The sequence below is a fragment of the Mytilus edulis genome, chromosome 11 (assembly GCF_963676685.1).
Source record: "Mytilus edulis chromosome 11, xbMytEdul2.2, whole genome shotgun sequence".
NCBI lineage: Eukaryota > Metazoa > Mollusca > Bivalvia > Mytilida > Mytilidae > Mytilus > Mytilus edulis.
The window spans coordinates 61,264,748-61,325,695 of NC_092354.1; the positions used below are offsets into that span (position 1 = coordinate 61,264,748).

The 60,948-nt window shown below is 32.4% G+C and overlaps 3 protein-coding genes across 3 annotated transcripts; 2 read left to right on the forward strand and 1 right to left on the reverse strand.

The window, feature by feature from the left end:
* Positions 1-4,567: 4,567 nt before the first annotated feature.
* Positions 4,568-25,098, forward strand: LOC139495964 (uncharacterized). Its single transcript, XM_071284392.1, has 20 exons — positions 4,568-4,939; positions 6,029-6,151; positions 6,787-6,948; positions 7,591-7,657; positions 8,395-8,477; positions 9,628-9,813; positions 11,751-11,969; positions 12,236-12,361; positions 13,683-13,847; positions 14,447-14,568; positions 15,654-15,813; positions 17,293-17,369; positions 17,861-18,014; positions 18,430-18,599; positions 19,149-19,260; positions 19,605-19,803; positions 20,190-20,259; positions 20,754-20,983; positions 22,430-22,565; positions 23,579-25,098. Exons 1-20 carry the CDS (start codon positions 4,738-4,740, stop codon positions 23,786-23,788), a joined length of 2,973 nt encoding a protein of 990 aa, XP_071140493.1. The 5' UTR covers positions 4,568-4,737; the 3' UTR covers positions 23,789-25,098.
* Positions 25,099-27,139: 2,041 nt separating this feature from the next.
* On the forward strand, positions 27,140-48,742 carry LOC139495963 (uncharacterized). Its single transcript, XM_071284391.1, has 20 exons — positions 27,140-27,618; positions 28,533-28,655; positions 29,274-29,435; positions 29,869-29,935; positions 31,111-31,193; positions 31,682-31,867; positions 34,107-34,325; positions 34,599-34,724; positions 35,541-35,705; positions 36,415-36,536; positions 36,780-36,939; positions 38,466-38,542; positions 40,074-40,227; positions 40,570-40,739; positions 41,453-41,564; positions 42,521-42,719; positions 43,155-43,224; positions 43,886-44,115; positions 45,553-45,688; positions 47,288-48,742. Exons 1-20 carry the CDS (start codon positions 27,420-27,422, stop codon positions 47,498-47,500), a joined length of 2,973 nt encoding a protein of 990 aa, XP_071140492.1. The 5' UTR covers positions 27,140-27,419; the 3' UTR covers positions 47,501-48,742.
* Positions 48,743-53,724: 4,982 nt separating this feature from the next.
* LOC139495965 (tyrosinase-like protein 1) lies at positions 53,725-60,513 on the reverse strand. The gene is made up of 4 exons (XM_071284393.1): positions 60,320-60,513; positions 58,999-59,367; positions 57,660-57,772; positions 53,725-55,359 (listed from the first exon to the last, which is right to left on the reverse strand). The coding sequence occupies exons 2-4, from the start codon at positions 59,362-59,364 to the stop codon at positions 53,820-53,822; spliced, it is 2,019 nt and encodes a 672-aa protein (XP_071140494.1). The 5' UTR covers positions 59,365-59,367; positions 60,320-60,513; the 3' UTR covers positions 53,725-53,819.
* Positions 60,514-60,948: the final 435 nt, after the last annotated feature.

Consider the following 60,948-nt stretch of genomic DNA (forward strand, 5'->3'; position numbering starts at 1 on the left):
CCTTGAATTTGACAGTTGTAGGAAAATAATCCTACATTTCATTGTAGTAAAACAATTCTGAGTCATAAATTTAACATATATCTTGGGTATTTAACTATGTCATTATTTTAAAGGTCTTTCCCCTAAGTGAGGAAAGACCTTATTGTTAATGTCTTTCCTCTATGCCTTATTGTTTTTCTCATTTTTTTTCTTCAGGCATTTTTTTTGACATGCCCTCACTCCCCCCGTTTCTATTGGAGTTATCAAGACCAAATATGGACCATCGGTGGACCTCAGCATGAAGTATTACCAGATGAGGCTGTGAAGGATTTCATCATCCCGTTTAGAAGTTATCTCCCTTTTATTGGTTTTTCTCGCTCGACATGGGCCCCTTCGTTGTTTTTAAAGATATGATGACCTTATCTGGACAATAGGTAAATCTCATCATGATGTATTACCATGTGAGGCTGCGTAAGATTTCATCATCCCCTTTGAGAGTTATGTCCCCTTGAAGCAATTTCTTTTATTTGCATTTTTCTTTAAAAGTATTAGAGATAGAATCGATTTGAAAATGTCAGCATGTAATAAAACAGATGGCAATGTTTATAAACATGAACAATTAATTTGTTACTAAGCTTTATAAGGGGTTATTTTCCCTTTTTAAATTATAAATAATTTAAAAAAAATTCTATTTCGAGAACCGGAAGTCATAGAGACTTGCAACCTTCAATAATCTTTAATTCACGTGACCTTTATAATATGCACCCAAGGTCAAAGGTCATCGAGTGCAAAAATAAATTACGCTGGAATTTCAAGCCTACGTATTAGAAAACGATAAGACTTCGCTGCATACATACAGCGTATAAAATGTTCCTCTCGACGAGCTCTACATTTTATACAATAAGCCTAAAAATGTCCGACCGTCTGTTCAAATTGTCATTGATATGGCTATATATATAAATTTACTGTTTACAAATTTTGAATTTTTTGAAATACTAAGGATTTTTTTATCTCAGGCATAGATTACCTTAGCTGTATTTGGCAAAACCTCTAGGAATTTTGGTCCTCAATGCTCTTCAACGTTGTACTTTATTTGGCCTTTTTAACTTTTTTTTATTCGAGTGTCACCGATGAGTCTTTTGTAGACGAGACGCGCGTCTGGCGTATATGCTAAATTAAGTCTTGGTATCTATGATAAGTTTATTTTCAAACATTACAACGGGATGACTCTTAAAAGTATAGTATTGTGTGTATCTTTTTAAAGGTAAAAGATATTAACCTACTATAAACTGCAAAGATGATTAATAATTCATGACCTTCAATTTGAGGTCAATGTCAGGTCATGATGAAATTTCACCTTGACCTTCACAGTATACAATGACCTTAACCTTATGATATTTGAAAGGTCAAGTGGTCCTGCGTTGAATGGTGGTAGTCCCATGTCTCCACGACTTCCAGTTCTCCAGCTTGGTATTGCATCATATATTTGATGATGCCTTGTGACATTGATGAACTTTGGAATTGTCCCATTTTCTACAATGATGTGCTTCAACTGCAGATCATTTATCATTTAACAGAATTCAGATATCTATTGTCGTTTTAGAGATAATGCAGTTTGAAGTTTTTCGAGCGGAGGCATGCATTTCTGAATCAACAACAGCTTACCACTTAAAATGTTTTTGGAAATTGAAGAGGTTAACATAATTATATGTTTGACCAAATACCAAAAACATTCTAGGAAAAAAAAACCAAAAAATCAATTTGAAATTTTTCAAGTTTTGCATTGACTTTGTAAGTTTCATAACTTCTATTTATATAGTTGATATTGGATCATTATTGGCACTTTGTCAAATGGGGTCATCTGATATATCAAATTGAAGGTCTTAATAAACTCTACTTAATTGAAAATGTTTTAGGTAAGGTTGTCGCATATCAAATGAAAGAACATAAAGCGTACATTTCAAATTTCAAATTGACATCCCTAAAAAATTGGTTAGGTGGGGTCATAGGGTGCAAACAATAAATTTTCTTTTAAGATAAGGTTGTTGTATATCAAATGAAAGGTCATGATGTGTACATTTAAAAAATCAAACTTTCTGGAACATGGCGTTGTCGCATATCAAATGAAAGATCATCAAAACTATGTTACATATACCATACTTCCGATCTCGAAAATGTAGGCGGATAAGGTCATTAAATGTAAAAAGCAAAAAGTTCACAGTATACAATGACCTTAACCTTATGATATTTGAAAGGTCAAGTGGTCCTGAGTTGAATGGTGGTAGTCCCATGTCTCCACGACTTCCAGTTCTCCAGCTTGGTATTACATCATATATTTGATGATTCCTTGTGACATTGATGAGGTATTACTCCTCTACAGCACTAAAATATATTATTATAACACCATTTAACTGCGTGTATTTGTATTTTTTATCTACCGTTTGTTTTATACATCTATTGATTTATTGAATGATGAACACTTCGGCTTTCCCGTTTTGACAAAAAATAAACATGAATTAGGAAGTGATATGAAATCTGTCTTAAACATCTCATGTATATTTTGACTTGACCTTTGCCTTAAACGAAAGTATGAATTTTGATGACTACAAGGATATCAAAAGCTTTCATAAAGTCGGTTAATGTCTTTTTAGTGATGCTCAAGGTCAAAATATTTGAATATCCAAAATCTAATAATCATGTTGATGAGCTTATCAAACCAAAACAGATTTTGATAAGAATATAGCCGACTCCTGTCAAGGAATCAGTGATTTGTATGAGGACACTATATTCCTTAATTAGAAAAAGTGTCAAGCAAAATTAATTTCATCACATTTCAGCAGAATTAAATAACAATGTTTCGAAATGTAGATTAACTAAATTGTTCAAGTGATTTCACCGTTTTTGAACATATGTATCGATGCCTGATGGATGACAAACGATATAAAGGTTGATGAGTACTCATCTCGATAGTTTGTTCTCAATGTTTTGAGAAAAACACGAATAATGAATGAAAAGCATCTCTTAATAAAACAGAATGATTGATGAAAATAACTGCATATCATGTAAAATATTAATATAGGCTGTTAACAATGACGTTTAACTTTTAAACCAGAATATATTTGAAACATAATTGTGGTTAGCAACTATGCATTTTCACATAATAGCATCATTTATAACTGATAAAAACCATTAACTGCATTGTTGCATTTTTCTATTAAATAAACTGACTAATTTACCGCCATTTATTTATGCTATATATATATATAAATATTGACTTATTTAGTTTCAACACTGAGACTAATACTAATGTGAACTTATATTATAATGTAAAATCTCGAAAGAGAAAACAAAACTGAATAATGAAAAAAGGATAGATAAAACAAAAGAAGTTTCTACCTAAGGAATAGACAACCTTAGCTTTGTTTGGCAAAACTTTTAGTAATGTTGGTCCTCAATTCTCTACAACTTCGTACTTTGATTGGCCTTTTTTTATGCTCCACCTACGAAAGTAGAGGGGCATTATGTTTTTTAGTCTGTGCGTCCGTTCGTTCGTCCGTCCGTCCGTTCGTCCCGCTTCAGGTGAAAGTTTTTGGTCAAGATAGTTTTTGATAAAGTTGAAGTCCAATCAACTTTAAACTTAGTACACATGTTCCCTATGTTATGATCATTTTAAATTAGATGCCAAATTAATGTTTTGACAACAATATATGAGTATCTTCATATTCACTGCTTAAGTAAAATAGTTATATATGCATCACCCGTTATGGACAGATCTTATTTACTGAGTTCAGTCCATTAAAAGCTAGCGCTATTAGCTAAAAGATATAAGTCAAACTAAATTAAATCATGATAACATGAATAATGTCCTCAGAATCTTCAGGGAACATGTGGAAAAGAAGATATGCATGTGTGATGGTAAATTAATGGAAGGGATTAATTTGTGATATCCAGGTTTCTCTAAATGTGATCAAAGTGCTAAAACCGGATTTTTGCGTCAATCAATGTATTTGAAAAAAGGACAAATATTGAAATCAGTTCTTTCATCTAAACATTTTGAGAAATTATAAATAATTGTCGAGTTCTGTGTTTGTCGAGTTAATTTGAAATCGTTTAGTAAAATTTATTTTTGATTATTTCAACGCTTCTTTTTTTTCAATAATTATCATAAATACAACTGCTCCGGTGTTCAGCGCTTTCAATTGGTGTTTTTGTTTTAAATTTCATTCTATAAATTAATTTTAGGCATTTTGTAAAATGCCCATCACATGTTTCAATTTTTTCAGGCATTTTGTAAAATGCCTAGAATAATTAGTCATTATGTATAACGACTGAATCTTTCCGGCATTTTATAAAATACCTAAATTTAGAAAATGCCTGTAACATACAATACATATGTATAAAATAAACATGGTAAACGTTTAAAAGCATGTGTGCATTTTGCCATTGCATAAAAACCTGTTTTATCTACCTTTAATTTAATATATTAATTGATTTATTGAATCTTGAACACTGAGATTTTCCAATGTTTTAAACAGAAAATAATAATGAATTAGGAAGTGATATTAAATCTGTCTGAACCCCCTCAATGTATATAACGACTGGAATGATATCTGACGACACTTAGTACATAATTAGCTTTCATAAAGTAGGTTGAAGTAATTGCACACGAATACTTATTTAACACAGAGTAAATAGCAATACTATGTTGTGTATAATCTCAAAAAGTTAAAAAGAGATCTATACGATTTGTCCTTTACAATGAATTCTTTTAGTATTTTGATATTAACTTTTTCAATATGTTTCGAACTGTCATATGGTTTCTTTGCCAGAACAATTCGAGATGGGAACGGGATGACGAAGACACACTTAGATATAACAGCTGCTGGAACATTAAGAGCAATTGACAAGTATATCAAATCAAACAAAGGATCTGGATCTATTGACGATTTTTTTAGTGAAGGTAAGATAATATTAAGTTTGTCGTTAGTATCCAAATCAATCAAGTTTATCCATTGTTCAAGTATATACTATTCAATACATAGATTAAATATAACAGCGAGAATTAAGAACTACGTAGTATACACTATGATTTCTATTATGTACACATCTTTTTTTCTCTAATCTTCATCTAATCAGATACACTATACACTTATGACTAAACCATGTAAAAGTTAAAAAGAAGTAAACAGTATATGAAGAAACAGATGTAAAATGATAGAATAAAACAAATAATGCACCGGTAAAGATCAACAGTAATCAGAGGTACGTATGTTTGAAGCTTAACTTTTTTGACCTAACTCATCCTATGTTTTCGTTGGCCGAATATTATTTGTTATTTAGAGAATTTGGAATTGATTGCAGATCTTGATTATTTCTAATAATTTAATTCACTGTAATTTGCTGAGATGATTATACATTATATAGACACCTGTCTGTTGTCGAAGAATGTAAGATTGCCCCAGTATAAATATCTGCCATTCCGTTTTTGTCTCATTGGCATATTCAACACATATCCTCTTATTCCACTCATAATGATGTTGACGATCTTAGATCTTAAGACAAGTACTAGAATGATTGCTTGATCTATAGATTCACTAAAATTATTCAATTTCTGATCTTCATTGTGAGGGGAAAATTTTTTACCCAAATTGCAAGTATTTAACTCCACCTCTCCATAGTTCAATAAAGGTGCGATGAAACTTATTTTACTATATATTATAATACTCAACAATATTTAATCGGAATATGACAAATTCATCCTATATACAAAACCAATGGGTTCTCATAACGAGAAAATCCCGCACCAGAAGGCGGGCTTCAGCGGTCCCTTAAACATGTTAAACAAAAATGAGTACTAGTTCAGTCAAATTTGACATCACACTAGACTCCAAAATATATGAATTAACTGAAATATAAAAAAAAAAAATCATTCAAGACTAACGAAGATCAGAGCCTTCTGACTGCTGACTTCTGACAGGCACACACAGTGGCGGGGTCTAACATGTGTTTTGACATTCCATGCATTTAAAGTATACCAATATTGTTTAAGATACTAATGGCAAGGATACAATGCTGACGAAAGTAATTGCATTGAGAAAGGCAGTTGCTGATACACAGGAGAACAAGAAGGATATAGCTTATATTCACTGTCACGCCGATCAAATCGATCTCGGTAAATTGTATATGAGTTAATATTGTTATCATAGAATTCGAAAATAATGAAGATAGTAATTTTACATATATTAAATTCTTATAAATTTTGATTAGTATCTTTAATTGTTTTGGTTCTTTAATACTAAAACAGGATCTTTTCTGATTGCCAATTAAAAGGAACACACCAACCACAACATACACTTCTTTCCTATTGTGCACTAAAACTCTATTTCTTTAAAATTAGTAATAGAGTTGAATGTGGTACTACGGTTTCCTGCATAACTATAATCAATTAAAATGAATCTTAGCGGCATATAAGAAATAAAATTCGTTAAAACACAAGCTATCTTCGGAGTTTATACCAGACATACTTTAAAAAAAGATCTTAATATGTCGGTCACGATTTAAAACACAACAACATACATTTCTACATTACTTAATTCATGTAATTATAAACCATGAAATGTTATCTCCAGTCTTACATCATACGACTTAAGAAGGAAACTCGATAGTTTTACAAGTGGTTTTTCACCTTTAGTTAAAGATCATTGGAAATTTTATTATCTATATTTTTGCACAATTTCAACATCCTTATTACTTTATATCATGACAGGTGTTGAATGTCATTTCACACACACTTTGTTTTGATTTCAGCACATAACTTCGTGAAATCTTGTAAACAGAAATTGAGTGATCGAAAACATGACACCAACGAATTCATAACACAGCTGGGAGAATGCCTGTATACTATACAATCATTCTATAGTAATACTAACTGGGTTGAAATGAAGGGTGGAATTGTGTATGAAGATTTTGGTAAACATGGTAAATAAATATGAGAAAAAGAATATATAAGATATAAGTAAAAAGAGACAGGATCCCTACCCCTCACCTCACCCTTAAAAATAAGACAAATTAAACTCATGTATCTGTTTCCTGAACATTTTGAGGAAACATTTGTAATCAATTTGGCAGAATGTAATAGAGGAGAACCGAATATCAAAGTCTCGGCTTTAAACCATTGATTGCTTGTTGATCTTAAAGGGAATTTTGATGCACAACATATAATCAATATGATTGTACTATTTTTCATCGGAACAGACTAATTAACCGATCCTCATGGAAGTTAGCACCGATGACCTTTTTCTATGTCATGAGTGGTAGTGATACACCACTTGCATATGTCACTATATCAATTAAGGTTAATAATATGTGAAAATATGAAAACTGAGTGAGTCTGACGCATGTTCTTTAAACTAATCAGATGTATGTTTTTTTTATATATATTAACATGCCAGTAAAATAACGGTCGTAAATGCATCAGAAAGTTGTCAAATATATTTTATCGATCCTAGTTAAATACTTTTATTAAGAAATAGTTAATTTGTTAATTTTGTTAAATATGATACTGTATTACCCCGAGTTACAAGACACATGATCATTTTCATCATATCATAGGAATAAATACTTTAATGGATGTAGCGGCGTTGGAAGAAGACACCTGTCTAGATAATGCGGATTACAAGTATGTACAAAGTCTTTTCAGAAAGAGATAGACAAGGAAGTACGGGGTTTAAATGTTAAATTGAAGTTGATATATAGATTATCGATTACTATTACCCTAAAGAAATGAAATAATTTGAGTATAACTCATATGTTTTTTTACCTAGATTAAATGCGAATCTGCCTTATATGTAATTTTCTAGTCTCATATTTCGACAATTAATTTGAAATTAGTATGAAAGAAAATGTATTTATGATTATTTAAAAGAAAATATAATTGGAGGAATATGAAACAAATAGGGTTATTAACAGTATGTACAAATTGTGAACGTCTGTCTGTTTTTAATTCAAAGCATTATTTTCGTTTTTATGTATCTGCATAAAATCAATCATGAATACTAACAGTGTCGACCAGAACTTGTGACAAATTTTTTTTTGCTGATTCCTTTTTAATTCAAACTTAACACTCCACTTTCATTTCCCACACTAAAAATTTGAAAATTAAAGATAAAAGATTTTTTTAGTAAGGATCAAATGTGTAAATATTAGCTTCCGCCATCCTAAAATATTTTCAGTGTCTGTTGCCTAAACCGGTTGATGAATTAGATCCTTTTTTGTGCCCTTTTTTTTTGTGAAACACTTTTAAGTGTAGACGAAACGTTCCACTGGCTTATTAAATTATAAGCCAGGTGCCTTTGATAACTTTTAAGTACATCCCATATTTTGCCTTTGTTCATTGAATCATTAATATTGTTTTAGTTCTGAATGTAAGAACAACATTATAGTGACCGGTAAGCTGACCAGTGGATACCATCAGAGAAGAGGCAATACCAAACCTGCAAGTAGGTAACCTTTTGATAACTTTTTAAAAATTCAGTGAAAAACGCAAAACAAAGAATAAAATTGAGAATGGAAATGGGGAATGCAACCCGACCAAAGAGCAGAAAACAGCCGGAAGCCAACGATGAATCTTCCATACAGCGAGAAAATCCCGCACCCGGAGACGTGCTGCATCCGAGGATTTATTGTTATATGAAATCATATTATTTTATTTTGGAGGATCTAGATGCGGTTTACAGAATAGATTATAATAATACATAGAGAATAATAGGGTGCTTATTTTTAAGGAAATAAGATATTGGGCCCAAAAAAAATTGAAAATATAGAAATAGTATATAACCAATACTAGTAAACGAATCCCTATCCACCCTTAATGTATTATATACATACTTAATTGTTGTGGGATATATACATACTAGTACCTTGCCACATCCTGTCTGTGTTTTTCTTAGATGTTGTTTTGATGAGTTCAGACCTTTAAACGGAATTTTATACTTTGTTCTTGTGTTAAACCACAAGGTTTTGGGAAGTGTTTGGTGCTAACAAACTAGTTTAACCTGCCACATTTTTTGTAAGTGCATGTCCAAAGTCAGAAGCCTTTAATTAAGGGGTTATCGTTTGTTGAGAATGGTAAAGGGTTATTTTCGTGCAACATGTTTTGCCATTTATATTTCACGTGCAGCCGTACAAAAGTTCGTTATTCACCGTGTTTCGTAAAATCGGTAACAAAATCAACATGCGAAGTAATTTTTAATTGTTTGTTCATCGTGAAATGGCAATTTTATTTTGCGTTCTTCCGTGCAGAAACCACCCTTTACGCCCCTGTTTGTTGCTGTATATTTTTCGTTCATTGTTTTGTATACAAATCAGACTGTTAATTTTCTCGGTTGAATGGTTTTACAGATCTCATTTCAAAGCCTATTAAAGCTGATTATGAAATATAGGTTTCTCTCATTGTTCAGGGCCATACAATTACTTAATTTTGTGAACTTTTATATCATTTAGTATCTGATGTAGAGCTAGTTCAGTGGTAATCAATCTACATTTCTTATTTTTACATGAAAGTAAATTGCTTTAATTTTAAAATTGAAATAAAAGATACTAAATTCTAGTATGTAAACAGTTTTAAAACGGATATCTTTTTTACTTTAGAGGCAATAGGTTCACCAACTGGTAAATGTAGTCATGGAGGTCCTGACGATGACAGCAGGAAGCTTGTGGCCAGATGTGGCATCAATAAGGATTCCCATACTCCTGAATGGTCACCACATTTTCATTTACATGAACAAGCATATACGGCCGCTGTCCAGGCTACAGAGAACTTCCTGATAGCTAATGGTAAGAGCGATTGCCTCATTTAAATCACTTTAGAAAGGATTTCAAATGTCCAGTTTAAGGTAGGTCAGCAATATCTATTTCCATAAACATACTTGTCATACTTTGTCAAAATGTAGATATTTCCATGCTTGTTTCAAAAATATAATAAAAAATGGAATCGTCACCTTGCTATATTTCAAGCTAAAGTCCTCCAATTTTACATAGATCATTAATAAAAACTGAGAACTTCCTCGTAGCTGATGGTCAGTGATATAGCCTCATTTTGATCACTTCCATGCAGTAAAGGAAGACCAAACTATATATTTCTACTCATAGAGTTTCTTATACTTTTCTGAAATGTAGATATTACCATGCTTTTTTCAACAATATAATAAAAAATAAGTGTCATCCTGCTATTTTTCAAGCTACAAGTGCTGCAATTTTACATAGATCGTTCATAAAAAATTCATGTTTGTCTGAATGAAAAGAAGATTATAATAAGACATCTTGAAATAGAATACGAGAAGATAGGTTTTATAATATGCTTTAAGACAAAAATAAAGATAAACAATAGTGTCACCTAACCAGATTTATTTTTCTGCAAGTATGGAATCAAAATTTCTAATACATTCCTATATACAAAATTTCCTAAACAGAATCATCTCATGTATCACGTTTATATAGCTACATTAACAAATTTAATCAAACAATATCCATATTTTGGTATTTGTTAAAACAGTCTCAGAAATGCAATAAATCACTTATTCATCTTTAATCAAGGAAACAGTCATACTGTCCAAAATCATGCAGATTTGAGCAATAAGCTAGACCAATGATGAAGTCACTGTGCTATTGTAAATCCAATATATATGCAAACAGTAAAAATAGTAACCATCACTAGAAAAATCAATTGGTGGGGTTCGTGCTGCTTATGACGTCTTTAGTTTTCAATGTTATATCTTGTGTACTATCATTTGTCTGTTTTTCTTTTTTTAAGCAATGGCGTTTTCAGTTTATTTCGATCTGTGAGTTTCAATGTCACTCTAGTATCTTTCGCCCCTCCTTGATGTTAGTGAATAGAGATTTTCTTTGAAATGTTTGTGTAGCATTTTAAACCGTTGGGACGGTTATAGCATTTCGATTTTACAGGATATGAATATACAAACGTTAATAAGAAAGCTACCGATAGCACACCCAAAATACTAGAATAGTCCGCATAGCAAGGTCTGTGATGGGTATGCACATATAAATGTTAATTAGACAGCAGCCGATAGAACACACAAATTACTAGAAGTCCAAATAATAAGGTCTAGGATAAGTTATTCGACACTAAATAGTTTTTTTAGCAACATGTTTAAGTCATATTTTACTCAGAACTGGCCTTGCGGTATTGTGATAGGACTCAATAGTAAAACAATCCCATCAAAAGTTGTCTATCGTTATAACTTTACGGAAATTATGTTGGCAAGATATCGCTGAAGATCTCACTGACATATTACTTGACAGTTTTGTACCTTCGGATAGATTTAGTGCTTAATTTATTTTATAACACTAATGTTGGTTTTTTTAAGGCAGTTTCGTTGAAGTCAAATTTACTTTAAATTCATATTTTTCGTTCGTTTAAACACACAAGAACAAAGCAAAGAAGCACCATTGTTTTGGTTGACACCAAAAAATATGAATAAGATGTAAATCTAAAATATCAATGCTGCATTATATTTTTTGTAACTTTCCTTATTTTATTGATGCTAACAATCCAATTGAGCAAGATAGGTGCAGGTAATGAGAAGGGTTCATTAGGTTTCAGTCTAAAAAATTCATTATCCCAGCTTACCTTTCATCGATTGGTACTTACGCATATACTTCCTTTCCTACTAAAGCAGTTGTTCTGATCTCGAGCCATCTTTGGACATTCAAATGTATAATAATATGAATTATCCCTTTTCGTTTTGATCAAGGAACTGGAATGTTAAATACAATTGGATCAACATTATTTGAAGATATATTTCATGTGAAAAGACGGAAGGACATGACTCTAGCTATTGCAATAGACTATACTGGTTCTATGGCAGATGATATTGAAGCTGTCAAAACACAAATTTTAGAGCTGTTAACATCCACTGTCGGGTCTGCCAATGAACCTGCTGATTATGTTTTATCTTTGTTTCATGATCCAGGTAGGAGTGTTTTTTAGAATTATGTTTTTTAAAAACGGAAAAAGGTCTGTTTGACAACTTTCTGTCCATTTAGTTGTCCAAATGTGTAGTTAAAACGTCTTTTAATTTAATAATTTGGACTATCCTTATCGTTGTGTGATAATCAATATAATTGGTTATGAATAAACTTTTTTGGATTCCATTTTTTTTTATAAATATATATTTTTCGGTCCTGGTCAGTATCTTGTTGTAATTTTAACTTTGTGTTAACAAATTTTTCTTTTCAGTAAGCTGGAACTACGCTCATAGATACGTTGATGGGTATGTCATGATTAATAAAGTTCAAGCAATTGAGGCAGAAAGTGGAGATAATCGAGACTGTCCGGAATATGCAATAGCAGGGATGTTAGCAGGTATCATATAAACATCAATTATAAAACAACTACGGTCTAAATTACACTTTACGTAATCTGCAGTAGAAGTCTATCTTGCTAAAATGTTAGACAGAAACGAGTGGTGACTATTTCAAACCGGCAATCGAACGTCATGATATATGGTGTTTTCGTTTGAAATGTGATGCATTTGTCATGTCGTTGCCTCTTTACTGGCTATACGGTAAAGGTTTAGCTCATTGTTGAATGCCGTCGGCGAAATCATGTTGCTTACGTCATTTGCTTACTGCACTCAGTAGAATTGTTATCTCGTTAGCAATTGTATCACATCCTTTTTAATAACTTGACAAAAAGAAGAATACAAGGCGTCTCTTCCGTATACTGGAATCTGTTGTTGCTATTATGTGTAAATTGAATTAACATCTTATCCAAAGAGGCGGCTATTTGGAACTTCAAATATATCTTTCATTGAAGACAGCAGGCATCATTCCAATTGTCCATCTTTTTAATTTTTTGTTTAATTTTTGATAAATAAACCTGTATCATTTTTATTTCAAATAGATTTGTTAACTGTGAAACAAAAAGTAAATTCACAAAAATACTGAACTCTGAGGAAAATTCAAAACCGAAAGTCCCTAATCAAATGGCAAAATCAAATTTTGAAACATATTAATTGAATGGACAACAACTGTTATATTCCTAACTTGTTACACGCATTTTCAAATGTAGAAAATGGTGGATTGAACCTGCAAATATCACCATTTATGGGCTTAAAGTATGATACACATACTCTTTCACCCGAGACTTAAATCATGTTATTAGGCAGGACTATCCTTTCATAAAATTCCCTAATTATGGGACAATATTAACTCTTGTATAAAACAGTATCTTATATAGGAGTTGTCATTCATAGTGTAACAAATTGTCCTTGAATAATTCTTAATGTTCCTTAATTTTTGTTTGTTTCATTGTCTCTTCCAGCGTAATTTTCACAATTTACTAATTTTCATTTACAGAACCCCTTAACTTCTCTCCTTTTATTCGGTAAATGTTGTATACGGGTTTCTTGTTTATTTCTTTTCATATTTCGTATGTTCTGCGAATTGTAATATGTGTGATATTCCTCAGAACATCGATACAGATTATCGACGGTTTGAACCTCGTCTACGCTCGTAAAGTAAAGAATGTATCTCAAGACAATAATTGTAGTTTGCCAATGCTTTTCTGTCAATAATATCCCACATGATTATTCATGTTATTGGGTAATTCTAAATTTGTAAAATGTGTATCTGGTAGGTGACATCACACAAGTGAAAATAATAGTATTTTCTCATTTGCACAGCAATAGCACTGATGAGAGATAACTCGCCTCTGTATGTATTCACGGATGCAGATGCAAAAGATGCTGATCGCTTTCAAGAAGTCATAGATGCAGCCAGAGCAAAGAATATACAAGTGACGTCAGTTATTACGGGTCAGTGTACGCGCAGAAAACGATCATCATTAGGTTGGTATAGTTATGATACAAATTAAACAGGCAAACTGTAACTGCTTCATTCTGTTTTCGCAAAATAATTAAAGGTATTTATTTATACCGTCATGTGCATTTCAACCATCTTAATTACCATTATCAAGCATTTCAGAGTCAAAACACATAGTATAAGAATGTCCAATTCCTGTATATTTATGCTCAGGTTTCCTTACTTGGTTTATCGCAGGCACAAGACAAAGAAGAATACGTGATATCGTTCTGAATACTCAAGCAAAGTTTGCCTCTGTACATAAAACTCACGAGTTTTATCCTCACATGATTCATCAGAGGCGTTAAAAAAAGGCCAAACAAGAAAAATTCAAAACATGCTGCCAAAAGTGGCTTAAGCGTTGGCTATATATGCCCGAATGTCGGAAAACTCTTGTTAATCGAATAAACTTTTAAAGTTTTATGGACGGCAAATTTACACAAAATAGTGTTCCGAGATATTTCATGTCATTAAAAGATGTCATCAATAAATATAAAAATTTAAACTTATCCTTGACCTTTGACATAATTGAAAATAATGTGTTAAGTCTGCATTTATGTTAAATGAACTTATTCTGATATTTTAGATCGGCCTGAACGGTCTGCATCTTCATTGTCATTTTTCCAACAAATAGCAGAAGCAACAGGTGGAAATGTCCACGAAACAGACAAAGAAAACATTGGCAACGTCCTAGAAACTGTTATAGGGGTAACATCTTCTTCTGTTTAGTTATTTCGAACAAAGCTACATCTTTCACTATAAATTCAGTATAAAGAACCATGTAAAGTTTGTAAAGATAAAGAATATTTAAGTCCATGGCCTGTAGTTTTTAACCGGATTTTTGTGACAAAAATGTCGGTTATTGATTTGGGGATGTATGGCGGGCGGCCGGTCGGTCGGGCGGGCGGGCGGTAGCCAAATGTTCTCCGTGCATTTACTCATCAACCGTTCAACCAAAGCTTTTAAAATTTTAATATGTTGTTACTGACAACAAAATAGAGGCCAAGTTAAATAATGACGATTTTGACTTTTACCGTTCCAGAGTTATGGTTCTTGAAACATTGAAAAATGGTGTTTCTAGTCGTGTCCGTGCATTTACTCATGAACTGTTCAACCAAAGCTTTTAAAATTTTAATATGTTGTTCCCGATGACAAAATGGAGGTCAAGTTCAATAATGACGATTTTGACTTTTACCGTTTAGGAGTTATGGTTTTTTAAAGATTGAAAAATGGTGTTTCCAGTCGTGTCCGTGTATTTACTCATGAACCGTTCAACCTAAGCTTTTCAAATTTAAATATGTTGTTACTGATGACAACATTAAGGTCACGTTCAATAATGGTGATTTTCACTTTCTCTGTTCAGGAGTTATGGTTTCTTGAAAGATTTTAAAAATTGTGTTTCCAGTCATGTTGTTACATTTACTCATAAACCATTCAACCAAAGCTTTTCAAATTTTGATATGTTGTTACTAATGACAAAATGGAGGTCGAATTTGATATTGACGATTTTCACTTTCACCAGTATGGTTCTTATGATATTGAAAAATGCCAGGACACAAATAAATGTTAATAAATCCGGTTTGCTGTCGCTCTGAAAGCCTCTTGTTCTAATGTTATTATAGCTTTATGTCACTGATAAGTCTTATGTCTTAAACTATAAGCCTGGTACCTTTGATAACTATTATGTAACGAAAAAGACTGTAAGAGTTTAAGTTACAACAAAATTCTGGAAACTTTAATTCTCATATCTGTTATTAATTGGAAAATAATTAACACTTTCTCTTATATTATAGGAAACCTTTCCTTCTAATGAAATTATTATAGACTCGTTTGACTGGTCTGCCACTGAAAATAATGAAAAAAATATTAACGTTGATAGTACTATCACAGTGCTCAAGATAAGTGTTACTGGGTCATCTGCAGAAACAGATGTAGATATATATTATGCTAATGGTAAGTTATATTTGAAGTAAGTTTAGCTATACGTGCATTTCTCACTTGAAATTAATTCTTATTAATTAAAAGCAAGTTAAATTTCAAGATGCAAGTCAACTTGTGTTTTGAGTGTCAAAATTAAAATCAGTACCATGACCATTTTGTAGAAGGCATCTTCGCTAGCAAAGGGCAACGACCTGACCCACTCTTCTTTAACCATGTCAGATTTTGACAGTATTTGTGTAAACAGCGAAGTGCCATTTAGCTACAGACTGAAGTAACATATACTCCCACTTCATCACAATTGACCTATGACAGCACTTGTACTCTTTAGTTCAAAGGTGTAAACATGACTGTGTCCAATGTTTGATCGTGTTTATAAATTTCGTAAAACAGAAATCTAACTATTTTCGTTTACAGTCCAACGCTTGCGGAACACAATCAAGAACTTCATTAAATGATCACAATATCAGTTTGAATCTTTCCAGGGAGATATCGGTTTTAATTGCTGTTTATACTGAGAATTTTTGGGGGTATTCATTTTCGTTGGTTGAGGAAAACTTTGTTTTTCCTGATAATTGACATTTAGCTAGTTGGAAGTTCTATTTGATAGAAAATCTCAAATTAAAGCAACAGTAGTATACGGCTGTTCAGAAGTCATAAATCTATTGAGAGAAAACAAATCCGGGTTAAAAACTAAAACCAAGGGAAAAAAATCAATTTTAAGAGAAAAACAACGAAACAACAGAACACTGAAGTGCAAGAGAAACAAAGTACAATGCAAAATACATAGAAACGAACTATTATATAATAACTGCTATATTCTTGACTTGGTTCAGGATATTTAAAGACTTTTAAGATAATAACTTTAGAATTACGAACTGTGTGTCTGTCACACGAATGTTTTAACGCCACAAAAAGTAAAGTCATTTTTCCAGAATATCACAACCGATACCAGACAATCTCAACTTGACAAAAGTTTGAACATATTTAGCTTAAATAGTCGTATGTAGACGAAAGGAGCGTCTGTCGTATTAAATTATAAGTCTGATACTTTTGATAACTATTCTCACTGATCTGGCCGAACTTACCTGTCGGAGAAAAGTCATTCTGATGTCATTTCAAATCACATTGATCCGAGAAATGAACATGACGAGCTCTCATTCAGTTATCTATGGCATGGCATTCTCCTACTTAAACAAACTATTTTCAGATAAACAATTAATCGAAAAGTTGACCTACTCTATCTATATTTTGAATATTTTGTACCAGAAAAAGTTCAACAGAAAGGGCCAGTAATTTTTTTCTCGCTTAACCATTTGGTTCAGATTTGATGGTTTGATAGCGTGGTCCAGTAGAATATTTGTTTATAAAACACTAATTGTTATGATTTATAGAGTGGCAAAACTTCAGGTTTTCTCATATTCACACTTGTTCATGTCATTTATGGCTGTAACCTTAAGGAGTTTGTTATTTTGATTTTGATTTTTTTTATAGGTACATTGGAGACATTCACATCTGGAAAGTCAACAAGAATATATACCTCATCAGGAGAAACAATTATGTCAATCCAGGTATAATACCAAAATCTGATCTGTTATGAGTCTATACTAAGTCAGGTTTTGAGTTAGTTCTCGTCTTTATTGTCAACATCTAACAATGTCCAATCTACCAAGTATTGCAAAAACCATACAAAAAGTGATCATGAAGGAGCTGAAGTGTAGAGCAAAACTAATACATTCTGTATGTGCCTGTTATGCAGGATCATGTGGATCAGTGGTTGTCATTGCTTCATGACTGTCATATTTGTTTTCATAAATCGTTTTTATTAATAGGCCGTTAGTTTTTTCTCAGTTGAATTGCTTCATAGTTTTCAACTATACTGTATGAGTTTTGATCATTGTTGTATGCCGTATTGGTTACCTATAATTGCTGACATCAATTTCATTTGAACTTTGGCTGAGAGTTGTGTCATTCCACAATCATTCTACATCTCCTTATTGTTACATTTGATCCACAACAATAACACATGTCAATATTGATATAATGATTCTGTTTTATTTAGCATCCTCCTGGTAGTATCATAAACCTAAGAAGGAATGTAATTAGCGATTGGAAGGTAAATATAACAGCACAGAGTTCTATCAAGGTTGACAGTGAAGTATTGGAAAAATCAAATACTGGTGAAATGGTTTCTCTGAAAAGCAGTCCAATTTCGGGTAACTATTTTTTTTTTTAGATATTTATAACTACCAAATTATAAATCATTATTCCACTTAAAGACTAAATTCTTGTTACAGTTTCACCAATTTGTGTTGTTGGATAATAAAAAACCGATTTGTGCCAAAGCGAATGCATACTCGTGGAATATGGTTTGAAAAAAGAATTTGTTTCCACCCACACATACCTTGTCATGAAAAGTATTTGATTGATAGAGTACAACATCAGCCATTATTAAACTACGTCTGTTAGATGTAAAGATTTTAATCCTCGTAGCAAAATGTTTTGTTGCTGTCAAGTAGAGAAATATCAACAATCAAAACACTGCGCCTGTAAAAAATGCCGTAAAATAGTATTTGTCGTTTTTTACATGTTTGTTTTGTTTAATTTTTAATATTTCCAATTGTTTAACAGATAACAACTATACTGTTGAGTTGTCCGTGTATAACTTAGGACCAAGTGGCACATGTCACAAAATTGAATTGACTGGTAACGCCGGAAATGTTATATCGTCACACGCGGCTTCACAGTTGCGACGGGATGTCGATACTTTGTGTGCTGCAACTTTCAGAATGCCATATGTTGTAAGTTTTTTTTGAAATAACAAAATTTATTTAAGTCTAAAAATCACCACTTGTCTTTCCCCCTCTTTTAACGGAATTGAATTTTGGAAGAATGAACTGTGTATTGAAAATATTCATAATTACTAAGTTAAAAAGTTAACTCTGCCCCGTTTTGCATAACTCCGAGCCCAGGCCTAGGTTTGATTCATTTTTTTTTATTTTCAAATGTTGACATCACTAAAGAGACTTTACTTGCCGAAATGCACACTGGTGTAGTATAATTAAAATTGTTATGTTATTAATCAAATATCTTGCAATGAAGGAAGAGTGTAGCGCTCTACCTCTGTTCGACAGTCCCATGAGTGTGTTTTATTCGTACAACGAATGAGACCTTCCTCATAAATTGTATTAAGCTTCATGTGATAATATGTTATGGATTGTCAAATTCATAAATCATCAATTTTCTGCTAGCGGAATTCTTGGAAAAAAAACGGAGTCACCATATTCAGTATATCTTGTTGATAATTGGATAGTGTTCAGTGTATATAGAATACATCAAATTCATTTCAGAAATTCCAAGTTAAACTATACGGGAATGATGATAGTGGGATATCATTCACAAGGAAACTCTCGGAATTTCACAAACCTACAAGCGTTGAACTAACTATTAAAGCATCAACTGGTACGTATGTAAACTCCAGAGGGGGTGTCTCAACATACAAAATCGGATAAGGACGCCTGTTTACAAAATACCTCCATAGGAGTTTTGTTCGAAGTTTGCCTTAGGGAAACATATAAAGTTGAAAACATCTACATATGAACAAACAATGCAGAATGTATGCTTACCTCCTTCTATGGAAACTATCGTTTTGCCCGTTTTCAGGCTTCACTCTTATTATTCCTTCTTTCCTTTGCTTCTGTTTGCCCGACTTCATGTACTGTCCATTTATTATACACACCAGCTATAAATTTAAATATGTTTAGAATCTTGCAAACAATACTACATAACAACAAATTTTTTTTCAGATGACGTTGTACTTGGAAAGGAAAGGCTTATTGGTTATGAGGTTTTAAATCGCGGTACTGTGACAGATACGTATCAAGTATCAATATCAGATGACCATACATTCGTACAAGGAATCACATCTGTAGAGTATACCCTGTTACCTGGAGATTGTGCTAATGGAACCTTTGCTGTTAAGCCTACTACACCCTCTGTTATATTGTATGTGTTATTGGCTGTTAGTCTACTACACCTCTTTTGTTATATTGAATCTATCTTTTGTCTATCAAAATGGTTTATTGCAAATATATTTTATGTTTATCACCGTATTCTTTCAATCAAAATCGAAATTAATACCAGTAGAATACGGCTTTGCAATAGTCGTATCGAATGATACAGACGATCCCATCTTATATCATATGAATGACATACTTTTTTTTAGTAATACAAAAAGTTCTCATGAGTGATACAAATATATATGGTAGTTAATATAAAACAAAGTCTCTAAAAAATATTTATTGGTTTGAATTCCTGATATGACATAATAAACTCTACGCATCTTTCTTACAGAATAAAATGTTTCCCTAAAATGTCAACCTTTATTTCAGCTCATATACAATATCAGTTTTAATTGTGTCAACTGCGAAGATTCAACAGAGTATCACCAAGAAACTTGTGGTATGTTCAAAATTTTATAGATATTATCAGTGAACTTTTTAAACAGCTTTCTGGAAAGTATACTTGCATTAACATTTATACTGGTATGTCCGTCCATTTTAATTATTTTGCCTTCAAATGCTAAAATTTTAAGAAGAAATATGAAACTTTTACTAAGACCGATATTGGCGTAAAGCCATAGCTAAAGAATTTACTATACATTAAGTGACACATAAACACATAGAGAAAATCATTTATCTTTGACACATTTTGGTAACGAACATTTAATAACTGAAATCGTTAAAAAAAACCAGTTGGATGGCAACAAGATAAGAACATTGCATCAGTCAGGGGCAAAACTTAAACAAGTAACTTTCCAAATTACCTTTACAAGTAATGTTGAATACGAGGCCATTCTTTTCATTACAGATTTGAGAACTTTTTCACAACATTCTGCAAATTATCAAGTATTTTATTTCACTTTGATTATATCTTCGAATATTCGATTGAATTAGGTAACAGACGTAGAAAGACCTGATTGTACTGTTGTACAGACGGCTGGAGTATGTGGTGTAGCATCGCTCAATACAGCTAATTGTTCGTTGTACAACTGGACGGCTTCAGCTGAAGTGACATTTTCCGGGACACTGTTAGAGAGTATATCATCAACTGTTGGAATGTCGGTTAAATTGTCTCATGTTAATATTACTAGGTTATCTACTGGACCAATAGCTGTTAACATCAGGTAAATGTACGATTCATGTGAGAAAATGGTTTTATAAAGATGCTTGACTCGTTTGAGAACAGGGTTTTATAAAGATGCATGACAATCGTATGAGAAAAAATGGGGTTTATTAAGATGTAAATTTTCATGTATGTGTAAGCATTCTTTCCTATCTGGTTAGAAACAAAGTTAAGCAAATTCTTGAAAACTAAAAAGTATGCGTTAAAATTTCTGATAAAAATGAACCTTTAAGAAATGGGCAAAGCTAATAAGAACACATTGTTTCCGATGTTCACTACATAGTATATTCACCCCTGATGTTGTCCATCTTTATCAACATTCTTAATAGTCACGTGACAAAGATTTGTTTTCTGAGCTTGACTCTTTCCCTCAACAATATAAGGTGTAAATAAACTCATTATAGATACAAGGACTATTTTTGTATATACGCCAGACGCGCGTTTCGTCTACAAAAGACTCATCAGTGACTCTCAAATACCAAAAAGTTAAAAAGGGCAAATAAAATACGAAGTTTAAGAGCATTGAGGACCAAAATTTCGAAAAGGTTTTGCCAAATAGAGCTAAAACTATCTATTCTCGAGGTAGAAAAGCATAAGTATTTCAAAAAACTTATACAAGTCTGCTGATAAGTTCACTCATCTTCTTTGCCAAAAAGAAAAGATTAAAATTTAGAAAAAAATAATATTGCGTATAAATGACGATATCATGTATTTAGAAGTTAAAATACATTCCACTATAAGTATTTAAGTAGAGCGACTACTCTCCTGTCGACATTGAGGTGTGTGTAAGGATTGGTGGTTAAACCTCAGATGTGTGCTTGTTCTCTCGAGCACTTCTTTTTCACCACTAAAAAAACTTGGAAGTCACGATATAGACAGAGTTATATTAAACACCAGCAGTCAATCAATCAATCTTTTTTTATGTCCCATTTATGGACATTGTGTTTTCTGGTCTGTGCGTCCGTTCATTCGTCCGTCCTTCCTTTCATTCGTTTTTCCGTTTGTCCGTTCGTCCCGCTTAGGTTAAAGTTTCTAGTCTAGGTAGTTTTTGATGAAGTTGAAATCCAATCAATGTGAAACTTCGTAAACATGTTCCCTATGATATGATCTTTCTAATTTTAATACCAAAGTAGAGGTTTTATCCCATTTCCACGGTCCACTAAACATAGAAAATGATAGTGCTGGTTGGGCCTCCGTGTACTTGGGACACATTCTTGTTATGGTTCTGTTATTTGTATTTTATAATTTTAAAATATACCATAAATGTAAAGACAAAAATGTCTTATATCAATTTTTGTTCTCACAATATATTTGTTAAATAGCCTTTATCAGGTATACGGTAGTTTAATATTTAAAGCCTATTTTATGAAACGTGTCACAGCATAAAGACAAAAAAAAACCAATTGCAATTTTGAACATATAATTTCATACACTTATTTGTTTTCAGTGGAGACTGTTGCACGCCATCCTTATCAATAAATGTGATCGATGTTGATGGATTTATATCACAGTGTGGTCTATCTTTTGGTGATGGACAGTCAGTTCAATCAGTAGAAGTTGTGTCTGAACCTTCCGGGTCATCGGTAAGTTATCGAAATTCGCCTTTTAAGAATTTAAATGACTATGGGTAAGCTTATTGTTTGTACACCAAAAATGAAAATAATATTACGTCATTCGTTAAATGTTCATTGTTTAGAACGTTTCAAACCAATCACAACGTTTTGGTGTACGCTTTTGAAAGTATTATCATGAATGCATTAGATTCTGAAACGGGAAGACAAAACCTTTGACCTGCTTGATAATCCGATTAACATTGCATATTTTCTTTTACTAGAATCTATCAGCTCTGTCTTAACTTGTCTACTGAATTATAAGAGTGAAACCAGTTTTTGCAACCATTTAACGTACTTAACTATTATGTTTGGTTTTAATCTTTTATTCACAAACTTTGTTTGAATACATAACATCGCAAACTGTTAATCCTACATTGTAGATTACTATTTCCATGTTGAACATCATATATTTCAGCCGTTTGACTCTGTCCGGCTTTCATCAATGCATAACATTAATCGGAAGTCGACGACACAATCTTGTCCTTCTTTTACCCGTGCAGATGATGTTGAAAATTTGGAATGTAAATATAACATGAGTGACGCTTGAGTTGAAGTGGCACACACTTTTCTTTGAAAACGGCAACTTTTATGTAACCCTAGAGAGTGTGAAACTGAATCTAAGCAGGAATTTAGAATAAACAAGACAAAATGTGAATGCTTATATTTTCACGTCCTGCATTGCCGAGCAGACGTACCTTTAAACACAGACTGATTTTAGAACTCCATACGTCAATATATTCATATTTGAGAAGTGACAATGAATCAGACTAGTTATGCATTTAAGTTACAATTTAAAAAAAAAACACAACCAAAATTTGACGCAGGACCGAACTATCAATCGGGAGTACCCCAGTTGATAATGATGTCGTTCATTTTTATTTTTTAAAATTTCTTTTTCTGCTGGACATGGAAAGTTCAAGCAGTCATATTTCCTACATGTATTCCACATATACCTATGATTTCCCTTCGTTTTTTACTTTCAGGGAACAGATATCTACACAATAATTATTATAATGACAGTGTGCGTAGTAGTTGTCATAATTGCAGTTATTAGCGCAACTGTTTTACGAATGCATCATATTCAGTCGAAAGACGCACTGGTCAGATCTGAAGCCAAGTCAGATACTACAATGAAAGAAAAATTCAACGCTGAAATGATTGCTAAAATAAAAGGATTATCTATCACTGAATAATGATTGAATACAAAAATTGCTTGTGATATATACACTGATGTAAACAGTAATAGTAATTAATATAATAATGTTTAACGGCAATTGTAATCTTCCTTTTTGAAAATTTCAATCAATGCAAGCAATAGCTTTGAGCTACTGTGAAGTAAGAAATAAATGATTGCGATTTTTTTTTATTATTGTGAATAATGCGAACTAGTTGGATTCATACATCTGTATTCATTTTATCTAATTTTATCTATTCTTAAAAAATCGCAATTATAAATGCACGCACCAATTTCTTAATTTTCAGTATTCCCACATTACAGTCATTTTCTTAAGATTTCCAACTTTGTTTAATGTTAATTTACATAAGTATTGATTAAAGGATACCTTTTGACTAATGTTTTGCATATGTTATTTTACTGTCTGGTGTAGGCTGTATATCTAAAGTCTACATTTACTGTGATATTGTATTGTTCCAAATTAAAGTTACATATATATCGCATGTATAATCTTTCTGCAATACAATTGAATAAATATATAAGTTTAAAAAAAATCATTACTTTATAGTCTTATCGTAATTTTAGTTATAGCTGAGTGTTTGTTGGTTGATTCTTGTATTTTGTTGTTAAATACCCTGTATTTTGTTGTTTAATACCATGTTTCTTGTTGGTTGATTTCGTGTCATCTTTAATATTGTGTGGTGTTGAAAGTCCAACAACAAATAGTTCATACATAATGAGCGTAACTAAAAATAAACCAAATTGAAAAGTTATGCAGTGTTTCGACCTGGTGAACGAACAAGAAATATGCAAAAGAATTGAATAGAAAATAGGATTTAACTTAGCCACGCCACTGCATGTTGACGAAAAATTACAACTTCTATATGTAAGTGGCCTATCGCAGGGTATAAAATCTTTCTATATCCAACATACCAATGTCTTCCGGTGACAGCTTATATCCCTCACTCTTCGTCCCTGTCTCGTGCCACATTGAAAAAGCAACAAATTATCTAAACATGATAAGAAAAAAGTTTTTCACAAAATTATTGATTGAAGGCTCTGTACTTTTACCTTCCGGCATTGTGTTATTGTGCTATTGTAAAACAAATGTGTCCTTGTCTTTCATTTTTGCTAATGTGCTTTGTCTATATGCCTTTTTGTATTCTTTGATACATATGACGTGGCTCTGTATCATTTTGCTATTGTGTAATGGTAAATGTTTGTATTCTTGTCTTAAATTTTTGCTAATGTGCTTTGTATATATGCATTTGTGTGCTTTGTGTTACATATTGTTGTGTTTTTATAGTAATAAATATTATAACACTATGATGACTGCTTTAACCCTATTTTTGACATTTTTACCTATTATGTCTATATGTTATGTTTATACATCGTTGTCAATAAAATGGAATTTGATGCGACTGTCATACAAGTGAGTAGTTTAGCTAACTGATAACCAGGTTTTACCCACCATTTTCTCCATAAGAAAATGCCTGTACTAAGTCAGGAATATGACACTTGTTATCCATTCGTTTGATGTGTTCGAGATTTTGATTTTGCCATTTGATTAAAGACTTCCTTCTTGAATTTTCATCGGAGCTTATTATTTTTGTGATTTTAATTGTTAGTAATTGATTTTTAAATTTTTTAAACCATAGACCAACAAAATAGCTGATTTTTAACTTAGGAACTACCGATACACATTGTGATCGACAAATTAAAAGATGATTTAGAACTTTGCAATCAATTGGCAGCGTAAACATGGTAAATTTGTGGCATCTTTAACACTAGAACAATTTCAACTGTTATAAAAGCTAAATCAAAAAGTGCTGAAATTAAACTAATTTTGTTCTTTTATGATTTGAGTCAAACGACAAAGACTGGAAAGCACATAAAGAGACCACTTGAACTAGCGCTTGCAGTATGAGATCTTACTTGTAGTGCGATATTACCGTTTACAGTTTTTGTAGTTGTTCTGTTCTTTAAGGGCATTTTTCCAATAAAAAGAAAAATAGCTTGTAGCTCATTCCATATCGAAAACATGTATTTATATAATGACTCGTTTCGAAGCTTTGACATTTTCACATATGTGGTTAAATTTCCGGGGTATGCAGTAAGTTTCATTTTCCCGTAAATTAGCATACCTAGACAAATTCTTTCTTGAATCGGTAACTCTTCGTAAAAATCGCTTTTTTCAGATGATAAGTTCTTTGAAAATTTAATACTTTGAATACATTAAATATCTCTATAGGTTTTACACATTTATTCTATGGTCCTCTTCTTTTCGAAACAATACAAATGGTAAAACTAAGTCACTTTTTAAAAATAGAAACATTTCAAATATCACTACACAGAAATTTTATGTTTACGCAAAACTTTTGAGTTCCTCAATTAGACGCACATTCAGGATATTGAACCAGTTTATTTTTCCACTAGTTACCAATCAAGTCGTTATATTCCGATTCACTATCGATCGCTACATTAACTCGAGAGGACACTGACCGAAAGAGGGCGCTGAATCATTCGCTGAGTAATAACGTTAGATTTTATCAGTTTTTACGGAATTCCATTTATTGATTTACCTTGGAGGTCGGAATCTATTTTGTTATACTTTTTTATATGAAAAGTTCAGTTTGTATGATGGAGACATAATCCTTAATTTTAAGTAATTTTCAAAAGTTCATTACATAAAATTGTATGAGGTTCATGAGCATTACAACTAAATATAACTACACAACGTGTAAAAATTTTAACGTCATTGTTGGATATTCATGAAAATATCTATTAATGCTGGACGGATGACAAACGAAATAAAAGTTGATAAATACTCATCTTAATACTTTGTACAACCAAAGTAATCCAAATATTTTACATGATTCAGAAAAAAAACTGAAAAGTCACTTATATTTATATGGATAATCAACAGATCTTTTAGAGCAAAATACACTTTAATATTTTCAGAATGTTTCATTATTGCATTAATTTATATAAAATAAACATGTTACTTTTCTATTGAATATCTGATTTATCAACCTTTCATTTAATATAGCTATTGATTGATAAAATATATATTATATAAAATCTTGAGAGTGAAAACCAATACAAAATAATAAAACACATGTATAAATATAACAAAAGAAATTAAACGATTTAGGTTAATTTCTGAATAATAAATATAAAATCAGTATAAACTGTTAACAAGGAAGTGATCTTTTTAAGTAGAATACTTTTGGAACAGTATAACTGTTAACAACAATGATTCTTTACATATATAATAGATGTAATAGTATATAACATAGACATTTAAATGTATATATCTATTTTTCTATTCAATACAAATCTGTTTTATCTACCTTTTATGTATAAATCCATTGATTTATTGAATATTGAACACTGAAACTTTTCAGAGTTTTAAAAATAATCATGAATTAGGAAGTGATATGAAATATGTCTTAAAAACCTTAATGAATATAATGACTGGACCTTTGCCATAAACGAGAGAATGAGAATAAATTGTTGGTGACATCTAGTCAGAAAATAACTATCTTCTATGAAGTCGGTTGATGTAATTGTATGCGAATACGTTTTATTACTTAATGTAGATAGCAATATACTGTGTTTATAAAAAGCAAGAAGCTGTTTACTTAAAAATGAATTATATAAGTATTATAATTATAACTATTTCGATATGTATCAAACTGACCAGTGGTTTCTTTGCGAGATCATTGCGAGATGGAAACTGGAGGACTAAAACCCACTTAGATATAACAGGACCGGGATCATTCCGAGCGATTAGCCAATATATCAACGCCAATAAAGGAGGATCTTTAGAGGATTTCTTTGGTGATGGTAAGACAACCTTTACTTTAAGGTATTTGCTACTGAAAGTTTGTTCTAATGCCACAGTTACACCACTGTCTCATGTAAGGGTAAAAGTTCGAACTCACACACATGTGTAAACTGACCACATTCTTTATGTGAATGTTCCAAGCCAAACGCAATCAGTGATTGGCGTTTGTTCATGTGGTGTTTATTTTTCGTTATTTGTTTTGTTATGAATTAGATGGATAGCTGTCTTCAATGTTGATAAAACATCTACATATACGTGGAGTAGATTGGGGTCATTCATTGCTGCATTATTTAATCCTTAGACGGTATTTTCAATTCTTGATATTTAGCACTTCAATTGTCTCTGTCCTTTACAACTTCGGTAGTTTTGTTTTGTTTTATATTACATTGCCAATTATTCTAAAATTACGAATGGAAATGGGGAATGTGTCAAAGAAACAACCCAACTAGAGAGCAGATAACAGCCGAAGGCAATCAATTTGTCTTCAACGCAGCGAGAAAAACCAGCACCCTGAGGTTTGCCTCAACTGGCCCCTAAATAAAACGATGTACTAGTTCAATGCAAACGAACTTCACACTAAATCTAAACTATATAAATGAACTAAAATTTAAAACAAACCATACAACATTAACAAAGGCCAGATGCGGGGATAAACATGTTATGCGATATCTGAACCCTCCCCCTATACATCTAGCTAATTTACAATAAAGAAACACATAACAATTCGCACAGTAAAACTCAGTTTAAAAGAAGTCCGAGTCTGATGTCAGAATAGGTAACAATAGAAACTACGCAAAATGGCAATTACACATGAATGAACAAAGGACTACTAGCAGTTACTGACATGCCAGCTCCAGACCTCAATTAAACTGATTGAAAGATTATGTCGTCATCATATCACACTTACATTTAGATAAGAATGGCGAGCATACAATGATGACGAAAGTATTTGCATTGAGAAATGCAGTTGCTGATACACAGGAGAACAAGAAGGATACAGCTTATATTCACTGTCATGCTGATCAAATCGTCCTAGGTAAATTTTGAATAAAAACAGTTCATAGTTAGACTTCTTTTAGTATATGTCCCTAATCTTTTCTATGAGTCATACTGTTTACCAATTGTAAAGGCTGCTGCCCAACACATGTGATTTGTTCTTTAATTAAAATTGAAAAGACTATATCGTTGAAAATGTTAATTGTCAAGCGCTGATTGTGACACTACGTTTTTTTTTATTTGCATAAAGATAAGAAAATCATGTAAATATTAATAATTTCTAAAACTTCATTCAATTGTACGAACTTGGAAAATAGAAAAAATATATTTTTTCAGAAGTATTCGAAAAGAAAGAAAATACATGTTATTTTCTCTTTTCTAGTAGCACAGATAACCAATAGACACTGTGAACATGAAATATGTGACTAATAATTCAAGCACCAAACTATATAAATGTACATTAAATTTAGTTCACCATACACATTTCACTTCCAGTCTAGTACAATACGACTTGAAAGATACTCGATAGATTCGCAAGTGCCAATTTCCACAAAAATATCTTTTAGAAATTTCAATTATCTAAGTTTGTTTTCACAATTTATATATACTAGTCACTTGTTATTACTTGTTTTTATCACGTGGTTTGTTTTAATTCCAGCGCATAACTTCGTGAAATCTTGTAAACAGAAATTGATTGCGCGAAAAGATGACCTTGACGAATTCATAAAACAGCTGGGTGAATGCCTCTATACTATACAATCATTTTATAGTAATACGAACTGGGTTGAAATGAACGGCGGTGTTGCATATGAAGATTTTGGTAAATATGAGCATATTGATGAATGATTTGATTGTCAAAATAAGAAGTAGGTTAAAAGTCAATGAAACATTAGCACAACAAAAAGTACAAAGTAACACAAGCATTTTTGGTTCATGAACATCTTGATAAATGATTAGATTGTCAAAATATAATAGGGAAGAAACGAACATCACAAAATCGGTACTTTATTCAAATGCATGATCCGTTTCAAAACAGATTTCAAAATATACACTACATAATTATTATGAATGACATATTTATCTTTGAATCATGACATATATATGCACTATAAAATTGAAAACAAACGTTTTTTTATAGAAATAACTTGAATTTGTTCTAGAAGTTTTGAATCTATAATTTAAAAAAAAAAATGAATACCCCAAATTACAATACAAATTACCTCAAACCCTTATATAATGTCTTTTTATAACAGGAATAAATGATTTAATGGAAGTAGCGGCCTTGGAAGAAGACACCTGTCTAGATAATGCAGATTTTAAGTAAGTAAAAAAAATATCCAAATTAGTTAAACAAGGAAGTTTGGGGTTTAAATATTAAAATACATATTGATATTATCGATTACCTTGTGGAAATTTAATTTAGATAACGTATGTGTATTTACCTAAATTAAATGCAAAACTGCCATTTTTGTAATTATCCAGTATATCAGTCCCATAGTTCGCCAAATACTTTTAATTTGAAAGAAAAAGATATTTATGATTGAGAAAAGAAAGTTCAAATTAATAATAACAGAATGAACATTGTACATATTGTATAAAAAGAAAAAAATGATTGTTGTTAACATAACGGTATTGTAGTGTTCGATGATTTAACTTAAATAACTCATATGCACGTATTTACTTAAATCAAATGCAAAACGAACATTTTTGTAAATTTACAGTATAATTATCAGTATCATATTTCGACAAATATTTTGAAAAAAAGAAAAAGAAATCTTTAATATCAGAAAAGCCAAATCAATGATGAGAATAATAATAATGATACAAAAATAAAAATAAAAGATTGGTCATTGTTAACAGAAAGTGTATAACATGTACAAATTTATTTTAACACTGTCTGAGTTAAATTAACCAATTAGATCATTGAAAGAACACATTTTCAGATTACCATTCACGGGTTGGATTGTTGCTTGCAGTGATTTAAGCTTTAATGTTCGTTAAAATCTTTATCAGTTCTGACGTTTTACATCTATAAGGAGACATTTTGAATGAAACAACACCCCAAAATACATATATACGTTAAACAAACACAGAATAAAGGACCTTAAATTAAACACAAATATCAAATATATGCTATCAATTGCAACAAGAAAAACCATAACAAATTGTACAAAAAACACAAATCGAGGTTACGATGTTGGAAATTCATTTTATGCAATCATATGTGGCCTTGTTACCTTTATATTTAGATCTTAACCCCTTTTTGAATGAGGTGCACTTACCAAATGTACATTAAAAATTTAGGTAGGAGCATTAGAGAAAGTATGGGTATTTTGCAAGGTTTTCCAAAATATTCTGCAGGAGCTGCATTAACTGGTTTGTATATTCGTTTTCTGTAAATCCTATTTAACAAGTGCTTGCCTTTAGATGAACTTTAGGACATTTCATACTTTTCCCTTTCCTCAATTTTACTGTTGATAATCTTGTTGTTTAAGTTCTGAATGTAAGAACAACATTAGAGTGAATGGAAAGCTGACTAGTGGGTACCATCACGGAAGAGGCAATATCAAACCTGCAAGTAGGTAACATTATGATAATTTACACCGTTCTAATTTAATATGATATCCAATATCTCACTTTATCAAAAAAAGAAAATCACAAAAAATACTGAACTCCGAGAAAAAGTCCTTAATCGAATGACAAAATCAAAAACTCAAACACATCAAATGAATCATGTGAATGGATAACAACTGTCATACTCATGACTTGGTACAAGCATTTTTAAATATAAATTTTGATGAGATGAATATAAATATTTTGACATGCAAATGTCGTGTAATGCATATATAATTATACTCATTGAACGCACAGATCAACACATCAGACAATTAAAGAATACTTATTGAATAATTCGGTTAGATATTAAAAACTCTGCAAATTTATACAAACAGTTTGAAACATTTTGAGTTATCATATGAAAACTATTTGCGTTAATTTAAAAATTTTGATAGCATATCTTAACTCTGTAAAACGTTTTAAAACCGATCATTTATTTTCTTACTTAAGAGGCAATTGGTTCATCAACTGGTAAATGTAGTCATGGAGGTCCTGACGATGACAGCAGGAAGTTTGTGGCCAGATGTGGCATCAATAAGGATTCCATTACCCCTGAATGGTCACCACATTCTCATTTACACAACCAGGCATATGCAGCTGCTATCCAGGCTACAGAAAACTTCCTTGTTGCTAATGGTCAGTGAAATAGCCTCATCTTAAATCCCTTTTTGAATGATGCCATGTGTTGAGTTTAGCTTTGCAATTGACTTTATAATGATGTAACTGCATTCTTCTTATAAAATGTAGACGAAACGCGCGTCTGGCGTATTAAATTATTAGCCTGGTACCTTTGATTACTATTATCTCCTAGAACGGTTATGCACAGGTGTTTTGATAATCTATTTAAAACGTTTTATTCTTTTTTTAACTCGAGACCAGACATGATTAAAAATCATAATATTTTAACTAATAACACGATATGTACATGTAGGATCTGTGCGTACACACGTTAATACAACAACGATCGATAATACAAATAAAAACAGTCAACATATACAGTATACGATATGTTCATTGGACAATAGACAGGTTTCTTTCCTATATGCTTAAAGTATTTTTTCACTAAGAATCTGTATTAATAGTTATCGAATGTACCAGGATTATAATTTCATACGCCAGACGCGCGTTTCGTCTACATAAGACTCATCAGTGACGCTCAGATCAGAATGATTATAAAGACAAAATAGAAATAAGTTAAAGAGCATTGAGGACAAAAAAATCCAAAAAAATATTCTAAATACAGCTAAGGTAATCTATTCTTTGGATAAGAAAATACTTAGTTTTTTTGAAAAATTCAAAGTTTTGTAACAGGAAATTTATAAAAATGACCATATAATTGATATTAATGCCAACACCGAAGTGCTGACTACTGGGCTGGTGATACCCTCGGGGACGAAACGTCCACAAGCAGTGGCATCGAACCGGTGGTGTGAATAGTTATCAAAGGTACCAGGATTATAATTTAATATGACAGACGCGCGTTTCGTCTACATAAGACTCATCAGTGACGCTCAGATCAGAATAATTATAAAGCCAAATTAGAAATAAGTTGAAGAGCATTGAGGACCAGAAATTCCAAAAAGTTGTGCCAAATATAGCTAAGGTAATCTATTCCTGGCGCTATTTGAAAACCTCATCAATGGTTGTCTTTTGGTCTATCTTGAAGGTTGTATTCATTGGGAAATTTTGCTTGGATGAGAGATCTTTGATGTCATCGCTGTATTTATTCACTAGTTCGATTTGAAGGTTTATTTATGTACCAATAGTATTCTTTCTTTATATATATTCTTTGCAATCTACTTTAATTCATCCTTTGTGTAGTGTCAACACAAATGCATATAGCAAAGTTCCTCTATTGATTTGGTTCTAAATAAAAGTTAAAGGAACCTTAAAAATTAAACGTAAAAAATAACACCATGTCAAATAAAAGACCAAAAGACAAACAACAGTATACAAAACATAATATAGAAAACCAAAGACTGAGCAACACGAACCCGATCCAACCTTAACCAGGGATGATATCATGTGATCGATAAGCATGTCCTGTATCACATTTGACACCCTTCGTGTTGTTCATGGAATATAAACCTGTACAAGGAAATAATACTGTTGCATTATATTCTTACTCTGTTGATATGTATTTTATCAATGTAGACTATCTGGTTTGATTTTCCTTGAACTAATAATAAAATTTATCAAGACTTCCGCGGAGAGAATAATAATAAGGAGGAGTGTTCTAGGGTTTACATCATAAGGCATAAGGCATTGTTCTAGCCTACATTTCAACGGTTGTCACTAACTTTTACACAGACATTTCGATAAAAAGGGTGGTTCCAACCTTGACGAAAATCATAATTTTGTCAAGGAACTGAAAATTATCAAAATGATTTGAAGATTTTTTTCATGTTAAAAGACAGAAGGATATGACTCCAGCTATGGCAATAGAATATACTGATTCAATGACAGATGATATTGGTATAACCGTTTCACAGATGATATCGGATATGTTCCTTATGTTGTAACTTCATAACCATTCCCTTTTCACGAATGTGACCTACCGAATTAAACTATTTACCGGATTTGTAATAACGTAAGCAGCACGACAGGTGCAACATGTGAAGCAGTATCTGCTACCCTACCAGAGCACCTGAGATTACACCAGTTTTTGGTGGGGTTCGTGATTTTAGTTTTCTATGTTGTTTCTTCTGTACTACTATTTGTCTGATTGTCTATTTTTTTTTTAATTTTTAGCCATGGCGCTGTCAGTTTATTTTCAATCTATGAGTTTGACTATCCCTCTGGTATATTTCGTCCCTCTTTTTTGATCTAATAAAGCAAAATACCGTCTCTTGCATTATTAACTTTTTTTGTCTAGGAACTGGAGTGTTATACACAATTGGACCAAAATTATTTGAAGATCTATTTCATGTTAAAAGACGGAAGGATATGACTCTAGCTATGGCAATAGACTATACTGGTTCGATGGCAGACGATATTGACGCTGTAAAAACAAAGGTGATAGAGATGTTAACAAATACCGTAGGATCTGCCAATGAACCTGCTGATTATGTTCTATCTTTGTTTCATGACCCAGGTATTATTATTTATTTTTGTTGATATTTTGACTCTTAAATTCAATTTGGTAAAATGAGCAAAATGGGCTTATTTTTGGTGTACTTAGCTCTTTTGATCTAATATCATGTATATTGTAGGTTTTGTTTTACCAATGCCATAATTAATAAAGTGAATGAACATAATTAAAAGAATAAATACTAAAAGCAAATTTTGTTCATTTTTAGTATGATTGTTTATATCTTAATATATTAATTGTCTGTTTTTAGTTTGCACTGTCATATTTTCAATTCAGAAAGCTGGAATACTGCCCATAAGTATGAAGATGGGTATGAAATGATTAACAAAGTTCAAGCAATCGAATCAATTAACGGAATCAACGGCGACTGTCCAGAATTTGCAGCTGCGGGGATGTTAGCAGGTATTATGCAAAGTTATCATGGGTTGCCTACATGAACGTTATTTGAAATTCATTAGAATGATTTCACATAGGAAATCATATGCAACACCTCCTGATATTATATCATATATAGAATTATGTTATATTGATATAAAACAAAGTTCACGTTTCCTCTAGTATGAAACTATGTTTATAGTTATCAACGAAATTGAGAATGACTAAACAAAAATCAATTTATATGATAGGACTAGTGTATCTTAAATCTCAAAATGGACAATATTAAACCTTATATATGGCAGTATCATATCTAGCACGTGTCATTAATTTTGACTGAAATTGTCCGTGTTTTCTCTTATTGGTAAAGTTTGTAAAAGAATTTTTATTTCAGTTTATCCCGTATATTTTTATGTTTTGAGTGACCAAAGATTAATGATTAACCACCGGACTTTGATAAAATATAAACATTATTCCTCCAGCTTCGTAATATGTTTAATATTTTCCTCAACATGACTATTTTGTTTTGATGACAGGAATTATATTTTCGCTTGTACAAATGAAAATCTTAAGTTTTCTATGTTGTGTATTGTGTAGTATTGTTTGTTTATTGATCTTTTCCCTTTTAAACATGGTGTTGTCAGTTTCTTTTCGACATATGATTTTGAGTGTTCATCTGGTATCGTTCGCCCTTCTTTTAGGCCAACACACCTTTTGCAAATGATGTCGTCAATTATCTCCCTAATGGTAACCAAGTAATTCTTTAAATTTGTTAAATTTTTATTCGGGTTTGTTTCCCGTGCATAATAAAATAATCATTATGGTATATGTTCGTTTGCACAGCAATAGAGCTGATGAGAGATGATTCACCTCTTTATGTATTTACGGATGCAGACGCAAAAGATGCTGACCGCCTTCAAGAAGTCATAAATGCAGCAAAAGCAAAGAATATATCAGTCACATCATTAATAACTAGTCAGTGTCCTCCCAAAAAACGATCAGCATTAGGTTTGTATATTTATGATGAAAATAAAACTGGTAATCTGTATATGCTGTTTACTTAAAAACAATTGAAGGTATTTATCGCAATTGGCATACATATCTCTGACATTATAATTAACATTGTTCAAACATTTTAAAGTCATTGCACTTGTTAAAATCCTACATATTTGTTTCCCGTTTCGTTCGGCTCATTGACCGACATAAAATTTAACTAAGCAGAATACTTCTGAATTTTAGGCATTATGAGAATAAGTGTTAAGATTGGCATTAAAACAATTCTCCACATTTTACCAATTGACATAGATGTTTACAACTATTGGTCATCGTATGGCCTTTAACAATGAGCAAAACCCATACTACATAGCTTTTACAGGTCCCATTATTGAAAGATGCAAAACAATTCAAACGAAAAAATAAAATAAGAAGATCAATAAACAGTTGAAGAGCATTTAAAGTGAGTAGACAAAGTTTTTGCTGAATCTAAATTAAGCTTAAGTTGCTATGCCCAAATGTTAAAAAAACCCTCAGTTTTGCGAATTAACTTTTAAAGTTTTATAGAACCAGCAAATTGACACAAAATGATGTATGAAGATATGGCATGTAATTAAAAGCTGTCATCAATAAATCTATCAATTTTAACTTATCCTTGACCTTTAAAATAATTGCAAATGTGTTAAGTCAGATTAAATTTTAAAAGTGTATTCTGTTATTGTAGGTCGGCATGAAAGGTCTGCATCATCATTGTCATTTTTCCAACAAATAGCTGAAGCAACTGGTGGAAGTGTTTATGAAACGGACAAAGAAAACATTGGAAATGTTCTAGACACTGTTATAGGGGTAAAATCTTATTCTGTTTAGTTATGTTGTTCAAAGCTACACCTAACATTAGGACTTCAGTTGTAAGAACTCAATATCAGTTTGTAAAAATCAAGAATATTTCTATGCATGACAGACAAGTAGTTTATCTTATGTTATTAACGTTTTATATAACAAAAAAGACCGAACGGTTTAACATTTAACGGATTTGTAGAATCTGATTTTCATTGGAAAAAATAGATAAGATTTTCTTTAATATTGTAGGAAACATTTCCGTCTAGTGAAATAATAATAGACTCGTTTGACTGGTCTTCTGCTGAAACTGATGATCAAAATATTACTGTTGATAGTACGATCACAGTGCTCAAAGTTAGTGTCACTGGGTCATCTGCAGAAACAGACGTAGATATATATTATGCTAATGGTAAGTTATATTTGTAGTAAGTTTTGGTATAGTGTATTTACCATTTGAAAGTAATTGTGCTATTTTTGAAGATGGAGGTACAACTTGTGTTTTGAGTGGCAGCCTTAAAATTAGTACTACGATAATGTAATAGAAAACATCTCCGCTAGCCAACAGTTACGACCAGACCCACTTTTGTTCGTCAGTGGCTGATTAAGACATTATTTGTATAAACAGCGTTGTGCAATATAGCGACAGATAGAAGTCACGCCCTCTCCGAATACATCCTAAATGACCAATGACAACACTTGTACTCAGAGGTATAAAAATCACTATCCAATGTTTGATCGTGTTTACTAATTTCATGAAGCAGAAACCGCATTAACATACGTTGACCTTCCAACATTAGCACATGGATAGCACACACAAATTTAATTCAATTAAAACATTAAGAACTTGAAACGAATCAATAGATATCGCCCTTAGTTTTTTGGGTTATGACGCAGAATAATCACGGGGCAATTGTTTATTAATATTTATACGTGATCATGTAAGACCATTTTTGATTGGATGTAGCTAGTTACAACTACGTCAAATGGAAATCACTACTTTGTGGATCACAAATACTGACCTAACTTTACAATGATGAAGAGGGGCAGGTTAGATCGTAAACCAGCAACGATCGACGAAGGGAAGACTTCAGATGAAAAGAACTGAAACATAAATATAATGATTTAAAGTCAACAGCTAAAATATAAGCTATTAGCTGATTCAACGAGTGTGTTTCAATCTGTAAAATTTACTCAATTAAGCAATAACGGTTTTATGGGCATTATCTGTTGTTTATGGCATCATTTACCATGTTAATAACCATATATATAATACAGTACAAACTTTTACTATATCTTCACAGTAAAATATATTGATATCTCTATATCTTCAAGTTTTGCATGATTTATATGGGTGTGATTTTCATTTAATGTATACATAAGTTGCACAATCCCTATTGATAAAATGTAAAATGATACAAGAAACATTAATTACAATTATGACAGTACAACTGCGCAATAATCCCGAAACATCTCTTTATTTGGTTGAAAAACTGCAGTTTTCTGTGTAACGTCTTATGAGCTGTTGCTTGTTTTTTAATTGATTTTTTTTCCATTATTTAGTATGTTTTCAGTTTTTTGTTGTATGTGCTTTGGTTTCTTCATCTTTCTCTCAATCATGAAGCTGTTTGGCATATACATCCAAAAGATGCAACTGCAGAATCAGTATTTAAACGATAAGAATAATTAGTTGCTGGTAACTTCAAATTGAAGTTATTTTAAGTATATCCTTGAGTATATAACTTTACACGATTTTCATTGGTATGATTTATAGAGTGGACAAACATGCTAATGAATTTGAGAAGACACAGGATTTCACTTTAGCGGAAGCTTTGTTGAAATAAATAGCTACTCATATTTACCTTTTTTCACGCCATTTATGTCTTTGTCTATAGCCTGTAGGAATCTAAGTTTTAAATTTTATAAATTTTATAATAGGTACATTGGAGACATACACATCTGGAAAGTCAACAAGAATATATACCTCATCAGGCGAAACCATTATATCTATCCAGGTATAATACTTATAAATTTGTACATTTACAGAACCCTGCAACAATTATAATAATGTATAACTCAAAGTAAAAAATAGAAAGATAATGATACGGAAACAGCATCTGAAAGAAAAGGTTTTAACAAAATACATAGTCATGGTATGTTTTCATTTGGAAACAATGTATCTACCACAAGCTCTGGTCCGTTATGGGTCTATACTTATTCAAGTTCAATTTACAGACCAGAAACTATAAAACGTCAGCTATAAATTTGAACTAAACTAACTAATTTGACTTGTATTGTGGAAATAATTCTTTGTTGTTCAAGATTACAAATCCGTTACATAAGTGCGTCACTGTCTGTAAAGTCCTGTGCTGTCTGACGTTGATAAAAGAAGTTCGATGTTGTTCTGCAGTTTGCATGTTGTGTCGACTATTATATTATTTGTTTTTGCGTTTCTCTGTGATGGCGTTCTTGCGTGTGTCTATGTGTGTGTGTGTGTGTGATGTATTTCTACCACGTTATTTTGTCATTTTAGCGATGTTTGTTAACGTTGTCATATAAGCGGGAGGTTTTGCTTCCAATAAAAACAGATTCAACCCATCATTTTTTCTTAAAATATCCTGTACTAAATCAGGAATATGCATTTGTTATGAAATAGTTTGTTTCTATGTATGGTAACGTTTGTTTGTGTGCCCTTCCGTGTTCTTGGTGTTCCTTTGTTTTCAGGACAACAACTTGTTCTGCTATAATTGAACTATATGGTATTAACTCAATCTATGTAAAAATGTAACAATAACATTTGTATTGCCAATACATCTAAACCATTACTATCTATAATACTGAAATAACGAGGTCCAATTTGTCAGCCGTCATCGGGTAAAAACGACAAATCAAAGAATTCAATTTTATATATAGTCAATATAGGATAATGGTGTTGATTAAAAATTATACCACTCCAGACCCTTTTGTTTTTCATATAATTAATAGTGGCAATAATTAACGAGTTCCGGGTCGAATCCGTTACCGATACCAATAGTATATTCACCTGTTACCTATTACATTATCTGTACGTTCCGCATCTGACAGGCGCACCACCAAACGGTGTATTTAGGATTTTGCTATATACACGGGTCATAATTACAGGGTTGCAGTACTAATTTAATCATTGACAAATTGTTTGCTATTGTGATATTCAGTTAGTAAGACTTTCCAAGATGACAATACAGATATTAAAATTCTGGACTTAAAATAAGGCATATAAGTAGTTTTCAATTTGTTAGCGGGCATGACGTAAAACAGATTATCAAATAATTCAATTTTATTTATAACTAATATAGGACCAGGCTGTTGATAAAAAAATACTCCCTACCAGGACCTTTTGTTTTCCAAATAATTAATATTACCAATGATTGAGAAGTTCCAGGTCGACGGGTTCAACTCATAGTTATATACTTTAATTCAGTCACGGACCCGCGATATCACGGATGTGTTCCAGTTTAAATTAACTTTGCTGTATTTCTGGCAATTAAAATGTCATTATGTATTTAGCATCCACCAGGTAGTATCATGAAGCTAAGAAGGAATGTTATCAACGACTGGAAGGTAAATATTACAGCACAAAGCTCTATCAAGATAGACAGTGAACTATTAGAACACACAGATACTAGTGAGATGGTTTCTCTGAAGGGAAGTCCAATTATGGGTAACTATTTTTTCAAATATTCATATCTACCATATCATTGATGATTTTTAAGGTTTCACCAATTTGTGTAGTTGAATAATTAGAGACCAATTATGTGTAAAAGCAAATGCATTCTCGCGGAAAATGATTTTAAACAGTTTTTGTTTCAACCCCACACAGCTTGCCATAAAAACAAGTGGTTGATATAGTTAACGTACAGCTGAAGCCGATATAACACAATATGTGATAAATGTAGTTTTTACTTTTAGTCACAAACTTTCAAATGTCTGTAAATTGAAGACATAATTGTCGCTAATACATGGGTTTGTATTTATTTCTAAAATTTACCAATTTTTTTTACAGATATCAACTATACTGTTGCTTTGTCTGTGTATGGCTTTGGATCAAATGGTACATGTCACACAATTGCATTGACCGATAGTACCGGAAATGTAATATCGTCACACGAGGCTTCGCAGTTGCAGCGAGATTTCGATACGTTGTGTGCTGCAACTTTAAGAACGCCACATGCTGTAAGTTTATTTCGATTTAACTAAATTTACCTCAGTATAAAAATTAAGGATATATAACCACTAGTCTTTTTCCATGTTTTATTTTAGAAATTTAATGTTATACGAATAAACGTTGTATTCCAGCAAACTAGTAATACAAACAAAAGTAAAAAAAAAAATTCAAAACATTTCCTTCTGATGGATTGTCCTTATTCCATGTCCGTCTTAAGCTTTACTTTCAGTCTTTACTGATTTGATTAGATCTTCATAGTTTGTTCAAGATTTTTGATTTTTAAATTTATTCACATGGAGCATCATTTGAGTCATTAATTGTCAAAATGTACACTAGTTACAATTGGTTCTGTTATCGTTATCAATCCTAATTTTTGTAGAATGTTTCTTTGTAAAATTAATAAGACGTTATCAGCATGTTATAAAAGGTCACATTGCAAGGGGTGGTCTAGGCTTGTATCCCGTTTGTAATTTCACGTGTCCAGATCGACTCCATTTCTCGTTTTTCTCTTAAATATATGAATTTCACCTTATACGCTACAACAAACAAAACAAAACAACCAATTCCGCATCACGTTTGGACTCCAATGAGACCCATGTTAACTACTGTGTGATGATTTGTCAAATTTATTAATCAGCAGCAGAATTCTGATAACCGTAAACAACTATACTTAACAGCATTTCTTTTTGAGAGTTTATAAAATACATCATATTCATTTCAGGAATTCCGAGTTAAACTTTATGGGAATGATGATAGTGGGAGACCATTCACAAGGAAGCTCTCGGAGCTATACAAACCTGCAAGTGTTGAACTTATCATTACAGCATCAACTGGTAGGTTTACTTTTCTACATTAGCTAGAGGTTTAGGGGGAGGGTTGAGATCTCATAAACATGTTTAACCCCGCCGCATTTTTGCGCCTGTCCGAAGTCAGGATCCTCTGGCCTTTGTTAGTCTTGTATTATTTTAATTTTAATTTCTTGTGTACAATTTGGAAATAAATATGGCGTTCATTATCACTGAACTAGTATATATTTGTTTAGGGGCCAGCTGAAGGACGCCTCCAGGTGCGGGAATGTCTCGCTGCATTGAAGACCTGATGGTGACCTTCTGCTGTTGTTTTTTCTATGTTCGGGTTGTTGTCTCTTTGACACATTCCCCATTTTCATTCTCAATATTATTTTATATCAGGTTCAGAGGGGCATTGGTTGAAGAAATTTTTAATTTAATAGAAAATCGTAACCCAATTATATTTTCCTTCTAGACATGTGATATGATTTTTATCAAACTTTTCAAGAATTGTCTATCTACATCGAAGGTTTAAAATCCTTCAGTATTAAAAAAGTACAGAAATAAATTATCAGGTTGTACCAGTCGGAGAAATAAATGCCATTCGAAATAAGTTGGCCAATTTTCGTGTTATTTAAAAAAATATATAATACTTTATTCTTGAGGTTTTGATTTAATTTCATTGTTCTTTTATTTGTAAATTACCAACAAGCGTAGTGATTAAAACATACACACAATAAAGGACAGACATAAACATTATCAGTACGAAATGACAAAGAGAAAAAAAAATTATACATATTATTTGAAAGGAATGAATCAATGATATAGGGACTAACGGTTGAAGTATGTGCCTTTTTACGACTCCATGGTTATTATTCCTTCTGTCATCGACTTCTCGCACTGTAAATATATAAAACACATCAGCAGCTTATTAAGTATCAAGTTAAATATGTTTAAATTCCTACAAAATACCATATATGTAACATCAATATTGTTTTCAGATGATGTTATAATTGGAAAGGAAAGGCTGATTGGTTATGAAGTTAAAAATTGCGGTACTGTGACAGAGACGTATCAAGTGTCAATATCAGACGACCATTTATTTGTCCACGGATCCACAACTGTAGGGTACACACTTCTTTCAGGAGAGGGTGCTAATGGAACCTTTGCTGTTAAGCCTACAACACCTTCTGTTATATTGTATGTATGACTTGCTTAATAAGAAAATACTTCGTTTGAAAATCCGTTCATATCAATCCCCAAATTCAAAAACATTACAAACATGTTTTAAGTCCGTCACGACGAGCCGATCATATAAACGATATAACAAAAAAGAAGTTCCGTTTACAAATACAAATTTTTATGGCAAGTTATGTAATGTAAAGATCTTGAAAAGCTATTGTTGGTTTCAATTCTTTATTTTAAATATGATTATTTCTCGTTTGTTTTAAATGTTTTTCATGACCTTTTATTGCTGACTATGCGGTATGAGATTTGCTATTTTTTACGTTCGTATGGTGCTCCGTAGTTGTTACTTTCTGTGTCATTTTGGTCTATTTCTTGTCAAACATACCACATCTTCTTTTTTAAAGACATTTCTTTAACATTTCTTTAACATTTCCATTTGTATTTCAGCTCATATACAATAGCTGTTTCAATTGTATCAACTGGAGATGTTCAACAGAGTATAACCAGAAAACTTGTGGTTTGTACAATATTTTTAACGATGATATTGTTTTTTTGTAGTAATAAACCATTATTGCTAGCTGTCTCTAGGTTTAGTTTTGCCAGTTTTACTGTTCAATTTATTTGCTATTTCCTCTTCTTATATTCATTATAGATATACCGTACAATGCTTAATATGACCCATACTTACAATTAATAATTGACAAGTTTTGGTCCGATATAATAAATATATACTGGTCTATCCTTTTATTAAAAAATTGTTTCCCATACCCAACATTTAAAAAAAGAATATGCACTGTATTTAAGACTGAAATTCACAGGAGCTATAGCCCATGAGCATTTTTTTTAAACATCTAATGCGTTTAACACATACATATAATCAAAAGGCCTTTGACGACAATTGGTTTGATTGAAAACCAGCAGGACCAAACTACGACAAAAACAATTTTATATGGCAACAGAATTAGGAACATTGCATAATAGTTAGTAATTTTGAGAACTTTATCCCATTTTTCTTCAACATATATGAATAAGAAGACGTGGTATGAGTGCAAAGGAGACAGTTCCCCATCAAAGTCCAATTGTATAAAAAGTTAACAATTATATGTCAAATTACGGCTTTCAACTGAAAGCATGTTTGTCAATTTTAATATACATCTTCAAATTTTCCTTTGTATTAGGTAACAGATGTTGAGAGACCTGATTGTACTGTTGTACATACGGATGGATTATGTGGTATATCATCGCTTAATACAGCTAATTGTTCGTTATATCCATGGACCGCTTTATCTGAAGTGACATTTTCCGGGACACTGTTAGAGAGTATATCTTCCACAGTTGGAATGTCAGTTAAATTGTCTCATGTCAATATAACGGGATTATCAACTGGACCAATAACTGTAAACATCAGGTCGGTGCATGGCTCTTATAATAAAAAAGTTTTTATAAACATGACAAACAATCGTATGAGAAAAGGGGTTTGAATATAAATTTTCATGTATGTGAAAACATCCTTTCCTTTCTAGTTATGCAAAGAGTTAAACAAACGCAAAAATAACTTTAAATTCATCGTTATAACGTCTGATTAAAATATCTTTAAGAAATGGTAAAAAGACGATAAACATACACACATTGTTTTCCAATGTCACTTTTTCATTTATTTTCACCCCTAATGTTGTTTGAAATTGTTATTCAACATCAGCAGTCAATCAATCAACCTTTTTTATTGTTCTGTTTTGAATTAGAAAAACAAATTCCACAAATGTTAAGAACAAAATGTATCATATCAATATTTGTCGTCACGGCATGATTCGTAAATGACCTTTCATTAGGTATGCTGAGTTTAATATTTGAAATGAAAATTAGAAAACGCTGCAAAGCATAAAACCAGAATTAAAGAATAACAGTACTGTAGTTGAAGAGTTGCCACCGTCAATTGTAGATTTGACGGTCGCAAATGCAGTTTTACTGGCGACGCGTAGCGGAGACAGTTAAACGGAGATTTGCGACCGTCAAATCAAAATTGACGGTGGCAACTCCTCAACTACAGTACTGTTATTCCGATTCTAATGCATTACAAAAAGAAAAAATACAATAAAAAAAAAATGTCTAAATTTGACAAATAGAAAAAAAAATCCGCGAAACTTCATGAATGATTTTGGCACAAATGTCATGGCTAACGGTGACGTAATACAAATGAAAACTTACAAACTGGATATTATTACGTAACCTGTGCGCTTCAAATTCGGATAAAATTACATTAAAACGGCGAATTCGAGGTAAGTGTTGTTTTATTTTAGATTATATAGTAGTAATCGAACAATTGTTGATTCAATCAATTTAATATGGCGGGTCCCTTCTTAGTAACACCTGGTCAACTGTGGATTTGACGGCAACTGTTAGCCAATGAAAGAAATTTTCAAATCCAAATTGCATTGGAATGAACAATAACAATGTTGCCTAAACACAGGACTCATATATTTAAAAAAGGGGCGAAAGATACCAGAGGAACAGTCAAACGCATAAGTGTAAAATAAACTGACAACGCCATGGCTACAAATGAGAAAGACAAACAGACAAATAATAGTACACAGGACACAACATAGAAAACTAAAGAGCAACACGAATCACTAAACACTGGAGGTGATCTCAGGAGCTCTGGAATGATAATCCAATCCTGCTGCACATATGCCACCCGTCGTATTGCAAATGTTATTTAAACCCGGTAAATAGTATAATTCGGTAGGACTTATCCATGAAAATGAAAGGGGATTGTAGTTATGACGTAAGAAACATATCCGATATCATCTGTGAAACATCATCATTTAACACTAGTAGATGTTTTCAGTGGTGACTGTTGTACGCCATCTTTATACATAAATGTGATAGATATTGATGGATTTATATCACAATGCGGTCTATCCTTTGGTGATGGACAGTCAGTTCAATCCGTAGAAGTTGTGTCTGAACCTTCCGGGTCATCGGTAAGTTACTTATTTATGACATGCTTTGTATTCCCACGCACATTAAAAATGTATTATTTGAAAAAAAATGAGCAATGTTATGAATGCTTATTAAACTATAAACCTGATACCTTTATTTGGGTTGGCAAACATTTGTCGTACTGAACTATCTACCGGTTATGTTTGGCCACTTTTTATCAACAAACGTTATTCCTTCACTGAGATGAATATTTCCTTGGTGAACGCCACACATTTCAGCCGTTAGTCTCTTCTGTGCTAACATTCATAACAACAGGAACATGCATAATCACTGAAAGCCAAAGACAAACTCTCTTGTCTTTATTTTATCCCGAGAAGGAGGATTAGAAATTTGGAACGTTAATAAAACATGAGGGACGTTTGTGAAGTAGGGTGCACAATTTTCATTGAAACCGGCCACCTTTGTGTCACATTAGAAAGTGTTATATTTGCCCCGTCGTATCGTATTTATCTGAGTTAAAGCTGCTGGATCATAGCTGTTATCTCAATAAGAAATTATGTCTGTGTTGGTTACCCTCCCAATTTTGAATACAAAGGAACTACATGTATAAACATCTGCCATACAAGTGAGAAGTTTAACTAGGTATTAAAGCAGGTACAAAATGTATAACTCACTACTTACTTCGGCAAATGCTCAAGTTAGGCATATGACATTTGCTTTTTACTTGTTCTGTTGATTAATAACGTATGGTTTTGTCAGTTTCTATGGACCTCTCGTTTATGAATTTGCATTGGAGTTCGATTATTTGTTACAGTTTCTGTAGAAACAAACCTGATAATTGGTTGGATATAGTATTGCTAAAATATTACTCTATCATGTCTACCTTCCCCCGCTAGCAGCAAATGTGACTTATCAGACGGGAGTTTGTGATGGATTGTATGTTGCTTGGTCTATCTAAAATGTTCTGCGAAGTGTTTTATATTTTAAACGGTTTATATTATATTGCAGAAATCATATTAAATTTTTTCTAGGATTTTGTAATCTTTGCTACAGTTTCTTAAAATTCCTTCTTTCAGAACAAGCCAATGTTCATCCTGACTTACACTTGTTCTAGGTTAAAACAGTGCTCACATATAGGCGTCTATGACTATATATATTCCGGTCAAACCAATGACCTTGAATTCTTCACGCCGTAAGAAAGTATAGCGTAGCAAAAGAAATCAAAAGGGGACATTTAAAAACTGACAAAATCAAAGGGAGTGTAAAATTCTTTGATCGTAGTAGGCTTTTTAAAAACACAATATTCTGCTCTTATTGACCTCTTCATTAAGGTTGATCGTTCTTGGAGAATATGCCTTCATTATCCATTGTATATTTGTTCTTGTCCTTAATATGGATGATAATACTACCAATTAAATGTAAACAAAATAAAATTCAATCTCTTTTATTCATTATGTATGTACTCAAAACAAGCATCATTAAAATATAACCATTGTGTTTCTAATGTTGTGTAAATTTATGATTAAAATTAAATTCACATTTTGAAATGTTGTTGCAAGCAGTAATGTTTTCGACTTTATGTACAGACGTATTTCCCAAATATCTATGAATTACCTTTTTATTTATTTTTTATTTTTCAGGGACATGATATCTACAAAATCATCATTATAATGACAGTTTGTGTAACAGTTGTTATACTTGTAGTTATAAGCGCATTTGTTTTACGCATGCATCAGAATAAGTCGATAAATGCATTGTACAGCTCCAAAGCCGTCCCAGATACTATAAGAAAAGAAAAATTTAAAGCTGAAATGATTTATAAAAAACAAGGGTTATCTATTATAGAACAATAGAAAAATTGTTTGTAGCCTACAAACTGACGTATTCCGTAACAATAGTTAATGGGATGATGTGTTATGCCAATTTTAATCTCCTAAGTTTTAGAATGTTTCAATAAATGCATAGTTGTCATAAACAACTTTTACATTAAAGTCGATTGCCGAAGTTTTCAACTATTTTTAATGTTAATTTACTTATGAGTTTTTATGCAGGTCATTATTTCTTATGCAGCAAAATTCGTGCTCTCTGATTGGTTAATGACCAGGATTTAAATAACACCCCATTCTTGTTCACCCTGGGATGAATTAAAAAATATAAAAGACAAAATTAAGAAGAAAAAAATTTGCAAAATACAAAAATAAATAAAATTGAGGCCAACAAATTAAGAGATTAAAGAAGTATCCAAAACTTCCAAATTTCTGGAAAATAAATTTGATAATGCACACCAACAGCGGAGTGGAAAATTTGCACTAGACATTCTTCATTGAATTTATTTTCATTTTACATCCTGGTTTAAAAATGGGTAAAGGAACTTGATGTTCTCATGGGTATACGGACATAGTTATAAATTAACTATAGACAAAACTTTGAATATTTACTAAGGCTTTCCTATCATAGGAAAAGATTACATTAGCTGTATATCATGTATATGGGAAAACGTTTAGGGATGTTTTTAAACTTCTTACTTTATTTGGCCTTTTTAATTATTTTTTTTCCGAGCGTCACTTATGAGTCTTCTGTATACGAAATGCGCGTCTGGCGCGAATACAAAATTTCAAACCTGGTATATATGTTGAGTTTATTTATAACGGTGTTGAAAATGCATGCACCCTCCGGCTACTCCCCATGGTGTATGCATTTTCTACACCGCTGTAAAATTCGGTACACCCCTGCAAACACCTAGATACCTAATATCATTCTTCTCTGATGTATGTATTTACCAGTTATGCATTATGTAATAATTTGTCAGATATTATATTTCACATATAATTAAGTGTTATTATGCTGATGAGCATTATTTCCTTAAAGTCTTAAATTAATCAAATGGAAAGAAATTAATTTTTTGACTAAAATTTGAATATGTTTTTCTACTGACTAACGTAAGCTGACTAAAATTTGAATATGTTTTTCTACTGACTAACGTAAGCTGTACGTCTAAAGTCTAAATTGAATGTGATTTATATTGTATTGTGCCAAATTTAAGTAACATATTTATCCAGGTATATTATTTCTAAATTAAAATTTATATAAAAGAACATATGATTAAAATTATTACTTAGTCTTTTCGTAATGAATTTTAGTGAAGGTTGAATGTTTGTATCTTGGTTCAGTGTATTTATTGAATGAGTCCTTGCTATGTGTTGTGGAAAGTCTCGTGACCAATAGTTAGCCAAAATACATATCCAACTGAAATGTTCTGCAGTGTTTTATTCAGGGGGACTGGCGGCAAAATTGGAAAGACGTTGAAAAACGAAAACGATTTAATAATAAGCAAAAACGATCCTTCACGTAATCGAATGATTACAAATTATTTTTCAGGAACCCGTATGTGACCTGTTGCAGGGCAAAATGTCTGTCTCTATCCAAAATACCATTGTCTTACAGCGGAAGCTCATATTCTTCACTATTCTTTTCTGTTGTCACACTTTGCAAAAGCTACCAATTTTATTGGTTGTTATTGGTTTATAATACTTGTAATCAATATGACGGATTTATTGCCACTTGGCGTATAGCAGACAACAATCAATCTATTAGTACATGAGCGATATCTTAAATGTATTAAAGAAAACTGATTTACGATATGGCCCAATCAACAAGTAGTTACAGGTGTTAATTGATGTACGTAGAGCATTCCAGATATTTCAAGGGTTGCTAACTTCCTGCAAGAGTGGGACGTTTAAACCCATGAGTCGAAAATAAACTTACAACGTTATGGCTAAAATAATCAAACTAACAGACAAACAATAGTACACAAAACACAAAATAGAAAACTGAACACACAGCACACGAACCCCACCATTTACTAGAAAGTGCTCTGGAAGGGTACGCAGATCCTGCACCATATGTGACACCCGTCGTGTTGCCATATTTGTATAAATCCGTTAAAAGGTGTAATTCAGTAGGTCATATTTAAATTATTATTACTGTGAACGCATATATCCCATTGCCGATTTGACTTAAAAGAAAGAATACCTCATATATGTTAATAATGCAACAACAACAACCCGACAATAGAGCAGACAACAGCCGAATGCCACCAATGGGTCTTCAATGCAGCGAGAAACTCCCGCAGTCCTACAGCTGAAAAGTGTTTTTTTGAACAATGAAGTAGTCCTAAAGGTCAATTCCGAAATAAAATAAACCAGTATGAGCAAGCATTAGATTTGACCGTATCTATGGAGACAGAAAAATACAAATAAATATTAATGCAATCCAGATTAATAATATTGACGACTGTATTATATGACTTCCCACCAAAATAGTCAAACAGGCATCATAACATATGACCCATCAAGAGCATTGTGGCCCGACTAAGTTTAATGTGTCGGTTTATTCGTTTTATCGAATTATGGTTTTGATCGCCCCTTTGGTATTAACATCCTTATTTTGATTTTGTTCCTTTTTGTTAGAGACTAATATTTCAAAAGTTTTAAATATGTGTGGGTCCGTTGAGGAGGATAGGTTATTCATCTCTAAATACTTTAATCAATCATGCCATTTTGATCTATTTCTTTTTATTGAAAAAGGCCATTAAATAACAGAAAAGTGGTAATTAAAATGACTGTCAACGGCAATACCGCGCCTTAAGAAATATCTTATAATGAAAGCCCTAGTTTCAGAGTTCTTTCCAGTCTTTTGACTTCAAACATGGCTGAATTTTGATATGGTGTCCTTCACACACTACAACAGATGATTTTAATAGGGAAGCTTTAAGATTACATGATAAGGTGTATTTTGGTAGATTCAGACGAGGATTGTGATCAAGAATTTCTTTCATCAAAGCCATACGCAAAAGCAGTGCAACGATGGATTTTGCTTCTACAATGAAAAGCAAGAATACTGACATATTTTATATAACTATGCATGTTCCAACAATAGAAAATCAACACCTGCATTTGTGTACAATACAAATACATCTATTTGTAGAGCACAAGGTGTATCAATTGGAAAGTTCCTAGCTCAAAGTCAGACATTGTGTTGGTATATGACTTTATAAACTGTTATCACAGAGATATGTCTCGCTTTTTTGTAATTTTGATTATGCAAATGTTGAAATCAAAATAGCAATACATTAACATCTTACACAAGTTATGCAAACATTCAAAGTAAAGGAACCATGACTGAGTTAGATGGCTAAACAATGCTAATACAACTGCATACCAAATACCATTGCCTTATTATAAGTCGTTCCCAAATCTAAATACAAAAATCTTTTGTAAACTATGTAAAAGTTTCAAAGTCAATGAAGCATGAAGAGGGGATGGGGATATATAATCTCCATGGAAACAATATCATTGATTTAACATTAGCAGATCACCTTGAACTGATCTAATCACAAACTAATACATGTAAACTAAGATAAGTTTCAAAGTCATTAGACTGTGACTGAGGGACGAGGCCAAATAGTCTTTATGGAAATGAGATGTGTCAATGCTTATACAACTGAATACCAATTAACATTGGCCTACCACTAATGGTTCTTCTTGAACTGACCTAATCACAAACTAATACATGATATAGACCATGACTAAGGGGACTGAGCCAAATTATCTCCGTGGAAATGAGATATGCCAATGCTTTTACAACTGCATACCAAATATCATCGACCTACAACTTGTGGTTCTCCATTTTCTTTTGTTACATCTTCTGACTTCGGACTCGGACTTCCCTTGAACTGAATGTTAATGTACGTATTGTTATGCGTTTACTTTTCTACATTGGCTAGAGGTATAGGGGGAGTTGAGATCTCATATACATGTTTAACCCCGCCGCAATTTTGCGCCTGTCCCAAGTCTGGAGCCTCTGGCCTTTGTTGTTCTTGTATGATTTTTAACTTTAGTTTCTTGTGTATAATTCGGAGTTAAGTATGACGTCCATTACCACTATACCAGTATACATATTTTTTAAGGGACCAGGTAAAGGACACCTATCAATGCGGGAGTTTCTCGCTACATTGAAGACCCATTGGTGGCATTCGGTTGTTGTCTGCTCTATGGTCCGGTTGTTGTCGCTTTGACACATCCCCATTTCCTTTCTCAATTTTATGTAAATTAAGCAAAAGTTTGGAAGTCAATAGACCATGACTGAGGTGGCAGAGCCAAATAATCTCCAAGGAAATGAGATGTGCCAATGCTTATACAACTGCATACCAAATATAATTGACCTACCACTTGTGGTTCACAATAAACTAGACCTAATTACAAACGAATACATTGTTGACGCCATCGCCGTCGCCGCCGCCGGAAACAGCATACCTATGTCTCGCTTTTTGACTCCGTCAGGCGAGACAAAAACGTTAGAAATTAATTGCTGACTTTTTAAAACATATTTTTCGTCATGCTCAGACACAGCCAGTGTTTTTGCTGTATCATCATTTATCAGTTATAAAACATTGTTTTTAAAATTAATTGCTCAATCCTTAAGAGATCGCATTCTTTTGTACGGTTCGGTTCAGGTTTTTATAGTCATTTGTAATATCGTTGCGTAAACATTTTGTTTTTCTTTGTTAACATCATTTTTTGAATTTGTTTAAGAAAATAGTATAATGTTGCCTGCTGTAACACTAAATTTTCGATTTATGTATATTTATTTTGCTCACGCATTGTTGTCAATGGGACCAAATTGAAATTGATTGATTTTTTAGTCAGGTATTGCCGTGCCCACGCTCCGATTCTCGCATAAATATTATGGAATATGACAGATGTTTTTTTCTATTCGTTAGATGTGTTTGAGATTTTGATTTCGCCATTTGTTAAGGGACTTTTCGTTTGGAATTTTCTTCGGAGTTTGGTATTTTTGTTGTCTCACTATTTCATAGAAATTGCTTTTATATTGAAATATCTTTAAATATATGAATATAGATATTTGAGATGCACCTTGTACAAAGATATCGTGTGTTTAACAAAAATCATGTGACGTACTGTTTGTATTTAGTTGACAGTTTTTTGCTGATAATCTGCAGAAGGGTTACACTCGTGGTGGTTAACATATAGGAAATATGCATTTTGTGGTTTAAGCTTGTACGGTTTGAAATTGTAAGATGAACCTAGTTAGTTTGAGTTATCTGTAGTCATACAAAGGAAACACTAAAAACTCAAAATAAGATCATAACATTTCTCCAATATGATGATTGTCTCCGTCCTAGATATTACTGTGTTTTCTTTTATGATTGGACGACTTAATAACCTACTGATCGAGAGGGTTCAGATCATACAAATATACCGTATATCGGGTTATTTTAGCGGGTGTAAAATTTCTCGATTTTCGTTGAAGAAGGTATACGAAATATTTTGACGGTTATTATTTTGGCTGATTAAAAACTTTAACTAATACCTTTGCATGTGCATTTATAAATTGGCGATATTTGTTTTAGCGATTTTGTTCTAACCGCGAAAATAAGCGAAAATTTACACTCCGCGAAAACAACCCACTATATATTTTTGTTGATCCTAAATTGTTCGTAGTAGCAGATAGGAGTTGTGTCTGTTTAATACATTGTTTAAACTCGGGATAGCTAAGAGCTTTTCACATTATGTGGAGTAGGATCATACAATAAAACATGACTAAACCGAACTCTTTCGGGACTTGAGATTTTGTTCGAATTTGGCAGGTATTCGGTTTCATCAAGTTCCCAATGCATTAAATGTGATATGATTGGTCTTTAGAACAAGTTTGGGTTAGACAGGTTTCCGGTTTATTCAGGGTTCGGTTAAATCAGGTTTGACCTTATTACCCTTTTGGAGTATCTGCGATAATTTTCTATGTTTTGTTCTGTACAATGTTCTTTGTCTTTTGATAGTTTTGTAATCTTTCCATGGCTTTTCAATTTTATTTTCGAGTTATGAATTTGAACATCTCTTTGGTATCTATCGCTTCTATTTTGATGAAGACTCCTACTTGATGTCTATGTTTTTTTGTGTATTATGTGTTTCCGTTTGATTGCTCTCTCATTGAAGAATAACGTGCATCTTGTGTTATATTTGCTTAAAAACTGTAGGAATAAAATATAGGAACATGCTTCCTCTGATAATTATTTTATTATATTTGATTCTATCAAATTGATTATTTTCTTCACAATATATTTGGAGATACATGTGAAAAGTAAAAAAAAACTTAATTTACACAAACGAACCTCAAAAACGGTGTTATTTCTGGATCAAACGCGCCATTATATGAATCAACGTACATACGAGGATACTCGGACGTGATCTTGATCAGTCCCGAACATTCCTTATACATTGAATGTGATACCAGACAACTAGGTTGACACATTTCACCGTTTGAGTCATACGCCCTTACGTATGCTTTTGTTTCACCAGCTAATGGCTTCTCAAAGGCAATAAAACCAACAGATTCAGACGTGAGTGTGTGTTCATCTATAGAAATGTAGTCCATATGTCTACCACGATAGGAAAATCCATCAGTTTGAAATGTAATATTGAATGTTCTTTGCTGTTTAATTTCATCATGTCCCGGGGCTCGATTTATTTTGTGTTTGTATATTATTGCTATTGGAGACAGTGCCAAATTGTCGAGTTTATTTGGAGTCTCACTCAAAGAACTAGAGTTTCTCTCTTGTATCATAAGAAGATTTATATCTAAGCCAATCTTCAAAGTATCGCCATTCAAAGTGTACTTAACTGATCTGCGACGCCTTGGTTTAGCGAAGGGCCTCTTGAATCTTTTAGTAATTTTCGGAGCTGCTGACGTTTTAGTTAATTCTGTGTTTTCTTTAGTTGAGAATGCTGAAAAACTTGAAGTTCCCGTTACTATTTCGGCATTAGCCCCTAATACAATTTGCATCTCTGTTGTCGTTGGTTGTTTTGTAGGTTTCATATTCTTGATGATTGTTGGAATGGTGACCCTTTTTCCCTTTTGAATTGGTGGGTACCAATTCTTAACCTTACTAAAGCCATTAACACGAATGAAATCTTGCCTAGATCTTGAAACACACGCATTTTTAGTTTTGTCACAGAACAAAAATCCGTCATACGCTTCTCCACATCTGTTTTTACAAGTAGGGGCATCTGCATATCTATAAATTTGTTTTGTAAATGAATTACTAAACCCCTGAATATTCGTCTTTGTTGGTACCAAATTATCCATTATTCTATTTGGCAAGTGCCCTGAGTTAGTGTTTGGTGCCACTGGGTAGTCTGTTTCCGAATTTATTCCTAATTTTGTTTGGCGCTTTCTAAATTGTTCCCAAAGGTAATCTACGAAGCAATGGTGAAGCCAGAAAACGGGGTCTGATGGACTTAAATTTACGTCAGCCATATGGCCATCACTTCCGCCGACATACCCGTGAACCATATCATGATGTGACTCCAAATTGGCATAATCGTCATCTGGAGCTGTCGGGGTCAGGATTTCTCGGTGATATCTTTTTTTAAACACGTCTTTTATCGTTTGTGGATCAATAGGCCAACCAACTGTATCTACATCACGTCTTAACAAAGTGGCTGGTTTGGTTGGAGTTGACCAAAATGCAAATGGACCTGAATAAACAATGCCTTTCGGATTCCCTATAAATATGTCAGTAAATAAGATAGAATCCTGGCGATTCGTCATCAAATAATCAGCTCTTGAATCCCAGTAAGGAAGAGTCACTGATCTGCTTTTTCTATTTACTCCCCGCAGAGCATTTTCAAATCTGAATTATAAAAATGTTTATATTGAAGCAGTTCTTAATTATTGCTCGATATAAAGAAGTGGTGGATCCAGAAAGGGGGGGTCCGAGGGTTGGAATCCCTTTTATGGACGATCAATGCATTTGAATGGGAGCATATAGTTGAAACCCACCCCCTTTTTAGCTCACCTGGCCTAAAAGGCCATGTGAGCTTTTCTCATCACTTGGCGTCCGTCGTCGTCGTCGTCGTCGACGTCGTCGTCTGTCGTCGTTAAAAAATTTTCAAACATCTTCTCCTCTGAAACTACTGAATGGATTTGAATGAAACTTAGCATGATTGTTCCTTAGATTATCCTGCACAAAGTGTGTGCTTCGATTTTTGATCCGTCAAAAAACATGGCCGCCGTTACTTAAAATAGAACATAGGGGTCAAATGCAGTTTTTAGCTTATATCTCAAAAACGAAAGCATTTAGAGCAAATCTGACATGGGGGTAAAAATGTTCATTAGGTCAAGATCTATCAGCCCTGAAATTTTCAGATGAATCAAACAAACCATTGTTGGGTTGCTGCCACTTAATTGGTAATTTTAAGGAAATTTTGCAGTTTTTGGTCATTATCTTGAATATTATTATAGATAAAGATAAACTGTAAACAGCAAAAATGATCAGCAAAGTAAGATCTACAAATAAGTTAATATGACCAAAATTGTCAATTGACCCCTTAAGCGGTTATTGTCCTTTAATGACAATTTTTCACAATTTGTTCATCACATTTGCTACCTTTAAAAAATCTTCTCCTCTGAAACTACTGAATGGATTTGGATGAAACTTAGCATGATTGTTCCTTATATTATCCTGCACAAAGTGTGTGCTTCGATTTTTGATCCGTCAAATAACATGGCCGCCGTTACTTAAAATAGAACATAGGGGTCAAATGCAGTTTTTGGCTTATATCTCAAAAACGAAAGCATTTAGAGCAAATCTGACATGGGGTAAACATGTTCATTAGGTCAAGATCTATCAGCCCTGAAATTTTCAGATGAATCAAACAAACCATTGTTGGGTTGCTGCCACTTAATTGGTAATTTTAAGGAAATTTTGCAGTTTTTGGTCATTATCTTGAATATTATTATAGATAAAGATAAACTGTAAACAGCAAAAATGATCAGCAAAGTAAGATCTACAAATAAGTTAATATGACCAAAATTGTCAATTGACCCCTTAAGGGGTTATTGTCCTTTAATGACAATTTTTCACGATTTGTTCATCATATTTGCTCACTTTAAAAAATCTTCTCCTCTAAAACTACTAAACCAAATTCAACCAAACTTCAACTGAATGATCAGTAGCGTGTATAAAATAAAGTTTGTGCTTTATTTTTTATTTCGTCAAAAAACATGGCCGTCATGGCTAAAAATAGAACACAGGGTAAAATGCAGTTTTTGGCTTATATCTCAAAAACTCCAGCATTTAGAGCAAATAAGACAAGAAGTTAAAGTATTTATTAGGTCAAGGTCTACCTGTCCTGAAATTTTCAGCCGAATTGGGTAACTTGTTTTTCAGGTATAATGCCCCTGAATTGATGATTTTAAAGAAATTTTGCAGTTTTTGGTTATTATCTTGAATATTATTATAGATACAGATAGCAAAAATGTTAAGCAAAGTAAGATCTACAAATAAGTCAATTTGACCAAAATTGTCAATTGACCCCTTAAGGAGTTATTGCCCTTTAAAGACTTTTTTTACAATTTGTTCATCATGTTGACTTACTTTAAAAAATCTTCTCCTTTGAAACTGCTGTATCAATTTCAGCCAAACTTAGGCTAAATGAGTTTCAGAGTATCTAGTATAAATTTTATATTTCATTTCCTTGTATGTCAGAAACATAGCTCCTATGGCTAAAATAGAACATAGGAGAAAATGATTTTTTTTTTGGCTTTTGAAGAAAATAGGACGATTCAAAGAACATTTAAATAAATTGAAAAGCCAAAATAATCATTGATGAGAGATTTAACCAAAAAAATTAAGGTGAGCGATTCAGGCTCTTGAGAGCCTCTTGTTTACTCTGGGTTGGGAACCCCTCTTTTTAAAATAGCTGGATCCGCCCCTGTGCGGATATGTTGTATATATAAAGACACAATTATTTATTAGTTATGTATATGCAAAACCAAATAATATCATAAGTTTATGTAATAAGATATTGCCGGCTACTAATATGTTTTCTGCATACTTAATTGTCTAGTTGAGCTGTTTTGACTTTTTTTTACATTTGGTGCATTTACCTAAAATCAGATCTTTTTCATACAAAAAAATGTAGAACTTACAACACGCAGAAATATCTATGCCAGCTTACAAAGTTTGGACCACCATGTGCAGAGGCTCCGGCGCCTCCCATATGCATAATTACAAACGAATCATACTTGTTTGGTGCGACCGACTGAAAAATAAGGAAATGACAATTGGTCAAATTACATTCAGAGTGAAAATTATAACAAATATCGAAAGAAATAAATGCAAACAAACTGGAAAGAAGGGTATATTAAAATAAACAATATTCATTATTCAAGTGGGAAAGTCTACATTGAAGTTTGTGAAAAAAATTAAAGTGGTAAAAATATGTCAGACCATAATAATTTTGTAATTATCATTATGATTTAATTTCTTGATAGTAATAATAATATCTATTAATGTATAGGCAATATATACAAATACATAGTACAACCTTAAAATAAAGCAATAGTTGTTACATGGGTACCACTAATGCCTTAACCCAAGGATGACCCACGAAAGCAAACAAGATTATTTTCCCGGCTTATTTCCAATAAGTTTATTATTCATAACGTGATACAGGGATACAGGCGATCCCCTCTCTCTGGTAACTGACGTCATAAAGGGGAGCATAATTGGAGTTTTTTTTTCCGGTGGTCTATTAGAGAGTAACCTAACGATAAACATCAACTTAAGAACAATTAAAAGTTAGTTGTCCTGGTTCTTCTGTCTTTGATGAATAACTATCTCTTTGGTAATTAAGCAATATTCTCTTCTTAAACATAAGATAGACTCCATACATTTTACCAAGGTTGATGTGATGATGTTCTAAATCTTTGAATTATCTAAACATTCAATTTCTAGTTTGGCATTTATCAAATAAAGTAGATAAGATAAATTCTGGAGCATCTGAAAGCACCCACAGTTTTTGGTGGGGTTCGTGTTTCTTAGTCTTTAGCTTTCTATGTTGTGTCATGTGTACTATTATTTGTCTGTCTGTCTTTTTCATTTTCATGGCGCTGTTAGTTTATTTTCGATCTATGAGTTTGACTTTCCCTCTGGTATCTCCCCCCCTCTTTTACAAAAGATTCTGACTATGTGTTCGTTACCAATTAACGGGGGTCTGAATTGGGTTGATAGAATAGACAGTAAGGGATCAAAACTGCAGAAAATGGGTAAAAAAAGAGTAGAGATAAATAGGCCCCCAAAAAAGAGTAGAGATAAATAGGCCCCCAAAAATAAAGTATAGAGATAAATAGGCCCCCACAAATAAAGTATAGATAATAATAAGGTGATACACTATAAAGAATGGAGAATAATAGACAAAAGCTGCTTAAAAAATATATTAGAAATACAGAACTGAGCCTCCCCTCCCCCATACCATCATAGACTTACCGTGTCTCTTTTAAGGGCATTTACTGCGTCGAAAAAATTATCCCTTTCGTCCTCACTTAATGCACGTATTTCTTTCCTTACGCGCAGCCGGTAGTAACCTCTCCTTGCTTGTCGTCTTAATCGAATATGTAATTTTTTGCCGAGCGAATCAAGCCAGTCATATGCATCCCTTCCTAAACCAATTGAGCTAGTATTTCTGTTTATATGTGTCAGAAAACTTTCTAAACAGCTCGTTTGAACATCATATGGAGTGGTGGTTTTATCAACTTGTCCTGCGTAGCATTCTTCTAACATTGGTGGAAATACATCTTCTACAATAAGCGCTGACGCCGGAATAAAGACCATCAAAAGGAAATAAAACCTCATTGTCTGCAAAATATGAAAAGTTCGTCAATTAACAATTGCATGTTTTACTGTAGTTTTTGTTTTTCAGTTTTGGAAATAATAAAAAAAATGTGCTATAATTAATCATTTATTTACATTTACAAATACTTTTTAACACAAAATCGAATACAAACAGGTATGCATTGTGGAAAGTTTTCTCATTGGCAATGTCGAACCTAAAACTTGATTAAAAATAGTTTCTGTTTCACCACTAAGCACGCGGCATTTATGAGTAACGTAAGCAACTAGTTTAGTTTAAAAGGCTCGGAGTCATAATAATTTGTTCGGTTTGATAACATGTCTTCCTGTGGATTGGCATTGTGGACATTACGTTAATCCGGCTCATCGTGTCAGTCAGTTTAATTAAATTCAGGGATGATATTTATATCACATCGACATATTTTCATTCTGATATGCATGTAGTACTTGCCACTGACCATTACACCAATCCAAAACAATCATCATCCCTTTTAAGTGTGGATAGTTTTAACAATGATTTGAACATGAACTCTATATCTTAATCATATTGATGGTGAGAAATTATAATTAAAGATGCTACATTTGACGAAGATTTCCGACGTCTCACGAGGGTCTGATTAGAGATTACAAAAAAGAGAATAAAGAGCAAAAGGATAAAAAATAGAGAATAAAAAGAAAATAACAATAATAAAGAATAGCGATAAATCGGATGTTTAGAATAGAGAACAGAAGATAATTTCAAAAAGGTTAAAAAAATAAAGAAGTAAAGAAATCTCAATCAAGACCCTCTTTCGTGTATTTTCTTTTAATTAATAACCGAGTGCTCTACATGTATATGTAAATTGGGCTTCAAGGTTATGAATTTTAAATTATTTTTTTAAAACATAGTTAAACAACGTAAAGAAACTACTATTACCTTTATCTGTATAAATTACAAGAAAATTAACGTCTACTTTACCTTACTTCCAGTTGTTTGAACTAATGCATGAACTACTGGATGCAACCATTTATATACTAGGACCTATATAACAAGAGGTGGTCCATGTCTATTTAATCGACTAAAAAAGCACCGAGCGTATTCTTAGAAAATGCATTTGCTTTGTTATCTAATTATTTTCGTACTAGGACCGAACATAAACACAAACAATTATGTTAGATAACCCGGACGTCGACTTGACGGGCGCGTTTTTTTGATTTATGACAAGAGTTACATAAACATAAACTTTGCGGCACGGATCCTGTTTCTTGTCCAGAAACTGGAGCATTTAAAATTTAAAAACAGTTCCTGGAAAGTTCAGGGGTTCAACCACTAGACTGAAATAGACTGACACACGTAGGTACGAACATGTTATGTAAAAATGTAGGGGATTTTTATAATATTATATAAGGTGACAAGAACGAAATCTTTAGTTGTAAACACATTTTACCGGCAAGTTTTTTTGTTAATACTCCGAAAATAATCGTGTGTGGCTTCTGAATGGTACCTGGTCGTAATTAGTTGATACAGAATTGGAATTACTTTTAATATAAAGTTTATCTATTTAAGTTTTATAAAAAAAACTCTGAAAATCCAATTCTAATTTTACA

Excerpts from the sequence above, each read along its gene's own strand:
- LOC139495964 (XM_071284392.1), top strand. The coding sequence starts at position 4,738 with ATGAATTCTTTTAGTATTTTGATATTAACTTTTTCAATATGTTTCGAA. Across the intron at positions 6,949-7,590 it reads AATTGTGTATGAAGATTTTG|GAATAAATACTTTAATGGAT; the intron begins GTAAACATGGTA and ends ATCATATCATAG. Across the intron at positions 19,261-19,604 it reads AACTATTAAAGCATCAACTG|ATGACGTTGTACTTGGAAAG; the intron begins GTACGTATGTAA and ends ATTTTTTTTCAG.
- LOC139495963 (XM_071284391.1), top strand. The coding sequence starts at position 27,420 with ATGAATTATATAAGTATTATAATTATAACTATTTCGATATGTATCAAA. Across the intron at positions 27,619-28,532 it reads AGAGGATTTCTTTGGTGATG|ATAAGAATGGCGAGCATACA; the intron begins GTAAGACAACCT and ends ACTTACATTTAG. Across the intron at positions 36,537-36,779 it reads TTCTAGACACTGTTATAGGG|GAAACATTTCCGTCTAGTGA; the intron begins GTAAAATCTTAT and ends TTAATATTGTAG.
- LOC139495965 (XM_071284393.1), bottom strand. The coding sequence starts at position 59,364 with ATGAGGTTTTATTTCCTTTTGATGGTCTTTATTCCGGCGTCAGCGCTT. Across the intron at positions 57,773-58,998 it reads ATGCCCTTAAAAGAGACACG|TCGGTCGCACCAAACAAGTA; the intron begins GTAAGTCTATGA and ends CTTATTTTTCAG. Across the intron at positions 55,360-57,659 it reads CATAGATATTTCTGCGTGTT|ATTTGAAAATGCTCTGCGGG; the intron begins GTAAGTTCTACA and ends TTTATAATTCAG.